Source organism: Nelumbo lutea, chromosome 4 (assembly GCF_056320005.1).
Source record: "Nelumbo lutea isolate HS-2025 chromosome 4, American lotus-T2T, whole genome shotgun sequence".
Classification (NCBI taxonomy): domain Eukaryota; kingdom Viridiplantae; phylum Streptophyta; class Magnoliopsida; order Proteales; family Nelumbonaceae; genus Nelumbo; species Nelumbo lutea.
Genome location: NC_142687.1, coordinates 59,405,636 through 59,477,724, shown reverse-complemented (window position 1 = coordinate 59,477,724; position 72,089 = coordinate 59,405,636). Strand labels below are relative to the sequence as shown.

Here is a 72,089-nt window from a genome sequence, read left to right as displayed (position 1 = left end):
CCATCTAATGGACGCCAGGAAAGGTGCGGAATGCGTGGGCAAATTTCAAAAAATTTCCTACCTTCTTCCAACTGGGAATCATATTCCCTAAATTTAGAATACATTATTCAATGATTTTACTTGAACCATAATTAAACCAGATCTGAACCAAAAGGAAACAGGAAGGATTATACCTGATTCGGAGAAATAATATCTCCCAAAGTTGGTGTTCACGCCCAAAGAAGAAACCAAGATCCGCTCCTGCTGAAGATAACATAGTTGTGGATGGAACGAAACCAGCATGGTGCGTCCTACACACTGGATTCTTCACAAGAACCCTTTGGAAACCTTGAACACCGAATCCTTTTGTCTTTCTTGCAAGACTGTTGTCAAGAACTGATTTCTTGACTTCATGTTACTGCAAAGATCCAATCTTCCAACAGGGAGTGGCGGCGGATGAAGGAGGAGAAGTCCAAGGACGAAGAGGGCAGAATTGTCTCTTCTCTCTAGAGTCTGTGAGAGATCTGATCTCAAATTGCAGGATGTGTTTCTTGCTTACTCAAACCCCTAGTTCGAAATCTGATATTTCTTCTAAGGTTTTTTCCTCTTTCTTCTTGATTAAGAAACCTCCCAATATTTTGGGAGTTATCCCAATCCAAATCAGTATTTGGATAATGTTAATCTTAATCCTATCTGCAGATTAAGTTAATTAACTCCTGATCTTAATCTAATTTGAATTTGGTCTCTTAGAGTGGATAAGGTTAAAGACCCAATCTTTTTACTAGCATTAATCTCAGATTCGCCCCATGAACAGGTGATCATATCAGCCCAGTTCGAAATGGGCTTTTGGCCCATTAAGTGTTCAGTGTTTAACCAGTTTTCAATCTGCTGCCTAGTTGGGCTTCTTTGTATGGTGTGGGACCCAAGCATTGATCTACACACCAGCCACATGGGTTCGGCCTAGACTTTATTACAAGGCCCAGCCGAATTCACTGAAAGACTCAGTGACCCCCTTGAGCCCATCACATGGACCCTATGGGCCCAACACTTACATTAAGTGGTCCCTAGGCCAAGACATCTTATAAAAACCCAGGGACTGTGGGCAGGTGCAAGATTAGCCCATCAGGTATTATCCTAAATGGTCTTACACTTAACCTCTCAGCCCTTAATGATCAAGCACTGCCCGACAAGAGAAGACATCTCCCTCGGCTGCAAGGAACAGTGCCGCACTCTCTACTCACATGGATCATGGGAATTAAAACCTTTTGCAAATCTTTTGAAACCGTACATATACATATATATATATATATATATATATATATATATATATATATATATATATATATATATATATATATATATATATATATATTTCAAAACAAAATTCCAACGATTGAAATCAACTTCCGGCAGTTTGGTTTCCATCAGAGAGAGTGCATTCCCGATCATTACCATTGTCCGACAAAGGGGCTGATCCTGTCACTATGACCACTCACTCAGATGAATTCTCAGATTGCCCCAACATGTCCAAGTTTTGACCCCCACTAAGGATCTCACTGATTGACACATCAAAGACAACCCGATCCGACACCTAGTGATGTGTCATAATCGAGTGTAGGGGTCAAGTGTAACTTTCCAGTTTTGCCCATCTGTCTCCAAGGTCTAGGGCAATACTGGAAATCTGGTCCGGTTCAAGGGTTCAATCAATCCCATACTGCATGTGCCTTGGGTCTTACCCTGATGGCCGAAACAAGCCATTCCAACATTTGATGGCACATCAGTATCAGCCTTGGCAGGATAAATCTCCCCAGACTTATCCAATGACTGTGAATATTTAAAACTAACACAAGTTTCTATAAATGTCCAGTTTTAAGGTTTTACACAGAATTATACCAAACAACATGAATCAAACATGCGCTTTAATTTATTTCCACTAAATAACAAAAGTACATCAAATCCGATTGAAGCTAAGAACATACAAGACTGTCTAACAATCATTTGATATGTGCTTTTAGTATTTCAACCATAGTTGTTTTGGATTTATCATTTGATTGAACAGAATGATAAAAGTGAACAGATAGATGTCTCATTTGATTTGCAAATGTCCATGTTGAAGCTTCAAGCAATGCACTATCCTATTCGTTATCTTCATTGAATAGACCTAGTGTTATAAATGCAGATTTGTAGTCATGATATTCTATTTCACCAATTGTGTGTAGTTCTCTATAGTTTATAGGACCATGAACTATATGTAATAGCATTCGAAGGTATACCTTTCCCCTAAGGATGGGTGTGTAATATAATCTGCTAATGGATCTACCATTTTTCCTCCTTGTCCATATTTTTGCATCTTGATTCCAAACAAATCGTGTTGGGAATTCAACATATGTTAGTTTACATGCTTTTGGGTAAATGTTGTTAGCTTCAAACCATGTGAGGAGCATTATTCTATCAGTTGAAGCTCTAGACACAATGTGATATAGATCTTCACTATAATCAAAGACTATAACCTATTGGCTCTCTAGGTGGTATTGTAATTTTTCAATTTGTTCCAATGGAAATTCAAAAATTCTCCAACAGGCTTCAAGTGCAAGGACATGTTGGGTTAATGCGTTCACACGGCCCATGTATCATGAATTTAACAACTATTTGATATAAAAGAGGATTAATAGTCCTGTCAAGTATTTCTGCACACACTATTTCATCAATATCTGAGGGTGTGATTGGCTTGGAATCTTCTATGAGTGTTATTAATATGTGTGCATGAGGAAGACCCTTTTTTTGAAACTCGATCGCATGTGAATCTACAACTCTTCCGAATATATGCTTCACTTTAATATCATCAAGGAGTTCTTTCAACTTTTTTCATAAGATGTGGACAATTATGTCAGGGTCGTCTCTGGGCTTCAACCATGGCATATCAAAAATTGTGGTTGACCTCAATCCAATTTTGGTTAGTACTAAATGTAATAAATAAATCAAGAGGGCCCAGAATTCTCCAAATTGCAATTGCATCTTGGTAGTGTTGTATCATATATCATGGTCCTCCGATAAAGATTGAAGGCAAGATGAATCACTAATCGATCATACCAGCATCAAGATCACCAGAGTTTATTGCATCTCACAATCCTTAGTAAATCTCGTTGTGCATGTTTCTTAGATTATTTTTTATGTATTGAGGGCAATCTTCCTCAATTACAGCATATGCATCAGTGAGATATTGATGAAATGCACGACCTCCTTGTAATAAGGTCTTTCCCTCATTTAATCTATTATGTATTCGGAAAGCAACAAACTCTCTAATTGAGACATGTTGACAACTCCGACTTCAAGAGCGTTGATTTTAATAAGCTATATTAATCGTCCACCATTTTCACCATATGGGAAGAGGAGAGGATACTGTAAAGGCATATAACTTGGATGAGTCTCATCAATTCATTGTAAGTGTTGGTTGATAGTGGAAACTATAACGTCGTAGTGATATACATGTTCATATCCATCACCTACCATTAGAACAACAACTTCATCTGTTGTTGGTTTGTCATATTGCCTTGTAGTAATGCCTCACTTTTCTAGAATGCGAATTCTTAGCTAGACTTGTGGGTTGATCTCATTAATATCCCTGGCTGCTCAATAGACTTTTACATCGGGGTTAATCAAGTTCAGCACTATCCTCAATTGCTCTACTATTCTAGGATTAAGAGAAGACTCAAGTGAATTGCCAGAAGAAATACCAAGTCTCATAAATATCCCATAGACGTAGAGTTGCACAAATTTGGGTTGTTGATCGGGTACGGGTAGCAGTGATCCTATTTGGTGATAATTTGCACCACTTACTTTGAATGCAAAAGGGTTGTTACCATCCATCAAGTTGTAATCAATTTTTTGCCCATCGATGTGAATAAGAACATTTGATTGTAAACTCTTATGAGATCAACAAATTTTGAAGTGGAAGTATCGTACTTGCCTTCAAAGAGTTCTTATAGAAAGCTGGATGTTTCAGGTAACAGTGGGAATTTAATTCTACCATTTTGACAACACATGTAGAACACAAGTGTTGAAATTGGGCTTCCTAGAGAGCTCTTGAATCCACATTTTTTATTAACAATTAGAACAAATAGCTGATGGTGGACCTAGGTCTAGCCTGTTCTGTGATCCTCTACGATTTCCTTGAGCGCCATGTCCTAGTCAAACAGTTGTTGGAAATAAAAAAGAGAGATACTTTGAAAAGATTTTAGTATTCAAAAAGTAAATTACCTTTTGAAGAAGATTGTAACAATGATGGAATGGTAGGTGTGTTCTATTTGAAGGGATGAGAGATTCATCGTATGGACGCCCAAATCTTGCGGAATTAGGTGGGCGAATTTCAAAAATTTTTCTCTTCCTTCAACGGGGAATCACGTTCCTTAATTAGAAAATCACATTTTCAATGATCAATCTTGAACCATAAACTAAACCAGATCTGAACAAAAGCAGTAGGAGAGGATTATACCTGATACGGAGAAATAGTATCTCCCAACGAAGGTGTTCACGCCCAAGGAAGGATCCAAAGGCTGCTCCCACTAAACATGGTGCAGTGTAGGATGGAGCAGAATCAGCACTGTTCTTCTCCAAGAACCTGTTCCTTCATAAGAAATAGTAGGATGGCACGTGAGCACAGCTTCCTATCAGTCCCTTCACAAGGAACTGATATCAAGATCGAACATTGATTTCTCCCACTAAAGAGGAGGTCGAACTGGCAGGTGAGGCGATGGCAGGAAGGAGGCGGCAAGAGAGTATTTTCGTAGGTATGCTGAATTCTCTCTTCTGTGATTTCAGCTCTAAAGACTTGCAGTGATCTGATGATCTTGTGATAATCTAAAGGCTGCCGCCCCTTCCTTCTTTTGTAACTTTAAAGGATCAACTCCTAATCCCATTAAGAGTTGCTGATCTAAATCTTATTTGGATCAGACATCCTTTTAGATGATAAGGATAAACCCTTATCACATTTAGATTTGGACTCTTTGAGTGGATAGGGTTAAGACCCTATCCTATCTGCTAATCCATCATAGAATTTGCCCCATATTTAACTAATTAAAACAGTCCAGTTCGAAATGGGCTTTAGGCCCATTGAGGTCATGTGCTCACTTAGCCTTCCTAACTGCTACCAAGTTGGGCTTCCTTGTATGGCATGGGACTCAAGCATTGATCTACACATCAGCCACATGGGTTCAGCCCAGCCTTTGTTACAAGGCCTGGCCGAATACACCGTTATGAACAATGCACCCCTGAAACCCATCATATGTGCTCTATGGGCCCAACACTTACCCTAAGTGGTCTCTGGGCCAAGCTACCTTGTAACACGCAGGGACTGTGGGCAGATGCAAGATTAGCCCATTAGGTATTACCCTCTATGGTCTTACACTCAACCTCTCAGCCCATAACGATAAAACACTGCCCGACAAAAGAGGACATCTCCCTCGGCTTCAGTTGTGGAGTCTGTAGTGGACCCCTGTTTGCTGCTTTTCCAGCAAACAGCACACGATCCTATCATGAAAATATATCTAGATGTAGACTTTCTATCATCTGGATCTGACTGAAAATCGGCATTAGTATACCCTTAGATCTGTAGTGAGCCACCATCGAATACCAGACAAAACTCTTTTGTCGTTCGAAGGTACTTAAGTATGTTTTTCACAGCAGTCCAGTGCTCCTGCCCTAGGTTGGCCTGAAACCTACTTACCACACTCACTGCTTGAGCAATGTCAGGGCGAGTGCACAACATGACATACATGATGCTCCCTACAACTGAGGCATAGGGAACGTCTTTTATGCCCTCAATCTCCTCAGAGGTCTTGGGAGACATCTTCTTGGAGAGAGTGACTTCGTGTCTGAAAGGAACATTTCCTTTCTTGGAGTTCTCCATGCTGTATCTTTTGACTATTTTGTCAATGTAAGCAGATTGGGATAATCCTATTATCGGCTTCGATCTATCTCTATAGAGTCAAAGACCCAGTATATAGGAGGCTTCTCCAAGATCCTTCATGGAGAATTGTTGTGAAAGCCATACTTTCACCGTAGTCAACATTCCTACATCATTCCCAATGAGTAGAATGTCATCCACACACAGGGCTCATCCGGATTCTGCTTGAAGTCAAACGATTTGACAACAGAGTCAAAACGGATGTTCTAACTCCTAGAAACTTGCTTCAGTCCATAAATGGATCTATTGAGTTTACATACCATGTGTTCCTAACCAGCAACAATGAAGGCTTGCGGCTGCTGCATATAGATGTCTTCAGTAAGATCTCCATTCAGTAATGCAGTTTTGACATCCATTTGCCAAATCTCATAATCATGGTATGCTGCTACAGCTAGTAGGATTCTAATGGATTTAAGCATGGCCACAGGTGAAAAGGTTTCCTCAGAATTGATGCCCTCTTTCTGAGTGTACCCTTTCGCCGCCAGACGAGCTTTGAAGGTCTCAACTCTACCATCGAGGCCCTTCTTCCTCTTGTAAATCCATTTGCAACCAATTGCTTTTACCCCGGAGGGCGGATATACTAGAGTCCAGACTCCATTGATCTCCATTGAGTGCATCTTAGCTCTTATGGCCTCCACCCACTTTTGGGAATCTATGTCCAACATAGCTTCTGCATAAGTCACGGGATCCTCCACACTATTTAAGGTTTCCAACAGGTAACTATCCTAGTCATAACCATAACAGACTGGTGGCCTGGATACCCGAGTGGATGTTCTAGGTTGGTCACTACTTGGAACTTGTGGGACATCTCCCACTGCTCCTGAGCTCTCCTTATCAAGAACTACTTCCTGACGATGGGTGTCTATGATGTAATCGGTTTCCAATAATTGTGCATTTCGATTGTAGAACACCTTCTGTTCACTTGGGTCATAGAATAGGTAACCCACAAAGCTTTTTGGGTAGCCTACAAATAGGCAACGACTGGTCTTGGATTCCAACTTGTTTGCACTCGTTCTTTTAACATGTGCTGGACAACCCCAAATCTTCAAGTGTCTGACATTTGGTTTCTTTCTGGTCCAAAGTTCATATGGAGTAGTCGGAACCGATTTGGTTGAAACCCGATTCAGAACGTAAATCGTAGTCTCTAATGCATAGCCCCAAAAGGAAGTGGGTAACTCTGAGTGTATGAGAAGCGACCGGACCATATCCAATAAGGTCATGTTCCTCCTCTTTGAAACATCATTAAGTTGTGGTGTAGCAGGAGGAGCCAATTGTGATACTATCCCATTGTCCTTTAAGTAGTCCCTGAATTCGTCAGAGAGATACTCGCCACCTCGATTTAATCGGAGGGCTTTAATTTCTCTCCCTAACTATTTCTTGACCTCTTGTCTGAACTCTTTGAACTTTTCAAAGGATTCAGACTTGTGTCTTATTAGGTACACGTAACCATATCGTGAGAAATCATCTGTAAAGGTGATGAAATACACGTGTTGATTCCATGTCCTAACACTCAGGGGACCACATACATCAGTATGTATAAGGTCAAGTGTGCCTGTACATCTTTCAGGCTTACCGTTAAATGGTTGTTTTGTCATCTTGCCTTGTAGGCAAGGCTCACAGGTGGGAAGATCTTCTATAGTTAGAAAATCCAAAGGACCATCCTTTACCAACCTTGTGAGTCGGTCAACACCGATGTGGCCAAGTCGGTAATGCCATAGGCACGTGGGATTAATTGTATCACAGATTCTTTTCTTGGGGATTTCAGCCGACGTAGTTTCGGTTATGTTAGTTTCAAGAGAAGGATGTAGAACATAGAGATCGTTCCCTAGTTCCCCGTATGCGATGAATCTATTGTTTCTTTTGATAGTAATCGTATTACTAAAGAAGATAGAATAACCATCTGCATACAGTTTTGAGACAGAAATCAAATTTCTTCTTAAATTTTGTACATAAAGACAATCTTTTAGTACAATAGTTCATTCTCTAAAAATTAACTCCACGGTTCCTATGGCCACGGCTGCAACAGTTGTAGAAGTCCCCAAGTAGAGCGTAATTTCTCCTTCACTCAGCTTTCTGCTTACCTTGAACCCCAACAGTTGCAAATATTTATTTGGATTTGGACTTTCTAAGTGGATAAGACTTATCCTCTTATCCTAATGGCTAATCCAAACCCATATTTGCCCAAGTCACATGATTGCTTATGCTGTCATGTGACCACTTGATTAATCCAATTAATCATGGGCTTTAGACCCATTAAGCAAGTGGCTCATGTCCCTTGGTAGTTGCTGGCCCATTTGGTTCACTTTGTATGGCGTGGGACCCCAACAATGACCCTACATAAGCCCATATGGATTCGACTCAGCCTCTGTGAAAAGGCCTGGCCGAATTCACTGTCAAGTACAGTGAACCCCTGAGTTCATCAGTATGGTCTCTTAATAAGCCCAACATTTACATTAAATGATCCTTAAGTCCAGCCATCTTATGAAGGCCCAAGGACAATGGACTTAAGTAAGATATAGCCCATCAGGTAAACAACCCTAAATGGTCTCTTACACTTAACCTCTTAGCTCTTAGTGATCAACCACTGGCTGATAGGGAAGGACCTCTCCCTTGACTGCAAGGTGAAGTGTTGCACTCTCTACTCAGATCGGTCCCGGGAATTAAAACCTTTTGCAAACTTTTTTCTTAAAACACAATATACATGTTTTCATATAAATATATTTTGTAAAACAAATCTCAAACAAGTTTGAAATCGATTGCTAGTAGTTTTGGTTTCTATAAGAGAGAGTGCATTTCCAATTATTCACTTTGTCCGACAAAGGGGCTGATCTTGTCACTATGATCACCCACCTGAGTGAATTCTCATACTGCCCCAACATACCCAGGTTTCGACCCCCAAAGGATCTCACTGATTGGCATATCAAAGACAACCCAATCCGACACCTAGTGTAGTAATATAATCGAGTCTAGGGGTCATGTGTAACTTTTCAGTTTTGCCCACCAATCTCCAAGGTGTAGGGTATAACTGGAAATTGGTCCAAGTTTAGTGTTTCAAACAAACATACACTACATGTGCTTCAGGTCCAACCCTAGCAGCTGAGATAGGGTGTCCCAACCTTCTTGGCCGCACATCAGTGTCAGCCTTGGCAAGATAAACTTCCCCAAGTCTATCTAATGGCTAAGAATATTCTAAACTAACATGTGTCTCATAGGTGTCAAATTTAAGGGTAATTACACAAAAACACACAAATTATAACATGAAACAAATATGTACTTTTATTCATTTACAATAAATATATCAGTACACCAATCTGATTGGAGTTAAAGGCATATACTATCCAACACATATTGATTTAAATTTATTGTTGACAGTGGTTAGTTTTCTATATACAACAGCCTCCAATGTTTGTGTGAAAGCTGTCTTCTCATCATTTAGTGTGACTAGTTATGCTATAGGCACCGCATTGAAAACAATAATGCATTTTCAACAAAATAGTCACACTAGGCAGCAGGCTTCGCATGTTAGATGTTCCAAAATCTAGATTGTAGAAGTATAAAATAGAACCGTAAACTTGTGTTACCAAATTAGTAGAAAGGATAGAGAAAGAAATACATTGTGATGGTGATAAAAAAATATAAATTAAATAGTTTGAAAACAAAAGAGGATTAGTTGTTAATATAAAAAGGACAGAAAAGATGCAGGACTAATATAGTCTGAGGACAAATCCACAGTAGAAAGCTTTGTCTATGACATTCTGCAACCTGTGAATTTTGGCCCTTAGTCTATGAACTTGCCTAGTTAACTTGCTAACCGTCTTTTCTAGGCTAGTACAATGTTGTTTATACTATGAGACTTGATAGTAGTTGACATCCTCTACTCTTAGTTTGAACATTTGTTGGATGGCCACAATAGCTCGATATGTAGCATTTTTCTCGACTCTCGACATGGAGATGGGATATGATGGAAGAAGAACCAAGGAAATACATCATGTTTCCATAGAAAGAGAGATAGATGGCTGCCTCAAATCCAATTGCGTAGTGTTGTAAATACCGTTGAGAATGGGTAGTGCTAGCCGGGCAAGAATGCCATTCAAGATGTCCTTAAAGAATATAGTGTAAATCACTCATGGAAAAGAAGCCATAGTCTACAAAATCTTTTGGTAGCACACACTTACACTTGAATATAGGTAACATTGTGCTTTGGCAAAGTGTAGAACCGAATAAGTAGAGAGGAGAAGCAAAGAAAGAGTAAAAATAGTGTAACAACCACTCCTAAGGATGTCTAAGAAAAAGAAAACTTAACAAGGAAAGTAAAATGGAACGACAATAATAGGCAAAAGATGGTATAAGTATGCAATAAATGAGTGTATGGAGTAATGCAATAAATAAGAGAGAGGTAGGTCTGATGATAGTTACAGTCGTTGAGAGCTCTTGTAGAGAGATGAATGTGAAAGGTAGTAGTTGCTTAGAGCAGTGAATTTTCAAATGAGTGTTTGGAGTACATAAAGTATAGGTTATTAGCTGAACCGACGGTTCTAGTTCCGTGGTGATTTAGATGTAAGCGAGAACTATAAAATTGCACCACATGTATATATCATAATGAAAGGGTGTTTTTGCCTATTAGGAGTAGCTTTACTCTAATAACCAAAGCAACCCTATAAAAACAAGTCTAATTTAAGTATAAGGAAATTTAGAGGATAATAATAGGTGAATCCCCTCTCTAAAGTGATAGGATTTAATAGTAATTTTGCTCCTTCACTAATATGGGTTGGGTGGTCTATAAATCCATTCTATTTGACTAATTTACATCCAGCCGTCTTCTTTTGAGATGGGCAGCTTATAATTGATGTGACATGGGGTGTTTTGGAATTTGCAAAAATGGGAATCGTCGCAAGTAATTATTTCGATTAGATAGTAAATATGGATCGGGTGGTCTATGAATCCATCCATTCTATTCCATTACAATACATCTGGTCGTCTTTTCTGAGATGGACGGCTTATAATTCTTATCAAAGCATGATAGGGCATGAGGTATTTTACAATTTGCAGAAACCCACAATTGTTGCAAATAATTATATCGAAGCGGCATGTCAAGTGAATAGTGCCACATAGATCCTTGCTTTAAACCTATTTAAAGTGTTGACGGCTTAGGTTATTCGCATGCCTTTTTCATGTGTTGGTCTTCATCTTGTTGCCTACATCTAACACCTAGTCTCTTTAGCATCCATTTTGCACCTTTAAACATGTCAAAATCAGGTTCGTCTAGGTCTTCTTCTAGAATATGCGAGGTTTTAGTCTCCGGATTGTGCCCCTTCCACGATTCTGTTGAAAGCGCATGCGAACGCCGTAGTTCACCAGCATCCTTGCGATGACTCGCAATACGTATCACAATAATCACGATAAATCCGCGGTTCACTGAGGCAAGTTAGCGTCAGAACTTAAAGAAATCATAGCTGAATCCTTCCGAGAGCCCCAAGCCCACCTGAACATGTGATGAAGCTACACCCACTAAGGCGTGTGATGAACTCACAGCTCGCAAATTCGCCCATGACCCGGGTCAGGATGAACCCAAGCCCAACCCATGGTGAGGTCCGCGTATGCTCGGGGACACGTAGAACCCATAACAGCTAAGGACGCAGCGAACTGCCACGTGGAGCCTACTAAGCGCTGCCCGTCAAACGGTGACGTCACTGATGCCACACGAGATTAGTTGTAATGCGCAGAAAAAGGGAATAACACATGTGAGTAATGAGGGATCTTGAGGATAAAGAAAGCCAATCATCGAGAAGATCCTCATGAGACACATGGCAAAACCCCAGTAGCGTACCAAATAATTGACAATGAATCAAATATTCTCTTTCCCGATACGTCACAAGTGCCTTTATCTCCTACCTTTTAGGATCTCGGGATCTCCTTCATAAATAGAGATCCTCATCGTGTTGGAATTCATATGATCCTTGGCATTTAGCACCCAACACTCTTGAATACCCTCTCTAATTCCTCATCCTCACATCCTCAATCCCCATCAAGTTCGTTCTCCCGAACCACAAGCCTCTCTCTGTCTTTCAAATAGACCATTCCTCACACAAGCTTTAACCCACCTACACATGGTAAGATTTCCCATCTAGAAAAGAAGAAGAAATCGAAGGCATTTTTCCCTCCTCTTCTTGTTTCATGTGGAACGCATGGTGAGTTCGAAACTAATTTTGGTGATTCTCTATTGTTACATTTTATGATGTTTTTGGCAAGAAAGTTATTTATCGTTATCGGGAATCCAATAGAGTGGGCCGTTTGGGTTCTTAGTAGCCCTATTTTTTGTAGAGAACTCAAGAAAGTTGGGCTTTTGCTTGCCATAGATTGTTTTAGGGGAATGCCAAAGAAAGAAAAACATTCGTGCATATGGACTCTCTACTCGTCCATTGGTGCCCAATTACTCACACATTTTTGGGGGCATTTGGGGAGTTTGGTATCTCTTCAAAGGATATCACATCCTTGCTCGCCCTGAATTCCTGAGTGCATTTTACCCCTTCTCGGTTGTCAAATTCGGAGTGCCTTCCAATAAAGATACTGCTTCCTATGTATCAGGAAATGAAAGCTGAATTGAATGATTTTAGAGTCTCTATTGCTAGAACAACAGCTCGAGGCAAGGTCTCATTTCAAAAGTGGGCAGAGTTTTGGTTTGGTACAGAGCAAGATGGTCCCTACATCAAGGGTGGTACAGGACAAAAGCACTTAATTGCTTTCATTCTCTATTTTCTATTGTGATTTCTATTTCCTAGCAAGACTGATTTTGGAGTGTGCAATAAATTGTTTCCCATAGTTGTTCTATCTGCATTCGGATATAAGCTACCTTATCTCTCGATGTTTTTGGGTTATCTATATAACCAGTTCAATGACACTGTAGGTACATGTTTATCAACACAACCATAATGGCATAGAAGGTGCTAAACCAATGCTACAAAGACACCCGTAACGAGTTCATGACTCGGCACAAATCTGCGATGAGTTATGAGCTTGCACAGGCTTGCAATGAGCTCAAAGCCTAACACAAGCTTGCGATGAGCTTAGGGCTACTACAGACCTACAATAGACCCAAAACTACAATACCGAAGATAAACTCAAAGCCATCGCGAGCCTGCGATGAGCACAAAGCCATCACAGGGCTGCGATGAGCTCAGAGCCATCGCGTATCATCAATGAGCGAGAGAACACGATGATCGACCAGTGTCACTCGTGATAAAACACCCAATAGGATTAAGAGAGACACATAAGATTAGTAATGACATCATCCACGCCATGTCAATCTAGGAGACTCGCAAAAGGAAATAGCATACGTGTATTATGAGAATCCTCAAGTGAAAGAAAACATCGTCCTTGAGATATCTCATAAGACACGTGACAAAACCCTAGCGGTGTCCCCTGACAACTAACACCGAATTGAAGATTCCCTTTCCTAGTGAGAATAAAACACTTTTGGCTCATTCTATTCAAGACCTCGGGATCTCTCCCTTTAAAAGGAGGCTTGACTCATAACGAGAGAACATTCTACAAATCACAACCTTTAGCCTACCCTTTGCTTTCGAGCCTTCCTTCGTCCTTCAAAGAGACACCTGTGCATAGCCTTACCACCATACTCACATTAGAATCTATGGTTTTCCTTGATCATGAAGGATGGCCGCTAGTAGAATTAACCTTTCTCCTATCCCTAAAGAACAGATCAATGATCAAGAGATTATTAACCCAGAGATTGGAGATCAAGCCAGTCAAGAGTCAATCGAGTATGTTGACATCGAGATCCTCTCAAACAAGGTACACGAGTTTGAGACTCGTTTCAAACACATAGAACAGATGCAGGATGGGATGAGAAACACCCTACAGTTACTCCTCCAAAGCTCATCCACAACTGACGTCCCACCTCAGCAGATGCTGTAGTATGATGGGCAGAAAGGTAGCCCACATGAGCATGCCAACAAGTTCAAGGATGCTCTGGGATCATTTGCCTTGGACGGAGACTTGAATGTCAGGGAATTCTCCAAATCCTTGATTGAACCTACATACACCTAGTAAATCAATCTGACCATGGGTAGTATAGACTCATGGGAAGAACTAGCGAAGAATTATTGTCTAAGTGGTTTACCTTGGAGCGGAGGCTGACAATGGCGGACTTGCGCAACACGGAACAGCACATAGGCGAGGACCTCTTGGCTTATGTCATGAGGTTCTAGAAGTTGACACACTCAGTTTTTTATGATCATGCTACTGAAAAGAGTTTTGTTAAACAGTGCATGCAAGAGATGCATCCAGCCTACAGAATAGGCATTGAAAAGGTTGAAGTTGAAACCTTTAGTCAGTTGTGGAAGTGCGTGGAGAGGACAACATGCACTGTCAAGAGTACCACACCCTAGTTCATCCCAACTACATCGCAGTATGGAAGGAATGAAGTGTATGTCGTCGATCGAAGGGCCTATGAACACTAGGGTGCCTAACTAGGAGCCCTATTACCGTGACGACAACCAGAACCGATGGAATAGCCTGCTACCTCCACTCCTTCCTCCTTTTGCATGCAGCAAAGATGAAGTAATAATGATAATAAATAAATTAGTGGAGAATAATGTGATCAACCTACCACCACCACCACCAGGAGTTGACCCAAAGAAAGAGAGGCATGGGGGAAGGTGGTGAAATTTCCACCAGTTGCCAAACAATAATCTGATGGACTTCTTCACACTACGGTAGCTGTTTGTACAGAAGGTAAAGCTGGATGACTTCAGTAAACGGAAGCCAGCTCAGGTGGAGACCAACCCCCTCCCTACACACACCCAGGGAAGTAGCATTAACATGGTAGGAGCACCAGGTCAAGACCACCCTGATATGCTTATTCAATAGTTCAAACAAAGTCCAAAGCTACAGTAGTTCTTCAGTAGTGCTGCAACAAGGCAACTCACCATCAGGGCACTAGTAGAGGCATTCAGAAGGCCACTCGAGCCCCATTGGGTGGACAAGTTACATGTAGAGTTTACTGCAAATGACATGCTAGCCACTGACCCTCACCACAACCGACCTCTATACATCCCGGTGGTGGGTGTTGAATCCAACCAAAGATAAAAGTCCTGCTCGAATTAAATATTTTTGTAGACAGTGATGAGCAAGGTCGTCTCCATAGGGATTGGATGGATTTATTTCCAAGTGAACAAAGTAGGGGGTTGTGAAGATAAGAAAATAAGATGAAATAAAGAAAATAACAGAAAATAATAGAAAGCAAGGATCAAATTGATGGGAGATAACTTCCGGTTGAAGGGACAAGTTCAGCTTTGATTCTTATCATTGATCCTCGATGCAAGGATAAATTCATATGTTTACGAATAAATTGGTTATAGCCATTAACAAGCTCTAACAGCCAGCTTCTACTCGTATTATTCGACAGCCAAAACAAGCTCTTTGATTGCTTCTCTTATTAATAGACAGTCCTAAACAGGGTCTTATGATTTAATCTAATAATAGCATTAAGAGGGGTGATGAGACTGAAAAGAATCCTATTTTTGTCCCCTAATTTTCATCTTTTTACATTACTTTAGCACTTAAATGGACTCATTACTCTTGTATTTCGATTCAGGGCAATAAAAAAGGCAATTGGAAGAAAATAGGGCAAATCGGGTGATTTTGCACAGTTTCGATGACAGTCAGTAATTTGGGCCTAACTCTCACTTTCGGACTCTGAATTGGATAATTCACGAAGCATTAGAAAAATGAAACAAAGGCTCACAACGTTTATGTTCTAGGATTCGGCCCGCATCGAGTACGAAAATCAGCCCGAAGTCGGAGCAAGTTCGCAGCCAGGCCCATTTCACAACTTAAGCCCAACTCACAGAAGTACGCCCAACTCGAATTCAAGAGTCAAGAGTCCAAATCTCGAATATAATATCCAAGGAGAGAGTCTTATTAGATCTAAAGTCTTGAATGTAATCCTAGATGGATAAGAAGATTGAGATTAGATCATTAGATAAGAGATAGGATATGATTAGTTCAAAGAAGATCAAGACCCCCTAAAGATAAAATGATCTCCTAAATCGAAATACAAGAATAGTGAGTCCAATTAGGTACTAAATAAGTGTAAAATACTGAATATTAAGGGATAAAAATATGATAATTTTTATTCAACGGTTTGAACAAAGTCCAGAGCTACAGTAGTTCTTCAACAGCGCTGCAACAAGGCAACTCACCATCAGGGCGCTAGTAGAGGTATTCAGGGGGCCACTCGAGCCCCATTGGGTGGACAAGTTACATCTAGAGTTTACTGCAAATGACATGCTAGCCATTGACTCTTACCACAACTGACCTCTATACATCACGGCCAAGATAGGGGCTACGAGATGCAACGATCAATGATTGATCAGGGAAGTTATGTGAACCTAATCTCTATTCACACCCTGAACTGATGAACATACAAAATGAGATTGTTAAGGGACTGCCTATGGAAGTTACAGATTTCAAAGGCAATGCGCCTATCATAGAGGGGTCCATTGTGTTAGTCGCCATTGGCATGTTCACTATCAACCAGGAGTTTTAGGCAATCTCGGGGAGGATGACATACCACGCTTTGTTGGGGTGCCCATTGACACATGGTCTGGCATAGGTCCCATCTACATACCACCAGTGCATTAAGGCCAAGCACAGGGCTCGTGTAGTGAGAATCAAGGCTACTCGCGTCCCATTGGATAGAACAAAGAACCACCCTCAGGATGCGATTTACTACACAGAGCTGGTCATAGAAGGTGAGACCAGAGTGGCTAAGGTGGAGGTTGTACAGTTGTCAAACCTAATAAGTTAGCCTCCTTCAGTGCTCGAGAGGAAAAAACAGTTCAGGTGTGTATGGGTCACTAATGAGAATGGGAAAGTTACTACACAATCTTGGAGGAGTATGAGGAGGTCGACACGCCAGTCACCAAAAAGGCCATCCCCGAGGTATGAATTTATTTATTATATGCCATAACTACTGAAACTGAATGTTCATTATCAATTATATGTCTCCGCAAATAAAGAAATATATGCACACCCACAGTGGTTAGCTAATGTTGTTCCAAAAAAGAAAAAAAAAAAAGAATGGTCAACTAAGGTTAGTACCTAGATCCAAGCACATTACCTCATAGTTATTATAAAGAAATTAGTGCATTGACTTTTTTCACCCCTACCCTAGGTGTTGTATCAACTTCAAGGACCTGATTAGGGCCTGCCCCAAGGACAAGTTCCCATTGCCAAACATGGACATCCTCATTGATTCAATGGCTGGAAACCAAGTGTTCTCTTTCTTAGATGCCTATAGTGGATACAATTAGATATACATGGACCCTGTAAATGTACCACACATAGCATTTAGGACACTCATCGGGAACTTTTACTATAAGATGATGGTCTTTGGGCTGAAGAATGCTAGAGCCACATACCAAAGAGCGATGACAAGTGTGTTCGATAACATGATGTATAAGGAGATTGAGTTCTACATAGATGGCATAGTGGTGAAAGCAAAAAAAAGAGAAAACCACTCTGACGTACTAAGAAAGGTGTTCACCAAATGCAAGGCCTTCAATTTAAGGCTCAACCCACTGAAGAGTGCGTTCAGAGTACAATCAGGAAGGTTTTTGGGGTATATAGTTAGTGACACCGGGATCCACCCAGATGAGATAAAGGTGAAAGCAGTCCTAGACCAACCTTCCCCAAATACCGAATCATAGTTAAAAACCTTCCTAGGGAAAGTCTCCTACATTAAAAGGTTCATCCCTGGCCTAGCACATGCATCGATACCCTTGTTAGGCAGTGTATGCCCTTAGCTCCAATCAAAATGATGTACTTATGACGTTTAATGTAAATGAATAAAGTACATATTTGATTCATGTTATTATGGTGTGTTTCTCTATAATACCCTTAAACTGGACACATATGAGACTCGTGTTAGTTTCGAATCTTCACAGTCATTGTATAGATCTAGGGAGATTTATTCTACCAAGGCCGACATTGATGTGTCACCAAGTTGGTTGGGGTGGCTTGTCTTATTTGCCAGGATGAGACCTGAGGTACATGCAGTGTGGATTTACTTGAAACCCTGAACCAGACCAGAGTTCCAATATTGCCCAGGACCTTGGAGATAGATGGGCAAAATTGGAATGTTACACCTGACCCCTAGACTCGATTATGATGCTGCACTAGGTGTTGCATTGGGTTGTCTTTGATATGCTAATTAGTGAGATCCTTAGAGGGGGTCAAAACCTAGGTATGTTGGGACAGTCTGAGAAATCATCTAATTAGGTGATCATAGTGACAGGATCAACCCCTTTGTCGGACAATGTGAATGATCAAGGATGCACTCTCTCTGATGGAAACCAAAACTACCGGCAATCGATTTCAACCATTGAAATTTGTTTTGAAAAATATATTTATATAGAGTATACATATATATTATGGTTTCAAAATGTTTGCAAAAGGTTTTAATTCCTGGGATCCATGTGAGTAGAGAATGCAGCACTGTACCTTGCAACCGAGGGAGAGGTCCTCTCTTGTCGAGTAGTGCTTGATCATTATGGGCTGAGAGGTTAAGTGTAAGACCATTGAGGGTAATACCTGATGGGCTAATCTTGCATCTAATCACAGTCCTTGGGCTTTTATAAGGTGGCTTGACCCAAGGACCATTTAGTGTAAATGTTGGGCCCATTAAAAGCCCATGGTGATGGACTCAGGGGTTCATTCAAAGTTGAAGTAGAAGGCGCAAGGAGGAGATTTTCGCAGATTAGGGTTCGACCATCTGCGATTTGTTGTTTTGGAATCTGCATGCTGTAGTCTAACTTTTGTTTTGTAGGGTAGTAGTCCTATGAACAACCCTCTTACTAATTCTTGAATCTCTTGTTTCGGTAATTTAATTCCTGATCATAATCTTGAATTAAATCTTGAATTAAAGATCAAACCCTAGGCCCATTCGAACCAGATTGGACCAAACTGGTTGGACCAAATTTATGGTTCGACGGAGGCTGTTCTCAACCTTAATTTTTCATTCTTGGGTCCAAGAGTGTTAGACAATGTATGCCCTTAACTCCAATCCGGTTGATGTACATTATGACATTTATTGTAAATGAATAAAGTACATATTTGATTCATGTTATTGTGGAGTGTTTCGGTGTAATACCCTTAAACTGGACACTTATGAGACTCGTGTTAGTTTAGAATGTTCCCAGCCGTTGGATAAGTGTAGGGAGATTTATCCCGCTAAGGCTGATGATAGCTATAGTTATAACCCTAGCAAGTGCACTAGTTATCAAGTAGTATAAAAATATCGTGCCCACGAGGATTTAACAAAATAAGTAGACTACAGCCTTCCTTAATTATTTGGACAATCAAATTTCAGATTTGAAGATAAAAACTAATGAAAAGCAGAAAAAGAAAACAAGAGCAAAAGTAACCAATGCTGAAGTATGTAACGATTGGTTGAATTCGCTAGGGATTTCGGTCCACCTAACCATTCCAATGAATATTAATGGGTGAGATTATCCAAGATAATTTGTCATTCCCATAAGCTGAAGTCTTTCCAGTTTTATTTAATATTCTCTCTCGAGATATACTAAAACTACTTCTATCAGGTAACCCCTCGATCTCTCGACTAGAGTTCTCAAGATAGAAGTCCAAGGAAAAACTATTATATTCAGATGAATCATGTGTATATACCCCTATGTTCCATTCAATTCACACCATGAATTATGTGGTCAGTTATGTGAATTCCTCTCTCGATTCATTCACATACGCCTGATCAACTAAGAGGTGGTCACTCCTAATAGCATTAAGTAAGATAATTCATAGACTATATGTAAATCGCGGTCTTGAATAAATCAGAATAAAAAATATATTCATTGATATGATTAGACTTTCCACAACCCTAATTATAGATAAATTAGTTCATACTAGCAGAAATAAAACAAACAAGATGAAAGAAAGAATTCATGGTTTCGCCCTTGGAGTTGAGATCTCCTCTTCTCCTTGCCGCCACCTCCTTCTTGCAGACTTCTTGCTTGATAGCTGGATTGCTCATCTGCTTCTTGATGCCTCTCTAATCCACTCCCTACCCCTTTATATAGTTTAAGGGGAGGGGGTGGTCTCCTACTTTTTCTTGAAGTTAATCTCTCAAAAATAGAAAGTCCTACTCTAATCCTACTCTTATCTCTTTATCTAATAAACTCAATCTCTTTATCTTTATGGGATTACATCATAAATTTAGATCTGATAAGATTCTTCTCAGTTTCTTGTTCTTGGGTTCGTATTAGACCTCCTCTTCGAATAGGGCTGCTGCCAGGCTTTTCTGCAAGTTGGGCTTCAACTGCGGATTGGGCCTTCTTGCGAATTTTCCCCAACTTTGGGCCCAGACTTGACTTCATTGCAGGCTGAATCTACGAAAGCCCAAAACATAAAAATTGTAGATTTTTCTCTTATTTATCCAGTGGGTCTTGAATCATCCTAATTGGAGTTCAAATACGTGAGTTAGGCCCGGATTACTGAACAGTGCCGAAATTGTGAAAAATCATCCAATTTGCCTTTCTTTGCTCCTGATGCCTTCTTTCATGCCCTGAACCGAAATACAAGAAATATGAGTCCAATTAAGTACTAATAAGTATGCAAAACAGAATATTTGGGGATAAAAATGTGATAAATTCTACTCTCATTAGCTGACACTAATGTGCTGCCAAGTGTTGGGGTGGCCTATCTCAGCTGCCAGGGTGAGATCCGAGGTACATGCAGTGTAGGTTTACTTGAAACCCAGAACCGGACTAGATTTCTAGTATTGCCTTGGACCTTGGTGATTAGTGGGCAAAACTGAAATGTTACACCTGACCCCTAGAGTCGATTATGATACTGCACTAGGTATTGGATTGAGTTGTCTTTGATATGCCAATCAGTGGGATCTTTAGAGGGAGTCAAAACATGGGTATGTTGGGATAGTCCGAGAATTCATCTGAGTGGGTGATCATAGTGACAAGATCAGCCATTTTGTCGGACAAAGGTAATGATCAGGGATGCACTCTCTCTGATGGAAACCAAAACTGCCAACAATCGATTTCAACCGTTGAAATTTGTTTTGTAAAATATATTTACATAGAGATATACATATATATTATGGTTTCAAAATGCTTGCAAAATGTTTAATTCCCGGGATCCATGTGAGTAGAGAATGCAGCACTGTACCTTGCAGCCGAGGGAGAGGTCCTCTCTTGTCGGGCAGTGCTTGATCATTATGGACTGAGAGGTTAAGTGTAAGACCATTGAGGGTAATACCTGATGGGTTAATCTTGCATCTGCCCACAGTCCTTGGGTTTTTATAAGGTGGCTTGACCTAGGGACCATTTAGTGTAAATGTTGGGCCCATTAAGTTCCCATGGTGATGGACTCAGGGGTTCACTATCTCCTACAGTGAATTCGGCCAGGCCTTGTAATAGAGGCAGTGCTGAACCCATGTGGCTGATGTGTAGACCAATGTTTGGGTCCTACGCAATACAAGGATATCAAACTGCATAGCAGTTTGGAGGTTAAGTGAGCACATAGACTTAATGGGCCAAAAGCCAATTTGAATTGGTTTAATAAGATTAATTAAAGAGGGGCGGTTCTGGGATTTAGATCAGCAGATAGGATAAGGGATTATCCCTATCCACTCAAAGGGTCCAAGTTCAAATCTTGAACCAAAATTTACCAAATCTGGAGCTGCGCAAATGGGCAGAAGGCATTCTACCCGATATGCGCAGATTAGTGATTTTCTGGGAAATCAGTTCCCAGAATTTTGGGCGATTGATCTGAAATTAAATTTTATAAATCTGAATTATATTTAGAATTGTTCTTTATATTTTTCTTGATTTATGGGTTGTTCGTACGATGGAGATTTATGGCGCAAGAAATCTACGTTTTTGTTGTTCTTTTACATTCTTGGCCTGCAAATAATTTTTTTTAGACAAAATGTATAGGAAATCAATTTGATGTAATATTAATAGAACTTAGGTTTTCTATTTTATTTCATTCAAAGTTGAAGCAGAAGGCGCAAGGAGGAGATTTTCGCAGATTAGGGTTCGGCCATCTGCGATTTATAGTTTTGGAAACTGCATGTTGCAGTCTAACTTTTGTTTTGTAGGGTAGCAGTCCTATGAACTACATCCTACTGATTATTGAATCTCTTGTTTCAGTAATTTAATTTCATATCATGAATTAAATCTTGAATTAAAGATCAAACCCTAGACCCATTTGAACCAGATTGGACCAAACTGGTTGGACCAAATCTATAGTTTGATGGAGGCTGTTCTCAGCCCTAATTTTTTATTCTTGGGTCCAGGAGTGTGAGATAGTGTATGCCTTTAACTCCAATCAGATTGATGTACATTATGACATTTATTGTAAATGAATAAAGTACATATTTGATTCATGTTATTGTGGTGTGTTTCAATGTAATACCCTTAAACTAGACACTTGTGAGACTCGTGTTAGTTTAGAATGTACATAGCCACTGGATAAGTCTGAGGAGATTTATCCTGCCGAGGCTGACACTGATGTGCTATCAAGTTGGTTGGGGTGGCTTCTCTCAGCTGCCAGGGTGAAGCTTGAGGTACATGCAGTGTGGATTTACTTGAAACCCTGAACTGGACCAAAATTCCAATATTGCCCTGGACCTTGGAGATTGATGGGCAAAACTGGAATGTTATACCTGACCCCTATATTTGATTATGATACTGCACTAGGTGTTGGATTGGGTTGTCTTTGATATGCCAATCAGTGAGATCCTTAGAGGGGGTCAAAACCTGGGTATGTTTGGACAGTACGAGAATTCATCTGAGTGGGTGATTATAGTGATAGGATCATCCCCTTTGTTGGACAAAGTGAATGATCGGGGATGCACTCTCTCGGATGGAAACCAAAACTTCCGGCAATTGATTTCAACTGTTGAAATTTGTTTTGAAAAATATATTTATATAGAGATATACATATATATATATATATATATTATGGTTTCAAAATAATTGCAAAAGGTTTTAATTCTTAGGATCCATGTGAGTAGAGAGTGCAGCACTATACCTTGCAGCCGAGGGAGAGGTCCTCTCTTGTCAGGCAGTGCTTAATCATTATGGGCTAAGAGGTTAAGTGTAAGACCATTGAGGGTAATACCTGATGGGCTAATCTTGCATCTACCCATAGTCATTGGGTTTTATAAGGTGGCTTGACCCAGGGACCATTTAGTATAAATGTTGGGCCCATTAAGAGCCCATGGTGATGGTTTGGTTTAGGTTCAAGATTGATCCTTGAAAAAACAGTTTTCTAAAATAGGGAATGTGATTCCCATGTGGAAGAGAGAGAAATTTTTTGAAATTTCACCCAACCTTCCTGCAGAGTTCGGCCCTCCATATGATGGATCTCTCATCCCTTCAGCCCCTGCTAAAGTTGACCAAGAAGTCTGCAGAATATAAGTGGTCAATAGAACACCAGAATGCCTTCAACCAACTAAAGCAAACACTGGCCAAAGCCCCAACCATGTCCACTCTATAGAATGGCTAGAAGTTTAGGGTGTACATAACATCAAACTCAGAAGTTATAGGATGTCTGTTAGCCCAGGAGAATGATGAGGGCGTTGAGTGTCCAACCTATTATGCCAGTAGAACCTTGAAGCTAGCGGAAAAGAATTACTCTCATATGGAGCAACAACGTCTAGCATTAGTCTTCACTACGCAGAAGTTCAAACATTACATCCGAGGCCAAAAGGTGAAGTTGATCGCAAGAAGTGATCCAATCAAATACTTCGTAGACAGGCCCCCATTTTCAAGGAGACTTGTGAAGTGGATGATGCAATTATGTGAGTATAGTATTCAGTACACCCAGCCAAAGGCAACCAATGCCATGCAGTTGCAGTCCTCCTAGCTACCTTCCCAATCAATGACAATTTCCCTATCTCTGAAGAAGTACCCAGAGAACTTCCCATCATTGTAGTAGTAGAAGATGGAGGTTGGACCTTGACATTTAACGGAAATAGTAAAAACCCCTCCACAAGAGTTGGAGTCACAATGACTTTGCTTGATTGAGAAACATCATCTTACTCGTTTCAAATTATAGTTCCCCTACTCACACGACATCACAGAAGTATGAGACACTTGTATTGGGTCTAACAGTAGCCAAGGACTCCGGGGCAAAGAAAGTAAAGGTAATAGGGGATTCAAAACTAATAATTGGGCAGATGGATGGCATCACAACAGTAAAAGACTTGACAATGTCACCATATAGAACATTAATCCAAAGGTTAACCAGGGACCTGGAAGTAACCTATGTCCAAGATAAGATTTGTAATTTTCAAGCCCAACTCGACGAGGTGAAAGGGGAATGGGCAGCGTGGAGGAGGACCATTTCCACCTCAATGGTTGTTTAGGCTGAATTGAACGAAGTGAAGGCTGAATGGGCAGCCTTGAAGTCCACCCTAAACAGCTCTACCAATGTCCAAGCTCAATTGGATGAAATCAAGGGGGAGTGCACCATCATGAAAAGAGCAATGGCCAACCTGGCTAGCACCTCAACCTTGCACACTCCTTCTACATCAAGATTCGGTGGGGCATCATGTGTATTTTGTATGGGGGGATTACCAGTGGCATTATTACAATTATACAGTATGATTTTTCAATATTTCTATGTAATCTTTTGTCAAAACACCAAAAGCTTAAGCTACTCTTTGAGGGGAGGTAGATAGTTGAGTGGTGCCAAGATGGTGTAAAGGTTAAGCACGAGGTCCCTTCGACACAAACTTGTATGCTTGTGCTTGCCATCTATTGCAATATAAAGTGTCCTTTTACTAATTTGTGTGCCATCTTTGTTGCCTTTTGTGTGTTATTGCTTACTCTCTTAAGCTTACTCGACCCAATTGAGTGTCACACGGGACCTTGCCAAGCAGCCCCGTGACAATGTGGCATCCATATGTCATTGATCCAGCATTCAGATATCATGTGGCTCCCAAACATAATTAAAGACACTTATATGCCACGTGGCATGTAATACCATCGACTTACCTTCAAATGCCACATGACATCTATATGTTCCACCATGTGGCATCTACATGCCAATGACCTATATTCAAATGCCACGTATCATTCATATATGACAATACGTGGCATCCTATATTATTGACTTACATTCAAATGTCACATGGATCAATATGATGCCACATGGCATGCATACGTATAAAACATTTTGTTATATCCAAATGCTATCATTTTTTTTTACTTTAAAAATCATCTTTGTGAAAATTTTCCATTCGAACGGTTTTTGAAGTAAAAGTGTGAAACCAAAAATATACCACATGTTTTGTACTTTGGTGTTTTTGAAAGTACAAAGCATGAAATACCACCAAACAGGACCTAAATTTTTTGACTATTGGATTGTGGTCACTTTTATCTCTCATTCCTTTGAAAGAGATCTTAGTATCTTCCTTATATTTTCTTTCTTTGGAGAAGATTTCCCAAGAGATTTAATCCATTCACGAAATCTATAAAATGAGTAAACATGTTAATGATGGATTCATTACGTCTCATTTTTAACAACTCATATGCTTGCTTCAATATGCTTATTTTGGACTCTTTTACTTGGTTCCCTCATGTGTAGTCTCTAGAGTTTTCTAAATTTCTTCAAATTCACATGTTGAGATCCTATTGACTTAGTCCTATCTAGTGCACAGTAAAAACAATTAATTGCTCTAGCACTTAAGGAAACTCTCTTGGAAACAATTTCTCTATATGTGCAAAGGTAAACTTGTGTATATTTGTCCCTCCCCAAACCCCATATTAGTGGGAGCCTCATGCATTGGGCTACCCTATTTAAGGAGACTCTTCTTCTCATATTAGTCCATTCTAAGTAGGCTTTTTCTACTCTCTTTTATTTTCTTGGTTGGCCTAAAAGGTCCTTTTTCAACTACTTGTCAAAGTACATAGTCAAGGGAGATGAGATAAAACTCTCATTCTCGCCATCTAGTAGTTGTAGTCTATGACATTGAAAAATGGGAGTTTGGAGATGGATTGACCTTCAATATAGGAAGTGCTAGTTTGGGTGGCCATTCTAAATCACCTAGCATTTAAGCTATAACTGAAGGGATGAGAGATCCATCATATGGATGGCCGAACCCTGCAGGTAGGTTGAGTGAAATTTCAAAAAAATTCTCTCTCTCTCACGTGGGAATCACATTCCCTATTTTAGAAAATCTACATTTTCAAGGTTCAATCTTGAACCTAAACCGAACCAGATCTAAAATCAGAAGGTAGGAGAGTGATATACCTGATACGGAGTAGCAGTAATTCCCAATGAAGGTGTTCACACCCAAGGAAAGCTCCAAAGACTACTCCCACTGAAGATGACACAATGTAGAGTGGAGCAGAATCAGCAGGTGGTTCTTCACAAGAATCGAATCATTCAACAAGTATTCGAAAGAGGGTATGTGAGCATGACTTCATATCAGTTTTTCTCCAAAAACTGGTATCAAGAACACTTCTTGATCACTCCAACAGTGGATAACGGACTAGCAATGGCGGCAGCAGGAGGAGGGCGCAAGAGCAGAAGATGGCACAGTCTTACTGTTGTCATTTTCTCTCTTTCTGTGATCTGAGATCTGATTGAGTTGTTGTGTGTGGAGGTTCGCCCTCCTCCTCCTTTTATAGCCTTAAAGAGATCAGCTCCTAATCCCATTAGGAGTTTCCTAATTCAAATCCTTATTTGAATTTGGACTCTCTTTAAGAGATAATGATAAGCCCTTATCTTATCTATACATTAGATCAGCCCTCCTAATCTCATTAGGAGCTTCCTGATCCAAATCCTTATTTGGATCTGGACTCTCTGAGTGGATAGGGATAACTCCCTATCCTATCTGCTGATCCAAAACCCAGATCCACCCCTCTTTAATTAATCTAATTAAACTAATTTGAATTGGGCCTTAGGCCCATTGAGTTCATGTGCTCACTAACCTTCCAAATCATTGTCCAGTTGGGTTTCCTTGTATGGTGTGAACCTAAACATTGATATACACATCAGCCACATGGGTTCAACCTAACCTCTGTTATAAGACTTGGCCGAATTCACTGTTATGGACAGTGAACCCCTGAGCCCATCACCATGGGCTCTTAATGGGCCCAACACTTACACTATGTGATCCCTGGGCCAAGCCACCTTATAAAAACCCAAGGATTGTGGGCAGATGCAAAATTAGCCCATCAGGTATTATCCTTAATGGTCTTACACTTAACCTCTTAGCCCATAATGATCAAACATTGTTCGACAAAAGATGACATCTCTCTCGGTTGCAAGGAACAATGTTGCACTCTCTACTCCCATTGATCCCGGGAATTAAAACATTTTGCAAACATTTTGAAACCATAATATATATATATATAATATATATATATATATATATATATATATAAATATATTTTACAAAACAAATTTCAACAATTGAAATCAACTGCCGGCAGTTTAGGATTCCATCAAAGAGAGTGCATCCCTCATCATTACCTTTGTCTAACAAATGGGTTGATTTTGTCACTATGATCACCCACTCATATGAATTCTCGGACTGTCCCAACATACCTAGGTTTTGACCCCCTCTAAGGATCTCACTGATTGGCATATCAAAGACAGTCCAATCCGACACCTAGTGCAGTATCATAATCGAATCTAGGGGTCAGGTGTAACATTTCAGTTTTGCCCATTAATCTCCAAGGTCCAGGGCAAAACTGGAATTCTGGTCTGGTTCAAGGTTTCAAAAAAACGCACATTGCATGTACCACACGGCTGAGACAAGCCACCCCAACCAAGTTGGTGGCACATCAATGTCAACCTCGGCAGGATAAATCTCCCCAGATCTATCCAACGGCTGTGAAGATTTAAACTAACAAGAGTCTCATATTCGTCCAGTTTAAGGGTATTATATAGATGCACTCCATAATAAAATGAATTAAATATGTGTTTTATTCATTTACATTAAATGTCATAATGTACATCATTCTAATTGGAGCTAAGGGCATACACTCTAACAATAACTATGATGAACTTGACTCTAATATCACTTGATATCCCAAGTAGCCTAACCCAAGAGGGGGGTGAATTGGGTTCTACAAGACTTTTTTTACAAATCAATACATATTCAAAACTTATTGTTCTAAACAAAAGTAAACAAAGAGCAATATAATGTAAAGTATTTATATGATAAACAATAGTAGTATGAAATAAGTATATGTATAAACAAATAATAATTAAAAACAATAAAAGCACACATAATGATTTATAGATGTTTAACCAAACCTAGGCCTACATCCTCTCCCCAAGCACATCACCAAAGAATTTTCACTATATCATCCAGACTTCCTAAGTGCCAACAAAACCTTTACAATAGTTGGACTTCATAAGTGCTAACAAGATCTTTATGTTAGACAGTGTTTGCCATAAATCGGACACATATGAGACTTGTGTTAGTTTGGAATTTTCACATTTGTTGGATAGATCTAGGGAGATTTATCCTGTCAAGGCTGACACTGATGTACCGCCAAGTTGGTTGGGGTGACTTGTCTTAGTTGCTAGGGTGAGACCTGAGGTACATGCATTGCGGATTTTCTTGAAACCCTAAACCGGACCAAATTCCAGTATTGCCCTGGACCTTGGAGACAGATGGGAAAAACTGGAATGTTACACCTGACCCGTATACTCAATTATGGTACTGCACTGGGCGTCGGATTGGACTTTCTTTGATATGCCAATCAGTGAGATCTTTAGAGGGGGTCAAAACCTGGGTATGTTGGGACAGTCCGAGAATTCACCTGAGTGGATGATCATAGTGACAGGATCGGCCCCTTTGTCGAACAAAGTGAACGATCAGGGAAATGCACTCTCTGATGGAAACCAAAACTGCCAATAGCGTGTTTCAAATGTGTTTGAAATTTGTTTTTGCAAAATATATTTATACAGAGATATACTTATATATATTATGGTTTCAATTTATTTACAAAAGGTTTTAATTCCCGGGATTCATGTGATTAGAGAGTGCAGCATTGTATCTTGCAGTCGAGGGAAATGTCTTCTCTTGTCGGGCAGTGTTTGATCATTAAGGGCTAAGTGGTTAAGTGTAAGACCATTGAGGGTTATACCTGATGGGCTGATCTTGCATCTGCCCATAGTCCTTGGGCTTTCATAAGATGGTTGGATGCAAGGACCATTTAGTGTAAATGTTGGGCCCATTAAGAACCCATAGTGTTGGACTCAGGGGTTCACTGTATTCACCAGTGAATTCGGCCAAGCCTTATAACAGAGGCTAGGCCGAACCCATGTGGCTGATGTGTATATCAATGATAGGGTCCCATGCCATACAAAGAGAGCCAAGTTAGCTAGTATTAAAAGGATGTGTATCCTTTTCACTTAAAGAGTCAAGATCCAAATAAATATCTAGATTAGGAGACTCCTAATTAGATTAGGGGGTTGTCTCTTTAAGGCTTTAAATAGAGAGCAGGGCGGATCTGAAAAAGACACACAAAAACAACCCGGGAAGACAACTCAATTTGACTGTTTCTACCTTCAGTTCTTTTTCTCCCTACTCTTGTCGCCCTACCCTGTTCGATCTCAATTTCTTGGAACTGATCAAGATTCGATCTTGATATTGTTTCTTATTAGAAGAAACAAATCTGAAGTTGTTCTCACTACCCCATTCGATTCTTGCTGAAGAATCACAAGTTCTTGGTGAAGAACTACATGTTGATCCTGCCTCATCCTAAACTATGTTATCATCAGTGGAGGGAGGATTTGGTACACTCTTTGGGAATGAACACCTGCATTGGGAGCTGCTTTTTTCATGGATTTGGTATTAGGTATATCCTTCCCTAATATTGGTTTTAGATTTGGTCCGGTTTGGTTATAAGAACAAACCTTAAAAATGCAGTCTTCTAAACTGGGAATAGGATTCCCCGATGGGGGTAAAGAAATTTTTGAAATTTTGTCCAACCTTCTTGCAAGGTTCGGCCATCCATATGATGGATCTCCCATCCTTTCAGTGGTATCAGAGCCATGTTCAAGTCTTGAACCAAATTAGATTAGATCTGAATTTGCGCAAATGGGTAGGAGGCATTCTACCCGATTTGCGCAGCTATATTTATAGAACTGTTATATTTATAGATCAGATCTGAATTTCCATATTATGGGCGAATGATCTGGAAAATAAATATTTATTATTCTATTATATTTATAAAACTATTCTGTGAATGTTTCTTGAATATTTGGGCTGCACATGTGATGGAGGTTGAATCTTTTTGGTGCCAAGATTGGCACACCCTACTATTTCTTTTCTATTCAATTTGGCCTATAAATAATTTTTTTTTTTTAGAAAATTATATAGGAATTCGATGTGATGTAATAATAGAAAAATTAGGTTTTCTTTCCATCTGGAGATTGCTGGAGTGTGCAATAGAGGAGAAGAAGATTTTGTAGAAAAAAGTTCTACGATCTGCGATTTTGTAAATATCGATTCTGCAATTTGCAACTAATTTTTCTTTGCATGTTTGCAGGATGTCCAAGAAAATCATAGTGAGACCTCTGATTTCGTTTTCTTGATAATTTGATTATCTAGATTTAATTTATTTTTCATATCATTATTCTTGAATTAAATCTTGAACTAGACACCAAAACTTGGGCCGATTTACACCAGATTTGATTCAAATTGGTTGGACCGAATTGTTGGTTTGATGGGGTTGGTTTTTTTGACCCAAATTTGATTTAGGCTAGAGGGTTGATGGCCCACTTCAAGTTTTAATTTGGCCCACCTCTGTAAAAAAATCCAATTTTAATATGTTAAAATTGCATTAGCCCTGTTTTAGCTATATGGGTCGAACTGCTTTTTGTAGTACAACTCATATACCTAGATAATCTTATATGATAATATTATGGGCTTTATTGGGCTGATACTGATTTAATATAATTAATTAAGGGTTTTTACAGATATTTTAATTGATTGGATCAATTTGTTTCATGCATATGATGTATGGATGTGTGATGTGCTACGTACATGGGCCATAAGCACTTGGCCCATGTTAATTTGGTAGTGTCTCTTTCGTACATCATGGCTGAATGCACATCATGCCAATGGTGTCCATAAGATTATTGGATGACCTCCCTGATTGATGAGCCCCACATTAGCTTCCTCCCCACGAGGAACCGTGCGGAACCCTAGCCGTTTAGGGCCCATTTAAATCTTGCTTTGAGAAAGTCAGTGGGAGCCACTTTGGTTTGACCTAAATAAAACTAGGGCATAATATTCTGTTCCCTCCACTAAAATATAAGTGCATGTGATAGGAAAATTCATATGATGAACTCTCGAAAGGCCTTCCATCATTAGCATGAAGATGGGTTCTTCAATTAATGAGGAGATATACCATAAAATTGGGCTATCCATTTGCTGTTGGATCTATTGGATTGTTTTATAAGATGATAGGGGCGTCATAGACCGATGTGGGAGGGGCCTATCCTAAAATGGAAGACTCTCTCATGGTACCTTAGTGTTCACAAATATGATGGGTAAGCACTTACTAGACAGAATGGTTTAACCTAAAATGGCAATGAACCTTGTCTAATAGAGGCTAAAGGGAAAGCTCATAAGATGAGTGGATGTAATCATTCACAGAAGGTGGTGGGGTTATGCAGCTGAAATAGTTGGCTCCATGCATTGTATGTGATTTCTCACATTTCCAGAGACACAGTTCGTAGTCTCCATCACTGAGATAGGAGGGAAATCTCAGAGATGAACAAATGGAAATGAAACATAGATTAAAAGTCATATCTATGTAGATAACATGAACCAAATAAGTTGTGGATTAATATTTGCTGTCTTTTATCAGAAATGGCAAATGGACAATTTTCCAAACTGTTGGATGATAATAATCTTAAGGGCCCAAATTATGTTGACTGGTTTCATAACCTTATGCTGGTTCTGACGTCCGAGAAATTGGAAAAAATTGCTAAAAACCCTGCTCCGGATCGTCCGGGTGATACGACTTCTGAGGCCTACATGAGGGAATATCAAGAATGGGAAGAGAAAAACTCTCTTGCCTAGTGCTACATCATAGCCTCCTTAGACAATCAGATACAACGACAGTTCGATCAGATTGAAGTGTTAAAGGATATCTTGAATAGTCTAAGGACAATGTACGAAGAGCAGAATCGTTCTACTTGTCAGAAGATCCTATAGCAGTTTATGACTGCATAAAAGTCCAAGAACCAACTAGTTCATGACCATTGTCTTAAATTATGGGATACATCAATGAACTAGAAGCTCTTGGATCTGGGCTAGATCATGTCACCAAAGTAGATTCCATCCTGAACTCTTTGCCTCCTTCCTTCAATTACTTCATAATGAACTATAATATGAATAAGCTAAATGTTAGCATTTAGGAACTCAACAATATGTTGCAAAGGGCTGAAGAACTGATAAAGAATGATGGGCCCATAGCCATGCTTGTTGAAGGTTGCAGATTCGGCAAGAAGAAGATAAAGGCAAAGAAGAAACCTCAGAAAAAAAACTAGCAAGCCTAAAAAGCAGAAGAAGGATAAGGCATTAGATGCATGCCACTTCTGCAAGCATACCACCACTGGAAGAGGAATTGTCCTCAATACCTGGAGACCAAGAAACAAGGTAAATTCTAATCCTTTGTCATAGAGAACAATATGTTGTTCACTTCTACTTCTTGGTGTATTGACTCTAGGGCTTCTATTCATGCACGTAATACATTGCAGGGGTTCAGGACAAGTAGAAGACTGAGTGATGGAGAATTGTAATTCAAAGAAGGAATTATTACATTTGATTTCTGTTTCAGAACTGTGTGTGGATGGTTATTCTGTTCTTTTTAATAATGTGATTACCATCAAAAGGAATAACAAATTTCTCGCATATAGAGAACTTGCGAATGATCTCTATGTTCTCCATCATTCTCTTGAAGCAAATATAACTGAAACTATGTCGGATAATAACCCCAAGAAAAGAACTCGTGATACAGTTAATCCCACGTGCCTATGGCATCACTGACTTGGCCACATAAACAAAGATCATATCACAAGGTTGGTAAATGATGGTCCTTTAGATTTTCTAATTGTAAAAGATCTTCCAACCTGTGAACCTTGCCTTTAGGGTAAGATGATGAAACGGCCATTTATCGGTAAGCCTGAAAGATCAACAGGCACACTTGACCTTATACATATTGATGTATGTGGTCCCATGAATGTTAAGACACATAACCAGCACGTTTACTTCATAACATTTACCGATGATCACTTAAGGTATGGTTACATGTACCTAATGAGACACTAGTCTGAATCTTTTGAAAAGTTCAAAGAGTTTAGGCAAGAGGTCGAGAAACAATTGGAGAGACACATTAAGGCCCTCCAATTAGATCGAAGAGGCGAACATCTCTCTGATGAATTCAATGACTACTTAAAGGAAAATGGGATAGTATCACAACTAGCTCCTCCAGCTACATGATGTGTGTAAATGCTACACATTATTTTTATTGCTCTCTACATGGTTTTAATGATAATTCTTAATGATTTTTACCCTAATTAAGATTGTAGGAAACTAAGAGTTTGGGACAGTCTAGGGTGAAGAGAGCGTGAAGACATGTTGATATGGTGAAAAGGGAAGCACTTCGGCCCACCAAGAAAAAAGGCCCAGCCGAAACCCTATGGGAGAACACTTCGGCCCACCAAGGAGAGAGGCCCAACTATAGCCCAATCGAAACCCTATGGGAGACTCCAAAAAGGTGGCTAATTTTAGCAAAATTAGAAAGGAGGAGGACTCTAATCCAAAGGCTGCAAAGAGAAGTATAAAAGAAAAAGAAAGAGAAGAAATTAGGGTTCGACCCCTTGACTTAAAAACAAAAAGGAGAAGTGCTAGGAGGAGGATCACAAAGCTGTTGAATGTGAATTAAAGAGGAGATCGAAGATTGATGCAGAAATCCTAAGTTGTCTTCTTATTTGATTCTACGAATTCGGTAACCTAGATTTAATTAGGGTTTTTTTGTTGAATCTTTCATTCCTTCTTTCTATTATGTAAACCATGATCGAGGTTAATTCAGATTTGTAATTAATATTTTGAGCTGATCCGTTTGATAGTGATTCAGTCTTGGAATTTCTTGATTAGGGTTTTTGATTATAAGAGTAGTTTTGGCCGAATTATTCTTGTTTCTTGGATTACTTGAATTGCTTGAGAAAGGGTTTAGGTAATCAGATCAACTGATCAAGAAAATGGATTGAATGTATCATAGAGATAATATGCATGATTCGTTTGGCATTCATTCAGCAAGAACATATTTCCTTTGAATTCTTTGTCCTTAATGCATCTATGGCAACTAAATTCTTGATAGATATATAGGAATTGTTGCTCATAGATAGAGTGGGCTGTGCTCGAGAGAGGCTGCTCATATAATTAGGAATTAGCCAACCCATGACTGAATTCAACTTCGGTTGGACAGCTTAATGGTATAATTGCTGAACTGGTTCTACTAGTATTTTCGAGAAGCACTTCTTCTCATCCTTAAAGGTGGGTTGATCCAAGAATACTTAGGATAATTTGTTAATTAGGATTTAAGTTTTTCTTTGTTTAACCTTTCAGATTGTTAGATAACAAAAGGTTAATTGATTCAGTGCTAATAGTTGTTGGATTAATTCCTGTGGGAACGATACTCTACTCATCATTATATTACTTGATCGGCTATTGCAGTTGCTAGTGTAATCTAAACGCATCACTACACCACAGTTAAACGGTGTGTCAGAAATGAGGAACCAGACTTTATTGGATATGGTCCGATCACTTCTCGTCCACTTGAAATCACCTACATTCTTTTGGGGATACGCATTAGAGATTGCGATATACATGCAAAACCGGGTTCCAACCAAACTCGTTCCAAAGACTCCCTATGAGCTTTGGACCGGCAAAAAATCAAGTGTGAGACACTTGAAGATTTGGGGTTGTCCGGCACATGTTAAAAGAACAAGCACTGACAAATTGGAATCTAAGACCAGTCATTGCCTATTTGTAGGTTACCCAAAAGGCTATGTAGGGTATTTATTCTATGACCCAGGAGAGCAGAAGGTGTTTTGTAGTCAAAATGCTCATTTCTTGGAGGAAGATTACATCTTGAACAATCATCATCAGAAAGTTGTTCTTGATGAAGAGAGCTCAGGGGTAGTGGGAGATGTTCCACAATCTCTAGTTAATAACCAACCTGGGATATCTACCCGGGCATCTAGGTCTCCAATTCTTTACGGCTATAACCAAAAAAGTTACTTGGTGAAAGCCACAACCAGTGAGGAGGATCCTGTGACTTATACGAAAGTTATGTTTGACATAGATTCCTTGAAGTGAGTAGATGCCATGAGAGTTGAGATGGACTCAATGGACACCAATGGAGTCTAGACTCTAGTAGATCCGCCCCCTGGGGTAAAAGCAATTGGTTGCAAATGGATCTATAAGAGGAAAAAGGGCCCCGATGGTAAGGTTGAGACCTACAAAGCTCGTTTTGTAGCGAAAGGATACACTTAGAAAGAGGGAATCGATTATGAGGAAACCTTTTCGCCCGTGGCCATGCTTAAATCCATTAGGATCCTACTAACTGTAGTAGCATACCTTGACTATGAGATTTGGCAAATGGATGTTAAAACCGCGTTCCTGAATGGAGATCTTACTAAAAATATCTATATGTAGTAATCGCAAGGTTTTATAGCTGTAGGTCAGGAGCACATGGTATGTAAACTCAATCGATCCATATATGGACTTAAGCAAGCTTCTAGGAGCTGGAACAACCATTTTGACTCTACTGCAAACTATTTGACTTTGAGCAGAATCCAGATGAGCCTTGTGTTTATAGGAAGACTAGTGGGGATAATGTTACATTCTTGGTTCTCTATGTAGATGATATTCTATTCATTGGCAATGATATAGGAATGTTGACAATGGTGAAAGTAAGGATTTTGCAATAATTCTCCATGAAAAATCTCGGAAAAGCCTCTTATTTCTTGGGACTTTGACTCTATAGAGATAGATCGAAGAGGATGATAGGATTATCCCAATCTACTTATATTGACAAGATAGTCAAAAGATACAGTATGGAGAACTCCAAGAAAGGAAATGTTCCTTTCAGGCATGGAGTCACTCTCTCCAAGGGTATGTCTCCCAAGACACCTGAGGAGATTGAGAGCATGAGGGAAGCTCCCTATGCCTCTGTCGTAGGGAGCATCATGTATGTCATGCTATGCTCTCAGCCAAACATTGCTCAAGCCATGAGTGTGGTAAGTAGATACCAGTCTAACCTAGGACAAGAGCATTGGACCGCTGTGAAAAACATACTAAAATACATTCGAAGGACAAAAGAGTTATGTCTGGTATTTGATAGTAGTTCACATCAAATCCTTGGGTATAGCAATGCCAATTTCTAGTTAGACCCAGATGATAGAAAGTCTATATCTGGATACATCTTTACGATGGGGTCCTGTGCAGCTAGCTAGAAAAGCAACAAACAAGAGTTCAATATAAATTCCACAACTGAGGCCGAGTACATTGCCGTAAGTGAAGCTACCAAGGAAGTTGTATGGATGAAGAAGTTCCTTCAGAAATTAGGAATAGTTCCGTCCAACACATCACCCATTCCACCGTTGTGTGACAACACTGGAGCCATTGCTCAGGCTAAGGAGCCACAAGCCCATTCGAAGTCAAAGCACATCAAGAGGAAGTTCAATGTACTATGGGAGATAGTTGGAAGAGGGGACACCATGATTCAGAAGGTAGCATTATTGGAAAATATAGCAGACCCAATGACTAAGACACTAACACAGAAAGTGCTTAAGAAACAAATGAAAAGTATGGTACTCCAGCTTGTACCCGATTAGACGTAAGTGCAAGTGGGAGATGTTAGACAGTGTATGCCCTTAGCTCCAATCAGCATGATGTACATTATGACATCTATTGTAAATGAATAAAGGACATATTTGATTCATGTTATTATGGTGTGTTTTTGTGTAATACCCTTAAACTGGATACATATGAGACTCGTGTTAGTTTAGAATCTTTACAGCCATTGGATAGATCTAGAGAGATTTATCTTGCCAAGGCTGACACTGATGTACCGCCAAGTTGGTTGGGGTGGATTGTCTTAGTTGCCAGGGTGAGACTTGAGGTACATTCAGTGTGGATTTTCTTAAAACCCTGAACCAGACCAAATTCCAGTATTGCCCTGGACCTTCGAGACAAATGGACAAAATTAAAATGTTACACCTGACCCCTAGACTCGATTATGGTACTGCACTGGGTGTCAGATTGGGCTGTCTTTAATATGCCAATCAGTGAGATCTTTAGAGGGGGTCAAAACCTAGGTATGTTGGGACAGTCCGAGAATTCACCTGAGTGTGTGATCATAGTGACAAGATCAGCCCCTTTGTCGGACAAAGTGAATGATCTGGGTCAGGAGACTCCTAATTAGATTAGGAGGTTGTCTCTTTAAGGCTATAATTAGAGAGTAGGATGGATCTGAAAAGACACACAGAAACAACCAAGAGAAGACAACTCAATTTGAATGTTTCTGCCTTCAGTTCAATTTCTCCCTGCTCTTGCCGCCCTACCTTATTCGATCTCCATTTCTTGGAACTGATCATGATTGGATCTTGATATTGTTTCTTGTTAGAAGAAACAATTATGAAGTTGTGCTCACTACCCCATTTGATTCTTGCTGAAGAATCACAAGTTCTTGGTGAATAACTACCTGTTGATCCTGCCTCATCCTAAGTTGTGTCATATTCAGTGGATGGAGGATTTGGTACATTCTTTGGGTGTGAACACCTGCGTTGGGAGGAATTTTTTGCATGGATTCCGTATTAGGTATATCCCTCATAATCTTGGTTTCAGATTTGGTCCAGTTTGGTTACAAGAACGAACCTTGAAAATGCAGTTTTACTAAACTGGGAATATGATTCCTCGATGGGGGTAAAGAAATTTTTTGAAATTTCACTCAACGTTCCTACAGGGTTCGGCCATCCATATGATGGATCTCCCATCCCTTCACTTTACTCGGATTGTCTTACTAGGGCTATCCCAACCTCAACGATGTTTAATCACAAAATAACAATTATAAATACAACAAAGATAAACAATAAAACACAATAAAAAGCCTTAACAAACGGTAGATATGCAAAATATAACACAAACTATTCAAATGCAATAAAATGCACAAACAATAATAGGTTGCTGCTAAGGTGGAGATTTTCTCTAAGGATAAAAACTCTTTTATCTTAGAATCCCTTTTCAAGATTGCTTTCTTGTTCTTGTTCTTGCTTTATTTCAAACATTTTACTTTTTAGCACAATCCACTTCCTTAACATTTTCAACTCTAACATATATATTTATAACCAAAAATATTCTTAGAGAACATATGATTGTTGCAAATTTTTGCAAGAAGAGATTAATCCTTCCTAGAAAATGTTTAGAGCTTGTTTCCAACATGATTGAAGGCTTAGTAGAAAAGGAAAAAGTCATTGAGCCTTGAAAGTTCAAATGGTAAGAAACTTCTTTGTTTTTTGTGAAGTAATTGATTGGTTCGAACTGGTAATTAATTGCTTCAACCTTGTTAAGAGTTTGTAGCTAACTAACATATTAGGTGGTCAACTACTACTTGTAAGCGATAATCCTTTTTCTCTAGTAGTCAACTACTTTATACACTTAACTTCTTGGTTGACAAGGATAGTCATATACCCCCTTTCCATTAGTCAACTACTAGCTAGGGCTAGCGTGACACTAGGTTTGATTCTCATGGATAGTCGACTTCTCAGTGACACCATTTTCATCTATCACAGGTAGTTGACTATTACTTTATAGGTAGTAGACTATAGGATATGACCAATTTTAGAAAACTTTAATTGGTGACACTCAGAGTCATAAAATTAACTCCTTAGATTTCCATACTTAGAAATTTCACATTTTAGCTTAGATATAGTCAAGGAAAGCCTAGTCACCTAAAACTAATTTAACCATTGATTAAGATCTTGATAATGTTGAAGTTAGTTACAATTAAGCCCAATGTTTTGCATCTTGCAAATGATTACACTAAGTCATAAATAAATAAAATATACATAGAAACCACTAGAACTTGGTGCCTTCTTCTTCTTTCTTATGTTGTCATGGTAGCACATTTTCTTGATTTCATGGATCGGAGAGTATTTAATTCATCATTTGAATCACCTACTCTTTGTGCCTCAGATTATCGTTTGCTTCATCAAGTCTCTTTAGTTCAACTAAAATTCATATACTACAATTGTACACTTAACTTTCAAAACTATTAGTATTCTTAATGAGTTTGTTATTATCAAAACATGTAGGATCAACATTTACACTATACATATTTGTATTTGTACTCTTCCCAAACTAAGCCTAAGCAGTATGAAATTATAATAGGTTAATTACTTGTATATACCCTGTACATTTAGGAAAATACTTAAATGTACCCTAAACTTTTAAAACCTACTTATAAGTACCTTGTTGGCCATCCCCGCATAACTTATATAGGGCCATCGTTAATGAACTACTTAGAGCCATAATACTTGACTCCAAATACTTTTATAATATATTGCCCCACAAATTCTATGACTAAAAAGTAAAAACCAAAACCTGGAAATTTTCTAGGTTAAAGAGATGGACGATGAAATAAAACTAAAATTCCCAGTTGATGTTTTTAGCCTCACCTGATGAACTCAATACAAAAAGAAAAGAGTAGGTTCATTGGAATTTCCAAAAAACTACCTTTCCTGTACTATAAACATGACAAAATGTTAGACCCAAAATGTGTCTAAAGAAGAAGAAGAAGAAGAAGAAGAAGAAGAAGAATGACATATTTTGAAAACTTAACCCTAGAAAATTCTTGTCTTTTTACATTTAATCTATTAGACTTAACCGTGGAAAAGTCAACAAGGTACATATATAAGTTGTTTTAAAAAGTTTAGGGTATATATAACTAGTTTCTCAAATATACAGGGTATATAAATAATTAACCAAATTATTATTTGGAATAAATCCCTTAAACCTCCTCTATATTTTCTAAAAATGTCTTAAACCTCCCATTTAACTTTGACTTGCCCTTAATCCTCCCTTGACCTTTAGGCCCCATTCGCTTTTCGGTAAGTTACTTACCTGGGTAAATGCAATTACCCAGGTAAGTGCATTTACCCATGTTCTTTTATTTCTCAGGTAAATAAGGCAATAACTATTTTAGCCATAGAAATCCATTATTAAAAAGGGCATTTTTGTCACATTCAAGTGTTGGCAACTTTCCCCCTATGTGGGAAAGTTATTTACCCACCAAGGAGATGGGTATCACTTTCCTGGGTAATTGATACCTAGGAAAATAAACTTTCCCTGGTCCCCACATAAAGCTGAAAAAAGAACATGTGATTCTTGTTCAATGGGAAATAAAATCCCATTAACCAACTTTCCCCCCTCTCCAAATCCAAAAAATGAATGCCCCCTTAGGGATAAAGGGACTTATACACCCCTTCTATTACTTTACCATTAGAAATCTAATAGCCTCTGTTGATATCATGGATTTAAACATATTATAATACTAATTTTGCCCTTATATAAAATTATCACATGTTTAATGACTAAAATACCTTTAAACCATAAGGAATCCTTAACCTTAAACCTCTCTTTACCCAAAAATTGGTTTGTTTATGATGTAAAAAAATGAAATACTAAAATACCTTTACTCATACTAACAGTTTATGGGTAAAGTTGGAATTAAGAAAAATCTACCAACTTGATAGGAGGAATTAAAATGGGCATAATAGACATTTAATGTCTCTATCCACTTAAAAGTAACGAGATGGATTTATAAGTCCCTTTAATGGCCGGGACCACACCAATAAGCACTTATTTGCATTTGGGAAATGTGCTCAAAGTAATTGCTTATTACGAGAATAAGCAAAAGCCCAAATTTTGGGGCTTATTTTTAAGTACTTATTCAATAAGTGCTTATTTTCCTTTATGGCCTATATTTCTCCACCACATTCTTTTAAAAATACCTATACTACCCCTATTTAAAATAAGTGCTTTTTCACCAAATGCTCATAAATGCTTATTAAAATAAACACTTATTTTTAATCACTTATTTTTCAAATAAGCACTCCCAAAGCGTAAGACCTTCAAGGGATTTACCCTTTCATTTAACCAAAATAGAAAAAAAGAAGAAGAAAACAACACTATGCAGCAAGCAAACAAATAGTTCTCAAATTTCTAATTATTATTGTTCTTATTACCATCCATCCCATCTTCATCATTATTTGGGTGCTCTGATTATCCAAGGAAGAGTCACTAAGGGAGAAAATTAATTCAAAGTTAGCAGGTTGGAAAAGCAATTCACTCTCTCTTGCCAGTAGGGTTGTTCTTATTGACTCTGTGATTTCCATGAGGCCCCAATTCATAATGAGAAATTTCAAAGTCCCAGCAAATGTTATTGAAGATATAAACAAAATCCAAAAAAAAAAAATTGTGGAGTAAGTCCAATGGGAAAAGGTCGTTACACATTATGAGATGGGATAACGTTTGCCTCCCAAAAAGATGGGGTGGTCTGGGGCTGAAAAAACTTCAATGGGTAAATGAAGCAAATATTGCAAAATTAGGATGGAAGATTTTGAAAAATAAAGATAATTTATGGGTCATGGTGGTAAAGCACAAATATTTGAAAACAAACAAATTTTGGACTGTTGGTATTAAAAAGGGTGTCTCTTTGGCTTGGAGAGGAATCCCCCAATCAAGGAAAGTCTTGAAAAAGGGAATGGGGTGGAAGTTGGGGAATGGTAAATCAATATATTTCTAGAATGACAAATGGATGGGAAATTCATCCATTGTAAAAGAAAATAATGGTGAAAACATTGAGAATTCGGAGTTACTGGTTAGTGAATGTATTGATCATCAAAGGAAAGTTTGGAGAGAGGAAAAAGTTAGAGAAATTGCTTCTACTTCTTCCTGAAATTAGATCCATCTTTGTTCCCTCAGTGAATAAGGATGATGAACTTATTTGGAGATTGGAACCAAGAGGTAATTTTTCCATCAAGTCGGCTTAAATAGCTAAAATTATGGAAAATAGATACACGAGTGATTCATTTAATTGGAATTCTAAAGTTTTGAAACTATGCTTCCCCCCTAAACTGAAAAATTTTCTTCTTCTTTTAAGGGGTAGGCTTCCCTCTAGGGAGTTTTTGAAGAAAAAGGGGTTTAACCTAGAGGACACTTGTGATAGATGCGGTGAGTTAGAGGATATCAATCATTTTTTTTACCAGCGCACTTATTCTAAACAGATTTGGATGATGGTTTACCCTAACCTAGACAGTCCAAAAGATGAAGATGGAAATATGAAGGTTTAGTGGGAGAGAATTTTGAACCATAGACAAGAATATAAATTCGAAAAAACAACTTTTATATTATGGTTCATCTGGAAGAGTAGAAACAAAAAGGTTGTGGAGACTCCCCCTCCTCAGGTTTTGGAGAAAGCAAGAATGGCTTTTTATGAGAATGTAAAAGTTCATCAAAATGAATCCGATAGAGAATTTTCAAAGCAGCAGCGACCGTTTATTTGGAAATCCCCAAAATGCAACATAATCAAAATTAATTTTGATGCATCTTGTATGAATGGTTTCAATTGTGCTGTGAGGACCATTGCTAGAAATTATGGTGGAAAAGTTTTAGATATAAAAAGCGTATTATTTGGGTAAAGCCACAATTAATATGGCCGAGGCCTAGGCTGCATGGGAAGTTCATAATCTGGCTTTAAACTTCAAAGATTGTCCCATAATTATAGAAGGGAACTCCAAGCTCATCATTTCTTGTTTTCGTGGAGAAACTCAACTACCGTGGAGCATACAAAACATCATTGAAGACTGCATTGCTTTGAAGACCAAGTTTGAGTTTGGTTTAGAGTACCGACATGTCTTTCATGAGGCGAATCAAGTTGCTGATTGGCTTGCTCATCTGGATCAATTCAGTCCTTCAGATTCCTTAAATTTTAAGGTAAAACACAAAAACTTTCCCTGAATTTTCTAACAATCATGAAAACCTCCCCTGTAGTTTCACTTTAATAAAAACCTCCATTATACTTTTTAGAAAATACTCAACTATCTCCCTTCCTATACAAAAAAGCCAACCAAATGTGTTTGTTCTTTTAAAATGCTTATTTTGCCCTTATTTCTATCTATTTATACGTAGATTTATTAAAATACCCTCAAAGCACTGTTCATTTTCTTTCGAGAACTGAGAACCAGAGCCACCAACCTTCTCTATCTCTTAAGTTTGCCCTACTATCTTTAGTTTGCCATGTCCATTGTATGCCCATGGCCTTTTTCCTAAACAAAACCAATTTCAGAGACTCCTGATCAATGCATCTTGAAAATGTCTCAGTGGATTGGCAATGATAAGGAATCCACCATTAGTAAGTAGAATTTTTGGAGATCAAATGATTTGTAAACAAGGATCTTCTATGCTTCTGGTTGGCAATAATAAAAATCCAAAACCCTTCTGTGCTTCAAGCATCTTTTCTACATTTCAAGCAATCCATCGACCTCATAAATCTCAAAAAGACAATTGTTTCATCAAATTTTAGAACACCATGCATACTGAAATTAAAGAAGTTCAAACCTACTTAATTGAGAGCATAAGACAAACCATTGCAACTACGAGCCTTAACACCAAGCTCCAGAAGATGGCGTATATTAATGGTTGCAACATCTATCAACATAAGCGCTTGTTGTTGTATAGCTGGGCCAACCTTCTTCGCTGTAGCCGCGAGGACAGACACCATCTCTTTAATGGAGGTGCACGTAAGCAGTTTGTCATAAGCATACATCTTTAATGGAGGGCAAAAGAAAGGACGAGGACGAAGAATACATACCATAAGATAGAGATCATGGGGTGACGAGGAGGGGCATGTTTTTGAGTCCATGTGTGGGGGAAGCATTGTTGAGGAATGATAGCTGGTCTTGGATCTAAAGCTCATCAATCAGATTGATAGCACCATCATAGAAAGGAGAAGCCAAAGTAGTAGCTAACAAAGATGATGTGGGCAGAGGAGAACCCACCACCATGTTGTTCATGCCATTTATTTCCACTGAGTAGGAGGCAGAGGAGCTGAAACTAGGTTGTTTCACAAATAGATAAGGCAACAATAGTGAGGGTGATGTTTGCACAAAGAGCGAATAAGCAAGGTTGAAGCCGTCACCATGCATCCACGAAGAAGGATCCTGTCTAAAATCGAAGGAGTTGCAGTTGCTGCAAAGAACCGAGACGAAGACAAAGGCGTAGATGGTGTTGGCAATAATTTAATAAATATAAGAGCAAAATGGGTATTTTAAAAAACAAATACATTAAGTTGGATTTTCTGTTTAAAAAAGGGAGGTGGTTGCATATTTTTTAAAAAGTATAGGGGAGGTTTTTGTTAAAGTGAAACTACAAGAGAGGTTTTTATGATTATTAGAAAACTCAAGAGAGGTTTTTGTATTTTAACATCCAGGATCTCCCTCCCCCTCTAGTTTCTATATGTAAGTGTGATTTTTGGGGACGTGCTACCTAGGCTTGTGTAGCACCGCTTGGATTTATCAAAAAAAAAAAAAGGAAAGAAATTAGGAAATGGATTTTCATAATCATGGTTAAACTCAAGTGGGTTTTCACTTAAAGGATCTTCATCAATGAAAATGATGGAGATGAATTTCCTAAGAGTCCATTTGGTTTGCACGATTGAGATGGTTTTCCATGTTTGTTTTGAGCAAACTGCTGGGATGTGATGAGAACTGGGTTCTCATTTTTTAGGATGTGGGATCTCACCAAATAAGTGCGACCCCACCGCGAAAAGAAAGAAGTGCGAAAATTTTATCAAAGGGAGGCAACCATCTTCTTTTCAGCCGCCGTCCAACCATCTCTTCACCGGTGCGATCTCCGACAATCTTTCTTGGAGGTAAACTCATTTTTAGGTTCCTTTCATGATTTTCATTCATTTATGTACCATTTTTACCTATTTTCATGAATTAACTCCTCACGAGATATCCATTCATCTTTCCATCAGAACATTTTTCATCCCATCCCATCCTTTCTCGGCAACCAAACAGATAAAAACCCCTTTATTAATTGCTCCTGTAAGGTGGGGTGTCGCAATCATGAAAAAAAAACCCAAGTATCATGAAAATTTGGTATTATTGGTTACTCCTGTAATTCTACTTACAAACCGCCTCGAGCACGGGCTGGGGCTGCCCTTTTCTTTAAAGAAAAATCTTTTTAATTCTCACCGTCGTCTCTGTGCAGCAACACATTCTATGCTAATAAACTTTTATATTCTTATCTTCTTTGTTTCCTATTATCCACCGTAAAAAAAATAGGATGAAATGTAAAAGGGTTCTTATGGAAGGATAATTTTCAGTGGGCCTGCCTGTTGACACAGTGTTTTTCCGAGATCTTCTCGTTAAACAGGTTGGCACTTGAAAAGCGTTGAGTTCTATTTTAGGTTTTAATCATTACATAACCTGGCTATTTTCTGTCTGGTTTCTTGTGGTCTTTTCCACATTTAACAATTCAAAACCCTACTTTTCTTCTGATTGGATTTATTAGCAATATTAGCTTTGTTTTTTCTTCCCACTTCTGTATTTATTGCATCAGTTTTTTGTGGGTTTATCAGATATTTCTCCTTCTCTAACAGAATTTTGTTGCCCTTTTGATCAAATAGGTCGGAACACTCTCAGAAGCCCAGTATCTATTGTGCAGCAAATCTCTATCGAGTTCTTCTTCCTTCTTCTTTTGATAATCCTTCTTCTCTTCTTACTTCTGTTTTCTGCGTTTCTGACACTCCTGAAGGTAGTCTGTTCTGCTGGCTATTTGGCTCCTTTTGGGTTCGTTTCATTTTTCTTTGCTTACCTCTCTGGTCTGACACATCTGCTCGCTTTGAGAAAATGTTCTCTTGCAAGCGTTCCATCTAAAATTATTCTTGTCTATCTAACCTCTATAAATTAATCGGTGGATATCGGTATTTCTCACGGCAATAATTCAGATCCAAATTTCGAGGCCTATTCTGGAGAATTTCAAATACCCTTCGGTATTTAAACTGGAAATCTCTCTGAAAGAAAAGAGAAGGGACGGGGAACTAAAAATGGGAATGACTTCCGGATCTCTACATATGTATTTATCATCTTGAAGACTGGTTTTGACATAGATTTCGGAGTGTTTTGGTAGATTTCTTGTTCTTGTTCTTCCTTTAGGGTCCCTTTCCTAGTTCTTTCCCTGTGATGAAATTCTTTGAAGCAAACGAGAACTAGGCAAATGACTACAGATGAGACAGGTGATAGCTCCTTGTGGAGTAGGGAGCAGGAGAAAGCTTTTGAGAATGCCCTGGCAACCCATCCTGAGGATTCTGAAGATCGATGGGAGAAGATTGCAGCAGATGTACCAGGGAAAACTCTTTCAGAGATCAAACATCATTATGAACTCTTAGTTGAAGACATTAATGGGATTGAGTCTGGTCGTGTGCCTTTGCCTTGCTATGTTTCTTCAGAGGGATCAATGGACTATGCAAGTGAGGCTGGGGCTGCTAAAAAAGGAGGTAATTTTGGCAATTTCCAAAATGATTCCAGTCATGGAGGGAAAACACAAAGATCTGATCAAGAACGCCGTAAGGGGATAGCTTGGACAGAGGATGAACACAGGTAAACTGATACCGTTGAAGTTTCTTTATTTTCTATAGCCCAAATGTGTAGATATATCCTGCAAAAGAAATACTGGTATATAACTTTACTTAGAGATTGGTTACTGTTTCATTATTTTATTGATTAGTGTGTCTCCATACTTTTAATTTAATATAATACCATGCTTTTGAGGAAATTTGTTTCCAACCTTGTGTTGCGCTTCATCTAGAACTATTTAATTTGTAGTTGTACGTCTGCTTTTTAAAATATGGATGTATAAATATTTCCTGCAAATGAAATACTGAGAATTATTTATCAGAAAAAAAATACTGAGAATTGGTCTATAGTTAAAGATTGTTCTTTATTGTAGATACACCATCCGCCTTTGGCTACTCCTATTCTTGTTTAAGGCCTGGACTTACTCCATGGGTCCCTTCTTAGAATCCGACTTCTCACATGTTATCATGTTTCCAGACTTCCATTCTTCTTGTTTTGGTTCAATATATATTTTCTTCTTATCTTACTTTTGTTCTCCCTTATGTTAGAAGTATGGAGACAGCGAGACACACTATCAATAAAATAATGAAAAGAGTAGCAAGATAAGCAAGAGAATGGTCTCAACAAGGAGAGTATAGAGGCAGAACCTGGGTACTCGAGACATTGCAATGAGAAACGACTAGAGTTTATCCCTAGATCATCTGGTTTATGATTTTCATAGGAATTAATAGCTTGGCCTTGAAATTTATCTTGGTCATTATACTGATTAACCTGTGTTGAGTGAAAGCTCCACTATGTGCTAGTCTGGTAAATCCCAATCAAATGAGGTGCTAGGTTCATGGTACTAAGGAAGTTGTTATTTTCAGTTTAGGGTTAGGATGGAATGCCAGGACCATGTTTCTAAAGTAATATCAGTTGACTAATTTACTGACTTAAAACTATATCTTTATAAAATAATTATTGCACTATCTTTGCAGTGTTTAGCATTCTCAGGAATTAGAATAGATAAGATGAAAAATCCATAAAGGGGACCAATTGAACTATCAAAAAGTAAACAAATAAGGGGACTAATTGGTTCTGTTGCTGGTGGTTTTGGTAGAGTGGCAGCATTAATTGTCTAATAACTATGGTAAATTCGCAGTATCAGTAGATGGTACTTCTGGGTGTTAGCATTCAAGCTAAAACTTTAAATTTAAGGATGACAAGTATCATGTGGTTTTCACAATTTTAAAATTTCATTACACTTTCTTTTATATCCATAAATTTCCAATTTTTCCAAGATTATTGGCATTCTGATTTTACTGTGATAGAATCTGATCTATGGGTTTGATTTAGAAGCGAGAATGAACCTTGGTTTGGATTAGTTTGAAAACATTTATAATTATTTGTAATCATAAATCATATGTGGTTCTTTGCCCTAATGCATCATTACTGTGAGGAATTCATTAAGCTGCAGAAATGATTAAATGCGTTATCAAATAGGTCAAGCTGTGAGGAATTTATTGTAATCTCTTATTATAATAAAGTTGATTTTATCATAAAAAGGGGCTCGAATGCTATTGAAGCCCATGATTTATTTCATTTTTTTCACCTTGCTTGGTTGCTTGGAGTACTAGCTTACAAACAGGGATTCATCTGTTATACTTTCCTCTAAGAAGTGCCTTTTTGTTACTGTATATGGATGTTTTTGGGTTGCTTGGATGGATTGAATATTTATATAAAAACATGGATTCAAAAGCTAAATCCCCATATTTTACTCAATTCTGCTCTGCTGTAATGGATTTTGGGAGACTACTGGAATTACTCTTTCAATTGTCTCCAATTCCAGTTCCACCCTGATCCCTTATCTAAAGACAGATTTAATGAACTTCTTATGTGATGCTCCATATGAAGAAATTTAGCTGAGAATTTGCTGGGAGGTTTCTAATAATAAAGGAAATCAATGGCTGTTTGCTAGTTTTAAAATATGCTTTTAATGGTTGAAATAGTAATATACTAATATCAGCCTGTTCTTTGTCTTCTAATGTATATGAGTAGAAATAAATTTTGGGAGCTTTCTAGGGTAGGGTTCAGTTTCTTTCTATGGTCTTATGAGGGTTACTCTTATGATTTGTTCTATAGTGACTTTGTAGATTTAAACTATATTATATTGGAGAGATTTACATCTTGCATAACTCCTTTAAGTTGTACTAGGCTTAACTTTGTTGTGTTTTCTTGGCATCTTTTGCCCTCCAAAGATCAGTCTTTCTTTAGGTAGTTCCCAGCGAACTTAACTTTTTTGGTAATATAAATAAAAAAAATTATTGATTAAAAAATAAAAAAGAAAACTTTATTGATAAAAGAAGAAAAACTACATCAGGAAGGTGATGAGAGATCACCAAAAGATCAAAAACAAAGCACAAAACAGAAAACCTGAAGAGATCTTTTGCAACAGAAACAAGAGAGTTGCAGAAATTAGGGTTTCAAGAGAGAGGAAGAAGAGAAGAGAAGAGAAGAAGAAGAGGAAGAAGAGAGAAAGTGTCAAGAGGTGTGTTATTCACTGTTCACATCCTCAAAAGATTACTTTATAATTTGAGAAAATAATAATTACAAGAAGGCCCCTATATGGGTGCCCAAATACTGAGAGAGTATGAGAAAGGAAAAAAAAAAACAAAAGACACCCTTGTCTAGCCATTCTCAACACTCTCCCTCAAGTTGAGCATATATGTCAATCATGCCTAGCTTGGCAAGGTTCTTAACCAACTTTGGATGGTGAACACCTTTAGTGAGGCAATTAGTTAGTTGGTCTTCTGACCTTACAAAAGGAAGGCAAATCTCTCCACTAGGAATTCTTTCTCTAATAAAGTATTTATTCACCTCAATATGCTTTATACGATCATGTTAGGCAGGATTGTGAGCAATATTTATAGTTGCTTGATTGTCACAGTATAGTCTCATTGGAACATCTGCTTGGATGCCCATCTTAGTCAATAAGGTCTTCAACTAGAGTAGTTTAGACACTCCATGAGCCACTGCCCTATACTCTGCCTCAACACTAGAACAAGCAACCACAGATTGTTTCTTACTTCTTCAGGAAACCACATTGCCTCCAACTGAGGCGCAATAACCGGATGTAGATCTTCTATCATCGATGGACCCTGCCTAATCAACATTTGTGTAAGCCTCAATCTTTAGATGGCCGTGGTTGGAATACAACATCCCTTTGTCAGGGCATCTTTTCAGGTAGGCTAAAATTCTGTTAACTGCCTGCATATGAGATGTCTTGGGTTCATGCATATATTGGCTAACCACTCCAACAGCATAGGAAATGTCAGGTCTAGTCAAACAAGGATACAGAAGGTGTCCCACCAATCTTTGATATACCCCCCTGTTTGGAAGAACTTCTCCTTCGGTAGAATTCAACTTGTGGTTGGGATCAATTGGAGTTTCTACAAGCTTACACCTTAATTTCCCAACCTCATGAAGCAAATCAAGTACATATTTCCTTTGTGGCAGAAAAATCCCCTTCTTGGATCTTGCAATTTCAATTCCAAGAAAGTATTGGAGATCACCAAGGTCCCTAAATTTCAAATTCAGAAGTAAGGAATGACTTTAACTGAGAGATACCTGTGATATCATCACCTGTCACAACAATGTCATCAACATATATTATCAACATTGCTACTCTAGCATCAACTCTTCTAATAAATAAGGTGTGGTCAGTCTGAGATTGAGAAAAACCAATCTTTAAGATGGCATTCCTGAACCTGTCAAGCCATGCTCTTGGAGATTGTTTTAGTCTATACAAAGACTTCTTTAAGTGGCACACTTTTCCATCACTGTTAAGAAAACTTACCCCAGGTGGTAAGTCCATATACACTTCCTCTTGTAAGTCCCTATTAAGGAAGGCATTCTTTACATCCATTTGATATAGAGGCCATGAGTAATGGGCGGCAGGAGACATGATCACACGAATAGAGTTCATTTTAGCAACTGGAGCAAAGGTTTCTAGATAATCAATGCCATAAGTCTGAGTGTACCCTTTGGCTACAAGACTTGCTTTGTATATTTCAATTGAGCCATTTACCTTGTGCTTAATAGTATAAACCCTCTTACACCCAACAAGAATCTTATCTTTGGGGCAAGGAACAACCTCCCAAGTCTGGTTCTTTATTAGGACCTCCATTTCTTGGTTCATAGCTTCCTTCCAGTGGGGGCATTACATTGACTCTATAACACTTCGAGGGATGGAAACAGAAGAGATAGCAGAAATATAAGCACAATATGAAGGTGAAAGAGCATTATAAGACACATAGTTAGTGATAGGATACTTGTTACATGTCCTCTTCCATTTTTGAATGGCAATAGGAAGATCAATGTTAGAATCAATAATAGGATTATTAGGAGGTTCAAGATTACCTGAGTTTGGGGAATCAGGTTGTGATAGGCATTCTACTTCAGAAGCCACCCTCTTATTGCGCTTGATGAAAAACTGCTGCCAGGACCGAGGTCGATACATAGGAGGAGGAGAAGGAGAAGGATAGAGGTAGGAAGAGAGGGAGGAATTGAGGTAGGAACAAGAAGGTAGAAGGGAGTATGATCTTCACTTGCATTTTCCCCTTGAAGAGAAGGACGGGGTGACTAGAAAAAGGAAGAGGATTCCAAAAAGGCCAGAGAGAGCATCAAAGCATCTATAGCCTTTTTGGACTGGAGAATAACCAAGGAATAAACACTTAATTGATTTAGGATCAAACTTGCGCCGGGAAGGACTCATATCATGAACAAAACATACACAACCAAAGACCTTAAGGGGTAGATTAGAAGGAGGTCCATCAGGGAAGAGTAGTTGATGAGGAGAATGAAGGTTAAGGACCCTTGATGGGAGTCTATTAGTGAGATATATAGCTGTCTCAACAGCATCACCCCAGAAACAAGTTGGAACATGAGTTTGGAACAATAAGCCTCGAGCAACTTCAACTGCATGCCTATTTTTTCTTTCAGCCACCCCATTTTGTTGTAGAGTATGACAATATGAACTTTGGTGAATAGTGCCCTTGTCTTCAAGAAATCTATGCAAGTGATGTTCAAAGTATTCCTTGGCATTTTCAGATCTTATTATCTTAACTCTTTTCTCAAATTGTGTCTCAACCATATTCATGAAGTTTTGAACAATCATAGGAGCTTCATCTCTACTTTTCATCAAATAAAGCCATGTATACCGACTGTAGTCATCAATGAAGAGAATGAAATATTTGCACCCCCTCCATACAGGGGACAACATATGGGCCCTAACATCAGTATAGATCAAGTGGAAAGCAACATCACTTCTTTTACTGCTTGCAAAATATATGTTTTTACATTGTTTGGATAAATGACAAACTTCACATTCAAAATTCAATTTGGACACAGAATCAAACAAGTTTGGAAACAAAAACTTGATAGAATTGACAGATATATGACCAAGGCGACAATGCCATAATTTCAAAAGACTCATTTTCTCATTGGAACAAGACTTAGTCTGGCTTGACAATCCATGCTCTGAAGGTCCATTCAGGAGGTGGACTCCATCCACTTCATACCCACTTCCAATCGTCTTCCTTGTGCTCAGGTCCTGAAAAACACAATGGTTGGAAAAAAAGGTCATTGAGCAATTGTGGGCTTTTGTTAGAGAACTAACAAACAATAAATTTTTTTGTAGCCGGGGCACATGTAGAACATAGTCAAGAGAAAGGTTATTAGTGATTCTGACTTCACCCTGACCCGAGAGGAGTCAAGCACATCCGAGGGATGAGCATCATTACCAATTATAGCTAAGTGAGCATCGTATTTCTCCAGCTTTAGATGAGGATTGAGCTTCCAACACCTTTCTTTGGTGTGTCTTGGCTTCTTGTAGTACTCACAAATAACATCCCCAACCTTCTTTGCAATGGGATGTTTGCTAGTATTTTGCTTGGGTCGTGATGACATAATGGTAGAATGATCACTCATAGAGGATTGCATCATGGCGGTTCTTCGACTTTCCTCCCCTTGTACAAAAGAGTAAGTAGTAGCAAGAGAGAACGCTTGCACTAAGAATGTGTTGCCTGGTGAAATCAAACTTTGGGTTTAAGCCTGCGAAAAAATCAGACTGTATTCTCCTCTATGTACTTCCGATACTACTCACCATCTTCAGGGTCCTTCCAAACTAGAGATTTCAAGTGATCCATTTCTTCTCAGATAAACTGTAGAGAAGAGAAATACATAGCAACAAATCTCTCCCCTTGACGTATACTGCAAGCTTCCCTCTGAAGTTGATACACTCTAGCGGTATTGTTAACTTAGGAATAAGTAGCAACCACCCTATTCCAAATATCCTTGGCAGATGGAAGAAACATGTAATTTTGGGCAGTATGAGGTTGCATTGAGCAAATCATCCATGCCATAACAAGGGAGTTGTCTTGTTCCTACCTTGCAAATTTCGGGTCTTTAGGACTTGGCTTCACTTCCCTTCTTGTGATGAATCCCAGTTTACCCCTCCCAGTAATGGTAAGTTTAGCAAACTAAGACGACTCTAAAAATTTAGTTCCATCCAGTTTAATAGTAGTTATCATACCACTGGAAATATCTGCAGTTCCCGAGAGCATGCCAGGAACCATTTGAAAATCCTTGGATGATTCCATATTCTAACAAGACACCTTTTCAGCAACCAAAAAGGACCCCCAACACTTTAACCACAGTTCCAAACCCAAAAACCAGCTTACCACACGGTTAAGAACCAAAGGAAGCCCGAAAAAACTAGGTTGGCGGCAAAATAGAAGGAGAAAAAAATCTTCCAAAAATCACACAGTGCTCAAAAAATTATGGAACCACTTCCCGTAAATCCCAAATTGAAAAATGACCTGAATGGTCTAGGTTTTACAACAGAAAAGTATCATTAAACGTGCTGTACATGGCTCGACATCAGATCTGGAATTTCTGCGATTTTTTCCTTAAAAAATCCACCAAAAATCATGAAGCTTCATATGATGACAAGAGTCATACCAATTTTTTTTTTTTAAATCAGGGCAAATCAAACTGTACTGGTTTCATAGACTGCTGCCGGCACCTGTACGGACTGCTGACGTCATCCGGCGGCGGTCTGACATCAGCAGAGAACAAATCCCAGATGCTTCTACCTGCTCTGACACCAAGTTGCAGAAACTAGGGTTTCAAGAGAGGAGGAAGAGAAGAGAAGAGAAGAAAAAGAAGAGGAAGAAGAAAGCATGTGTCGAGGTGTGTTATTCACCATTCACACCCTCAAAAGATTACTTTATAATTTGGGAAAATAATAATTACAAGAATGCCCTTATATGGGTTCCCAATATTGAGAGAGTATAAGAAAGGAGAAAAAAATAAAACCCTTTCTAGCCATTCTCAACAAAGAGAAAAACTAGATTAATTCAAGAAGGCTCCAAAAGCCAACACCCAGATCTTCCTTAGAAACTCTTTCAAATTCTGGAAGGATTAGAACCCAATCCATAATCCTTTTGCAACACATTAGTGTTAATTTCTCTCCAGAAAATGATCTGTTCTAAAAAAGTTCTTTTATTTCTTTCCTTCCACAATTCCCAGCAAATAGTAAAGGGGATGCAGCTCCAAACAATTTTTGCCTTGGTATTTCCTCTCATGTCAGGCCAATGAGCAAAGATGTCTCCTGAATATCTTGGATCCACCCATCTAGTCTTAATAGGACAAAGAAGAAACCCCAAATAAATCTTGAGTAGGGGCAGCCAACAGACAGATGAAAAACATTCTCCTCTGCATTCTCACACAATGATGCCAGTTTTTCTAGTACTTAATTTGTATCATTATCTGAGTAGGTATAGGCTTAGGTTATGTTTGGATAAGCTTTTGCTTTTGTGTTTTTCAGAGCACAAAAGCACGAAATATGTTTCATGCTTTGAATTTGGTAATTATTGTTGTCAAAACATGCTTTTGAGATTAAAAGCATAAATAAATTTTTGGTTATACCATGTTGCTTTACCATGTGTGACATGATAAATTCCATTTGTTGAAATTTATAATATACAAATGTCACATGACAATGTAGTTGTGCCATGTGGCATATATTCTGCCACACATGTGGACATTAAACTTAGGCATGTATTTTCCTTTTTTTTTTATTTTTTATCAGCAACAAGAACAAAGCTTTATTGATTAGATAATAAACGTGTCACTAATTTGACACATGGCATATATTTTGTCATATTCACAAATTTGCCATGTGGCATAATATTTTTTTTGAAGGATAAAGAAAAAAATTGTTAAAATAAGAGGAGGTGAGATACAACAGAGGGTGATAAGATATCACCAAAGAGCCAAAACACCCTCATGCACCCAAAATAAACCAAGGAACCCACAGCATACAACTAGGAAAACCCAACCAAAACCGAGCAAATTACCCTAAACATACCCAAAGCAGATCCCAAAGAAACAAGGATCACCGAACCGACAACTGATCCTCAACAAAAAACTCCTTTCTGAATCGCCACCTTTCAATCTACATCTGTGAGAAAACCCTCCTGGTCTGAGACATCCTCATCCCATCCCTTACTTCCTTCCAGATGATTTTTTTTCTTCAATTTCTCTTCCTTTTTTTTTTTTTTTTCTTTTTATGAATTCTTTGAAGGCCCTCCTAGCAAACCCCTCACCCCCCGAGAAACACAGACCTAGACTTTTCCTGATCGTAACCTCTCTCCACTAATTTCTGGAGTGCTACACCACCTGAATCTCCGTCAATAATATCACTACTTTGCGGAAACCTGTTCACACCGGAATCAGGCTTGATCCCACTCAGCTCACTTTCCTGATGTTCCTTCATCTGAAGGGGGACCGAAGACTGAATTTGCTTCGTTGCCTCCCTATGATCTGTACCAAATGTCCTATTGCCTCTCACTCTGTTTTTCCTGTACACCCATTTGTATTTTTTTGTAGGTCCTCCTGCGGCATAATACTTATGGGCATCATGGCATGTCGAAAATTTTGTCACATGGCATATATTTTGCCATATTCACAAATATGCCACGTGGTATATATTTATGGGCATCATGACCCATAATTGTGTCTTATGCCACAATTTTTTCCATGTTACATTTGCACCTCATGCCTTTTTGTGGATTATAAAGCACGAAGTAAAAAATAAATATGAATTTGTGCTTTTTGTTGCACAAGTGTTTATACTTTGGGTATTTTGCTTTGTAAAACACATGTTACCTGATTCTGAACCATTCTTTTTGCTGTCGAAACACAAAAATACTCTAGCTGATGTTTTGGTCTTAACAGATCACATACTTCAGAGGAGCCATTTACCATTTTATTTTTGATCAGAAAAAGAGAATTTAGCATTTTATAAAATTGAAAAACAGATTACAGTTTCTTTATCTACTCTGCACTCCAGAGTATTACAATATACAAATAAACCCAGATTATGTAGATCAACATCCCACTGTTGTGATACAGCCAGCTACAATTTAGCCCAAAGTATAGTAGGTCTATGAACTCCCTGTTTTGCTAGAGTATCTGCCAGTCCATTCCTGTCCTTTTAACCCATCCAAAGGTAGAGTTAAATCTTTTAGCAGGAGAATCGGTCTCCCTGAATGCAAATCTGTACTTCCATGGTGCTGAGTTTACTTGCTTAGCCCAAGCAATAACCAGAAGTGAGTCCCCCTCCACCTCCAATTCTCTGGCTTCTAATTGTTCTGCTAATTTCAGGCCTTGTAGGAGTGCCATTGTCTTTGCCTGAACTGAGTCTCCATACCCAATTGGTCCTAAGTACAAGGCCACAATTTCCCCATTGTGATTCTGGAATACTCCCCTTATTCCTGCTCTCCCAGGGTTTCAAAGGGAGCTTCCATCAAAGTTCAGCTTCAATTTATGTAGTTCTGGAGGTTCCCAATCCATCTTAGTAATCTCTTTATGTGTTCCCATCTGAGTCGCTTCCTTCCATTTTCTCATTATATCATTTATTGAGATATCTTTGAATATGTCAATAGTTTTTACCCAGTGTGCAGATCTGATTTTGATTGTTTCAATTACTTCTTCTCCTGACTTGCTCTTCTCATTGAAAATCCTTTGATTTCTTTCTTCCTACATGGTCCAATCTACAGCTGCTCTTGTTACCTTCCATAAGCATTTCACCCTTTTTTTTGTAGCCGTATAGAATTAGAGTTGAATAAGCTAACCACATCTTGTGGAGGGTCCCATATGCAGCCAAAGAGTGAGGAAAAGTAGTCCCAAACGCAGGATACAAAAGAGCAAGAGATTAGTAGATGAAGTAGGGTCTCACGACTAGTTAAACAGAGGATACAAACATGAGGAGAGAGGCACTTAACTGGCCTTCTTTTCTGAAGCAAGTCACAGGTATTAACCTTTTCAAGGAACACTTCCCAACATAGGGTTTGGACTTTAGGAGGGATTGGCTTACACCAAATTTTTCTTGCTGGAAAAGTCTCCCCCAAGGGATCTAAATGGGTAAGGGTGTTGAAAAAGGAGGCACAAGTAACCATCCATGGATGGAGACCAAACTCTTCTGTCCATAGAATTTTGATCAAGAAGACTTGCTCCAAATTTGAAAGCAGAAGAACTAGGGATTCACATTCGTTGTCCCTTAAACCCCTTCTAAAGCCAAAATCCCAGTTTAAACCAATCTTTGAGAGTAATCCAAACCTGGCAACAGGCTCAGTCTCATAGTCTAACGAAGTATAGAGAGAAGGGAATTGCTGTTTAAGGGGTGAGTCCCCTAGCTAAAGGTTTTTCCAAAAAAGGACTTTGTTTCCACACCCCATATCACACCGAATATAATTAAGGAAAGAAGGAAGTACCTCAAAAATTGCTTTCCAAGGGGAAAAAGAAGCTGCCTGAGGTGCTATTCTTGCGTCCCAACCATTGCCCACTACACCATGGATGCTTTCAATGATCTTGTGCCACAACCTTTCACTTTCTAGGGGAATCTCCAAAGCCATTTTCCCAAGAGAGCCGTATTCCTCTTAACCAGATTTCCTACACCAAGTCCTCCTTGATCCTTGCCTTTACATACCTGTTCTCATTTTATCCGATGGTCTTTCCTTTCATCTCCCGGCTCCCACAAGAAATCTCTCATTATTTTTTCCAATTGCTTTGCAATTTTTACTGGGATCCTAAAGGTGGATAGGTAATAGGTGGGTAGGTTGGCTAGAGTGGATCTAATCAAAGTGATTCTTCCCCCCATGGAAATGTAGTTCCTCTTTCACATGGCTAGCTTCCTAGAAAATCTTTCTATTATGGGTTTCCAAGACTTTTAGGCTTCAGACTCTCTGGAAATGTTCTACTAGGACCTTCAAGTTTCTTAAACTGGATTCTAAGCAATCCTCACAAAATATGATTATGTCATCCACAAACTGCAAGTGAGTTACTACAACCTGATTTCTTCCTACCCTCCATCCTCTAAACTGGTTTTCTAAGTCAGCCTTTATAATCAGCCTACTTCGCACCTCCACAACCAGGGTGAAAAGGAAGGGGGAAATGGGGTCTCCTTGCCTTAGCCCTCTTTTTGTTGGGAAGAAATCTTTTGCCACACCATTGATTAGAATTGAGAAATGAGCCGAACTGATACAACCTTTGATCCATTTTTTCCATCTTCCATCCAACCCAATCCTTTCCAGTAAACCTAGGAGAAAGGACTAGTTCACCATATCATAAGCTTTCTCTAGATCTAATTTACAAATTATGCCTTTGCATCCTTGTTTTTTCCTTTCTATTACACATTCATTTGCCACAAGAATTTGATCAATTATTTATCTCCATTCCACAAAGGCTCCCTGATTTTGAGAAATTACCTAGGGCAAGATGCTCTTAAAACGTCCAGCTAGGACTTTAGCAATGATTTTGTACAAGATACCCACCAGGCTTATTGGCCTATGGAGATTTGGCATCTTTTCTCATGGGCACTAGGGCTATGAAGGTTGCATTTGCTCCTGGTGAAATCTTCCCTTTGATGTGGAACTTAGTGAAGACTTCCATCAAATCAGATTTTATTATTTTCCAGCAATCTTGAAAAAAAGCCATTGAGAAACCATCAGGTCCAGGGGCTTTGGATCTCTCCATTGAGAAAATTGCCTCATGAGCCTCTTCCACACTGAAGTGCCTTTCTAGGAGGGCTACTGTCGCTTCCGACACTCAAGACCAATTCAGATCCTCCAACTCCATGATTCTTTCACCTACAGTGGAAAACCGTGATTTAAAATAATCCACAAAGGTCTTTGTAATTTCTTCCTCTAAAGTTATCATCTGGCCTTCAGATTCAACTCTAGAAATTTGATTTTTCCTTCTTCCATTTGCCACTGAGTGAAAACATTTTGTGTTCCCATCACCCTCTAAGAGCCATTTACATCTCGATGTTTGTCTCCAGGAAATTTCCTCATCTCTAAAAATCTCTTCTAACTACACCTTTAGGTGCCATCTTTCTGATCTTTCCTCCTCAGTACACACTCTTTGGGCTTCCTTGCAATCTAACTCCTATCCTTTTAGCAATTAGTTCTTTTTTTTTCTTTAATTCTTCCAAATTCTTCCATATTCCAATCCTTAATCCTTTCTTTCAACCTCTTTAATTTTTTCATGAATCTCACCCCTTTGTTGTTGGCATTGATCCCATCTTCCATGTACCACTCCTTTATTTTTTTCAATGAACTTTGGGACTTCCAACCACATGTTTTCAAATCTAAAAGGAGTGGGACCCCTAAAAGAGTGCTCTTGGCTAAGGCTTAGGGGACAATTGTTAGAGATTACCCTAGGATTCAATGAACTTTGGGACTTCCAACCACATGTTTTCAAATCTAAAAGGAGTGGGACCCCTAAAAGAGTGCTCTTGGCTAAGGCTTAGGGGACAATTGTCAGAGATTACCCTAGGAAGTGCTTTTCAAGGCTAGGTTTCCCCAATGTTCCTCCCACTCTACAGAGAACAACAACTTATCCTTTTGATCAAACTTGGTTTTCATGAAAGTTGGGCTAGGTAAAAGAGGCTTGCAAAAGGCGGGGTTCTTTTAGCTCTAGAGACTCTACCAGGGCATTAAACCTCCTCATACTAGTGGTTATGGTTTGGTTTGGTTTGGGCTATTTGTTTCATTTGTATATCTTATGACATTGAAATCTCCCCCCAAATACCAATGTCCCTCCCACAGTCCCTTAATTGCTGCAAGTTCCTCCCAGAACAAGTCCCTTTCTCTATATGAGTTAGGGCCGTGCACATATGTTAATACCCATTCACCATTCCTTATTGTCTTGGCTTTTATTGATATTGAATACAACCCAATTAATTCTTCTACACGTTCCACTTCCTCATTCCTCCAAATTGTGAGAATGCCACCAGAAGCACCCGTAGAAGGGGCAAAAGACCGGCTTAATCCTCTGCTATACCAAATGCTTCTTATCCACCTTCTATCTAAATTTGAAAGTTTTGTTTCTTGAATCATTGCAATTTCCGGTTTATCTTTCCTTAATACACTTCGTATAACTCTTATCTTTTTAGCACTACTTAATCCCCTCACACTCTAGCACAAAATTTTCATTTCACTTTTCTTCGTAAGCCCCTTCTACTTCCCGCTTCTAGTCGCCTCCTTACTTCTCCCTCTTTTTTTGCTTTCAGCCTTTTCATAAGACACCCCACACACTAACTTTTCCACTTCACTCAGTTTTCTCTTCCTTTTTTTAGTTTTTATCTACACACCCTTCCTTCCTAAGGTAGACTTTGAGTTTTGTCTGTTCTTTCCCAGTGTTTTTTGGTCTCCTTCCTTTCCCCTTTCGCTGCTCCCTTGATGCTCTTGCTCTATCAATATTTTTTATTGAGTTTCCCCTCCTTCTCTGCTTCGCCCTTTGCAAACTCTTGTTTTTCCATTCTATTTTCAGCAGAATTTTCCATCTCAATTAAGGCCTCTAATTTTCCCAAGACTAGATCCATAATCTCATTTTCTCCTATATCCACACTTCTGCTTTCTATTGGTTTTCTTGACACACTTGGGTCCAATTCCACATCAGATGTAGCTTCCACAACTAGATCTGCACAAACAAGATCAGCAAATTTAGCAGAAGGAACAAGAGGAACAACAAGCGAAGGAGAACAAGGGGAGGCAAAAATAGAGGACGAAACTCCTTGTAATGGAAGAGGGGATCCTTGCCCAAAGGTAGACTGTGAAGGGTTGTGCTCCTCTTCTGCATTCACCTGGACCACTAACTGGATTTGTTCGTCAGTTGCACCTCGATTTGGGCTCGTTCGGAGGCCCACATCCCAACACTAACACCTTGTTCCTGAACTTGACCTGTTCCTACCTCCCCTACTTGTTTTCGCCATTGAGTTATCTTGGATTACCTTTGGGAGACAACCCTAAGAAAGGTAGTTTTTGGAATACGGTGGTGGAAAGATTTGAGAAGAGACTTTCTTCTTGGAAAAAAAACCATCTTTCTCTTGGTGGGAGGATCACACTAATTAGGGCCACTCTAGTCAATTTACCCATCTACTTCTTATCAGTGTTCAAGATTATAGCAAAGGTGTCCAATAGGTTGGAAAAGATGATGAGAGAATTTTTGTGGGAGCCGGGAGAGGAGAAGAGGGACCATTGAGTGGGGTGGGAGGTGGTGGTTAGAAGCAATAGGTCAAGAGGTTTAGGGATTGGGAACATTAGAAAAAAGAAATGTGGCCTTACTGGGGAAATGGTTATGGAGGTTTTCTTTAGAGGAGAAGCCGTGGGCTAAAATAGTGGCGAGTATTCATGGGCTGGAGGACAATGGATGGGATGTTGGAACTCCGACAACAACTACAAGTGCTTCACCTTGGAAAGCCATCCATGACCTATTACCTGTCTTCTCCCCTTTAATTAGGTATGATTTAAACTCTGGCAACCTCATAAAATTTTGGGAACAGACTTGGGTGGGGAATTCCCCATTGGAGGACAAGTTTCCGTCTTTGTATGCTCTCTCCGACCTAAAAAATGAGCCCATATCCTTCTTCATTGTTCCTTCTTCCTCAAATTCTGGGTCTGGTTGGAACTTGGGCTTGAGAAGGGCTGTTAGAGATATAGACCTGAACAACACTTTGACTCTCTTGGGTATTCTTGGACCCCACTAAGGAAGACACTAGAATTTGGACCCCCACCCCCTCAGGTTCCTTCTCTTGTGCTTCCTTCTTTAAAGTCTTGATTCAGTCAGATAATCCCGTAGGCTTTTCTTTCCTTGTTAAAGAGATCTGGTGCAAGCCAATTCCTCCTAGGGTTGGAAGTTTTTGTTGGGAATTATTTCTTAATAGAATCAACACTAGTGATTTGTTTCAAAGAAAGAGACCCAAGACTTGTTTATCCCCTCATAGGTGTGTTCTTTGTAAAGTTGATGGGGAGATTGGTTTTCACCTTTCGATTTCTTGCCGGGTTGCCAAAACTATTTGGGGATGGGCCTTTTCTCTCTTCGGGCTTGGGTGGAACCCCCCTGTGGATGTGCAGAGCCTTTTTTGTTCTTTTTTCAGGTGGCATTTGAAAAGGGGTAGAACTATGTGGAGATGCCTAAGGGCTGCGGTGTGCTGGTCAGTTTGGGAAGAAAGGAATTCAAGACTTTTCTCTGAAAGAGAGAGAAGTGTTGAAAATTTGATAGAGCTGGTTCACATTAGGGTATTTCAATGGCTGAAATCATCGGACCTATTCATAGATTTTACTGTGGATGATCTGCCAAGGAATTGGAGAGAGATCGCTAGTAGTGCCCAGGTCAAAACGGGTCTAAGTCTGTCTTGGACCCCTGCCCCCACTAGATTTATAAAGCTGAACTTTGATGGTAGTAGTAGAGGGAATCCTAGGAAGTCAGGCATTGGGGGTGTATTTAGGGATGAGAATGGGACTGCTTTAGCTATGTTCTCAGGCCTAATCAGGAGCAATGACTCTCTCAGGGCTGTGAGATCTTTGCAGTCTTGGAAGGTGCCCAAAGAGCAAAAGATATGAACATTAGAAGGCTTGCAATTGAAGGGGATCTAGAGGTGGTGTTAGGGTGGCTGCAAGAATGACAAGGCTGGACTATGGAACTACAACGACAAAAGGAGAAAATTCAGATGGCTGGTTAGGGACATGGAAATAAAGTTCAGTTGGGTGGACAGGGAATCTATATTTTGGGCTAAGTTGTAATTCTGGTTTTCTCATTGTGGGGGTTCATGCCTCTGCTGGGGAGTTAAGAGAGTTTATCTCCCCCTTTGTATAATTAATTATTCTGATTGATTGATGAAAGTTTTGTTATTGATAAAAAAAAAGCAAAGAATCCCCATAATCAAATTGTAGATAAAAAGGTTCAAATCACATTAGCAGATTGCTTTTTGAAAATATCACACGATTTATAAACGAATTATTGCATCCCTATTTTGAATCACGATTTTAAATTGAATTGTGCAATTTAACATGAATAGTGTTTTTGAAGAGTAAAAAATCTTTCCCCTTTTAAAACTTCTTTTATTTTATGACGGGTATGTGTATAATTTCATCTCAGCTTTATAAGTAATTGGATCTGCACTGTTCCTGACTGGTTGACTGGGGATATGGAGAAACCCTCACCAAAACCCTCATTTGAAGAAAGCTTCATCTCCATGTTTCAACCTTGAGCTCCCCTGCTAGTTCGCTGAAAAGGTTTGAAGCTTGAAATTTCTACTTGTAAAAACATGAGCTCCACCTTATGTTCATCTCTTTTTCAACATGAGGGACCTTTATATTTCATGAACAATGGGGCTCCACCCTATATTTTCTTATTCATCTCTTTTCTTAGAGAGTATTTGCGAAACTGAACTTTGATGGTATTTTTTCTTCGCTCAGTAAGGATAGTTTTGATGACTCTTTATTTTTGCTGCTTGACTGTTTGTTTGGTTTATAATTGGGTATTAGACTTTATGAGTCCAATGACATAGTTGATAGGGCCCAAACTAAGCAACCCCTAAGCTTGACCTGGAAATTATATACTTATGGTAAATATTATTATATAATATTTAGATAAAAATTTTATATTAATATATGGATAGAAATTTCTATATATATTTTTTAGAATAGATAAAATTCAGTAAAAATTTAATTTGTAAAAAAAATCATAGTTTTATAATTAACACGGGCAAGCCTGTCCCTGTCCTAGGCCCAGATAAATGTTGTTACATTTGAGGTGTGGGTCGGGCTGGGCCCTAAAAACTGTTAATTCATTATCAAAATCTGGCCTGAGATCTTTTAGTTTTTTGGTTCATTGGGCTACACAATGGGGGTAGGCCAGCCCATCCCCCATAGCTCGTTTGGCTTTAATTTATCTAAAAATAGTTAAAAACCCAAAAATAATGCATGAATGAGTTGTACTCAGTTTGGTCAGTCCAATTACACATGTCACATCACATTGTTATTGATAAAAAAGTTACGAATATCACATTTCTCTTAGGGGTGCAGCTTGGGTGGGTTGGGTTAGGTTGAGGATCAACCCAAGTCTAGTTTGAAGACTTAAACCTTGAGCTCAGGCTAAGGTTAATTTAATTATGACTAAAAAAGTTAATCTATAGATTAATTTAATTATGGTTATGGCATAATTTTATATGTTTACTAATATTTAAGTAAAAATTACAAAAAATTGTAACATCTAATCATTAATAAATTAAAATAAATAAAATAGAACACAAATAGATAATATGGAAACATAATTATTTTATTAAGTAATTAACAGTAATTTATTTAATTTTTTAAAGTTATTAATATAATTAACCCAAGGGTTTTTTACAAAAAAAATTAACAATGTTTCATTGATTGACAAAATCAGATACGTTTCTAAACAAATTGCAAAAGTAGTGGTGGGGACAAAAGGTTAATATTTTGTGGGGCTAAATTGCCGTTTCTTAAAATCATGTAACAACTCTTTCCCCATTCTGTCACTCTCTCTTTCTTGCTTCCCGTAATGAAGATTTTGGGTTTGTAAGGCTTGCTGGAGGGAAACTGAAGAGACTTCAACAATATTTGAAGTTAAAACACCTTCTTCTTCTCCTCCCCCCACCTAATACAGCAACATTGGAGCACACCAATCAGAAAACCTCCCTTGTTCATCATTTGTCAAAGTGCACTGAATATCATCCAAACTGTCTCTGTGTGTGGCTTAAATACTTTCATCGGTTAAAGTAATACAAGATAGACAAGAAGAAGGCATAAGAGAGAATGAAAGAGAAACAATCAATTAAACTTGAGGAGTATGAGAGTTTCCTTGAGAACCCCCATTACCACAATTTCACCATCAAACGACTTAACCAGGTCTTATTATTTCTTTAAAGTTGTATTGGATTCCTCTAGTTGAAGAAAAAGAGCTCCTTGAATTACAAGTAGATATGGAATGTAATTACAAGAGAGAGACTTAAAAGGTTTCTGTTGTTTCACTTTCTCTTGACAAATCGAGAGAGAGAGAGAGAGAGAGAGAGAGACTTAAGGGTTTGTTAATTTTGTTTAGTCTTGGTGCCATGATGCTATGTACTTACCTATCCTCAGACTCAATATAACATTTTTCTTTTTATTGTTGGGAAAAGAAAGAAAATGGAGCTGAATACCTTTTTTTTTTTTCTTTTTTTTGATAGGTTTTTGTTATGTTTATTGGCTATATACATAATTACATATATATATATATATATATATATATATTTTATATATTGTGATTACTGACCCCAAAAAACCCTTTTTATGCACTAGTGGAGCATTACAAGACATTTCTTTTTTTTATTTTTTCATAAGTATTATTAGAATTCGGCCTGCCCTTGAATTCTGTTAGAATGATAACAGAAGAGATAAAAGAAAGAGGAGAAGAGAGAGAAGAAGAAGAGAAGAGAATAGAAGGGGGGATAGGTCTGGTTCGAACAAGAGAGAAAATCAGTCTCTCACATTTGGCCAGATCTGTTTTATATTTCTATTAATCTGGAAATGACACCTTTTCCCCTACTTAAGTGAGGGACGTAAGGACTAACATAACTTTACACATCAGCAACTTAATCATAAGCATAAAGACAAAATTACCCCTACACAGTTGACAATAACAAGCATTTTAGTTTTTTTTTTTTAATTCAATTTTATCAAATTATCAATTTCTCCATATTCTTATTGTTACTGCTGTGGAACAGATTATTTCTTCTTGGATTGGATAAATATGGGAAAGGAGATTGGAGGAGTATATCCAGAAACTTTGTGGTGTCCAGGACGCCTACACAGGTGGCCAGCCATGCACAGAAGTATTTTATTCGCTTGAACTCAATGAACAAAGATAGAAGACGAGCAAGCATCCATGATATTACTAGTGTTGGAAATGGAGACATAGCAGCGCCCCAAGGGCCAATTACTGGTCAAAACAGCGCACCCAGTACAGGAGCATCAACTGGTAAATCCAATAAACAATCACCTCAGCCCCAACCTGGTGCCCCTGGTGTTGGTGTCTATGGCACTACTACTATAGGCCAGCCCATTGGAGGACCTCTCATTTCAGCTGTTGGAACTCCAGTCAATCTTCCTGCCCCAGCACACATGGCATATGGTGTTCAACCCCCAGTTCATGGATCTGTTGTTCCTGGTGCACCAATGAATGTGGCTCCCATGACATATCCAATGCCCCATGCATCTGCTCATAGGTAATTTGGCTGCTAAATCACCTAGTGTACAAAACATAGAGAATAGATGGCTGGTGCTGGGTCCTACATCAGGAATAGATAGCTGAGGTTGCAACCACAGGTAGTCTAGTGCTATTGTATCTCTAGAATTAAGTTTGTTCAATTCTTATCATGTTGAAATAAGGTGTAGGGAAACATAGTATGCATGTGTATAGGCAAATGTGGAAGAAGAGGTGGCTATTTAATTAATAGAGCAGCTTGTAGTGTATTTCTTTCATCTTTTAGGTTCCTAACATGGCCCTCACCACTACTGCTATTGTTAGGTGACAGGAAACAATGTATGGTAAAGAAAGTTGTAAAGAGCCCTATTCATATTTTCACTGTTTCAGTGGTGTAAAAAACTGATAAGGTACCGTTGCTCTGATATCTGATTGACTTTCTTCTTATTCCTTGTTTACTTTGTCATCTTTACCGTTATCATTAAGACTTGTCCTAACTACATGGTGTTAGCTACATGAATCCTATTCAACTATTATGTTCAGTTCCATATCTATTGTTAAATTATGAACCTTAAAATCATTTGCCACTATCCTCTACCCATGTCCTTTGTCTGCCTCTAGTTCTTTTAATTCATAAGAAATGTTGCTGGTGTGGTAGATGGTCTTCTCTAGTCTCTTGTTTTTTTTTTTTTTTTTTTTTTTTTTTTTTTTTTTTTTTTTAACGTTAGGCTTTTATCCGTTGTACAAATTTATTTCTACTAATTTAAATATGGAGTGTGACTATGGTGCAGTTGACGCAAAAACATGTATCACGTTAAAAATGCCACATTGTCTACTTAACAGTTTACTGATTGGTTTGCATATTTGCTTCACAGTGCAGTTTCTTCATTGTAGCATTTGCTTCAATGCTCATATGTATAGGAGTGCAAATGATAATAGTGTAAAGCCCACGTACACCTGATTATGCTCTCAATTCATTTGTTCTCATACTTTTGCACTCCCATAAATGAAATTGTTGTGCAAAATAAGCCAACCCATAGTTATTTAGGTTTGTTATTTCTGATGTTGCTTTGAATCGGCCTTGATATCCATGGTATTTTATGGCATTCCTTTCCTTGGGGGGGGGGGGGTTGGAAATTTGCAATGAAGGTCCCCTCATTTGCTGTTGCTATGAATTTCAATACTCTCGAACCGAAGTCTCTTGCGGAACAATACATTTCTGTCTGCCTGCCTGTGCCTAGGATGGGAGTGGGACGGGAAGGATGGGAGTGGGACGGGAAGGGAGATGTGTCCTCGTCTATAAGATGCCCTTGTCCTTGTATATATCTTAGAGCTAAATGCTTTAGTCCATTAGGCCCGAGTACTGGGATGGGCTGGCTCTATGGCCTGAAGGCCCTGAACTACCAATTCCATTCCAAAATTATAGCCCAACCAAGGCTAAAGGAGACCTATACTCGAGCAGGGCCTGGAATTACTTCTGCTGCCCAACCATATTTACTTCAAAACCCCTCCCCTCCAGACATCATAACCCATTTGGCCGGACTGCCTTTTCTTTGACCAGATTACCTACATGTAAATTCAAAAACCCAGTCTGGGCCCAGCTCAAACAACCACCTTTCACAGACTGAATGGAAGTCGGGCTATGTGCAGGAGAAAAATGTGCAACATATCCAGACACGTCCTTATTCGTTGAACAGCCCCAAGCGCAGTAGATCCGGGCTCCCGTGTTTGTCAGCCCAGAAAAACGGGTAACAAGTACTGGGCAACGTAGCACATGGTCAGGGTCACAAAAGATCCAAAATCCAGACTCCCGTGTTTGTCAGCCCAGTTGTTTAGTGAAGTCTAATAAACCCAGGAGGGGGTGGGTGGGTTTCTGGGGCCTTAGAACCCTAATGGCCCTTACATGTTCTGTTTGTATTGATTATGGAAATTTCAGTGGTCATTTTTTTTATTGTTTTTTGATTTATTGCCAGTGATATATTCATATGTAAAATTAAAACAGAGAAAATCAATAAATGATAAGTATTTAATCCAAGGTTCAAAGTATCGTTACGTATCGGCCCGTATTGGTCAATATGTATTGTTTCGGGACCCTTCTGATATGTCCCTATAGTGGGTGTATCGGGGGTCTGACCGGTTCAGGGGATGGAGGGGTCCTAGACTGGCTCTCCTGAACCAGTTTTGAAAAAAAAAAGTAAAAGACAAGTACTGAAACGCCTGATACGCTGATAGGGGCATATCGGGCGTATCGATATTTTGAACCTTCATTTAATCTATTGGAGGGTTGAAAACCAATATGTATTGGTCACTGATATTTTGAGTAGGGATGTAAATGGATCGAATTCAAATCAAATAATATGTGAATTCAAATCTGATGAGAAAATTTGATATCTAAATCCGATTTGATATCCAACATGTATTGAAAATGTTAGAATGTTCAATTTGATTTAAATTTAATTGATTAATTATTTATATAATTAATAGATATATAAAATAAATATTTTATTTATATAAAATATTTAAATATCTTATATATTATATATGAAAATTAAATAACCGGTTGAATTTGGATATTTATTGAACTGAATCAGGCCATATCCAAATTCAATTTGATTACTTAAATGGTATGAATAGGATATTCGAATTTGATTCGGTTGTGTCGCATTTTAAATTCGAAATAGGATATTCTAATATCATTGGCATCCCTAATTTTGAGCATTGGTTGAAAATTTAAAATAGGTATAACATAAAACACACGTGTGAGATTGATCATTTCCACTCTACCTGTTGGCTACCTGCCCTTACCTTCTATGAGTGGTACGGTACTAGGCTAAACCCAAACTTCCCAACCCGTCTCAAGACTTCATACACATCTTAGACAAAGGATATTATGAAGGGTAAAGGACTTAAATATAACTTGAATTTTTTTAAATTGACTTAAATATACCCAGAGTTTTTCAAAAAATATTTAAAATACCTTATAACCCTTTTATCCTTTATTTTCTTTCAAATTTTCAAAATCTACCCTAAGATTTTCAAAGTAATGTGAGTGGTGGTCTCTCTCGTTCTGCCATCATATTCATTTATCAAACCATACAAATAATACAATTATTCATTAATGTTCACTAAATAGTACTTGGGTGGAAGCTTCTCCTCCCATTCCCATTTTGGATGCCATGGACTCTTGTGTCTTTCTTTACTCCCTTACTCTCTCTGAAGATTCACCTAGCAAATCTATCGCTAAAATCACTGTAATGAGAGTGGTCTATTGTGACATATGCTCAACATATTTTTTAGATAGAGCTACTTCTTACAAGGTAATAAAATTTGACACAATAAATACATTCAAGATTCTTCAAATTTTCCTGCGTGGACTTAAGATTTTAGTAGGTTTAAACCACCTAAACAGATGTAAAAGTTCACATGGACCAAGGTTCAAAGTATCAAAAACGTTAAGCATATGGAAAGACAAATTTAAGAGATGTATTGGGATATGCCTTGGATACACATGGATATGGACGAAAATTAGGATACACATGAAAACACTACAGATACTCCAATAAATCATAAATATACATCAATAACATTAAATATAGGCCCTAAATGAGCTATATATACATAAAAATCACATCCTTTACTGATTTTTATAAAAATATAACATAATCAAACACACGAAAACATAAAGGTATTCTCTAATAAGATTATAACTACAAAGTATAAGCTTAATAATTATTTAATGAAACATTTTCTAAATTTTTTAAACAATTATTTTATTTTTTATTAAAAAATTAGAACAAAAATTAAAAAATAAAATGTAACAAAAAATAATTTCATGGATGTGATAGATCATCCATAGATTTAAAACATGCTAAATATTATGGTTAAATCGCACAAAAAATTAGAAAAAATAAATATTACAAAAAAATAAATATTTAACAATAAATTTCAATAGATATATGAATTAAAAGTTGGAAAATTTTATTTTAAAATTACAAAAAGTTTAAAAATAAATATTTTTTCATACTGAAAATTAAAAATATAAATACTTTTTTATTCAAAAAATTACAAAAAATAAAAGATGAATATTTTTGAAATTTCAATAGATTTATGGATATGGTAGATCACCCATTGATCTATGACAATTATTCTTCATGGGCACATTACACCAAAAATATAAAATTTTATTTTTTGTTATATTATATTCTTTCTAAATTTTCTTCAAAACATTAAATAGTTCTATTTAAAGCACAAAATATATAGGATTTTAAACAGAATGAGAACATACATACATACATACATACATACATAAAGGGATGCTTTTTAAAGATTTTACAATCCAAGAATGTGTAGAGATGATTTGGTGAGTTTGGGAGAGAGTTGGAAGCCTTTTTTCTCAAAAAAATTTAATTTGTTTTTTGTCTATAGGAAATTGTATTGTATCAGTCGATACACCCCGATATAGCTACAATACAGTCCCGATACACCCCAATATGCTGCAATACAGGTCCGGTACACTCGATATACCCTGATATGGGGCCGGCATGATGAAAAGACATGATACAAATGATTTTGTAGCATTTCTCGTGCCGATCCCTTAAAGATACGATACATATCGGCTGATACGTTGCAAAATTTTGAACCTTGACATGGGCTGTAAGTTCAATGCAAATTCACCAACCACCTCAAAGAGGCTCTCCTTCTTGGTCAACAGAACTACCGATCGATTTGGTGCTTATAGTTTAGAAATCCCATCTGTTGATGGATTTGAATGCGCAGACAGTCCATCCATAGAATCAGTTTGCCAAGCAAGCTTGGTTGGGAGTTCATCTTCTTCATGCAATGTTCCTGTTTTAAGAAGGAGATCTGAAATGGCAATTGAGTCCAGGCAAGTCGATCTTTGCATTTACAGATTAGGTGCATTAAATTACAAACCATGCAATTTCTTCTTTCACCTCACTTCTCCTTTTGTTCTCTTTCATGCTTAGAAGGGAATAATAGGATTTTAAAAATTTTAAATGAATTGTTTCATTTATGGGGGTATGTTTATCTCCAGTGGGGTCAGCCCACAAGGTATATTTAAGTCTATTTCAAAAACTTAAGGTATGTTTAAGTCAATTTATGAAAATTCAGGATATGTTCAAGTCTTTTATTATGTGTTGAATTTAATAATGTTTTGAATCTTAACTGAAGGACAATTGATGGTTCATGTGTTTTCTACATGTTTCAATCAGATAGTTGAAAATTTTGATATTTTTTTATGGTACTTTTTGCTTGTTTATTATTTACGTATAATAGGAAATAAGAGGAAATTAGATGCGGAGTTCTGAGCCCAACATACCCCACCCTCAAATGTGGAGAGGGTAGGGTCGGGGGTTGCATTTTTATGTGCAGGGATTTGGATTTTGAAAGTACAATCCATTGTGGGTTTGGGGGAAGGTATGGGTTAAGAGGTTTGGAAAGTGAAGAGGGTCTAGAATTTACAAAACCCAGCCCATTGCCACTCCTAGGGTGAAGTTTAATTTTGTAGAAAGTGATTCTCACATGTTACCATTGATGTTCACAATTACTTGCTCAAGGGAGTAACTCATATGTGACGTGAAAAGTCAAACTCTCACCAATTTGTATTTATCAACCCAAAACGTTTCAGGTAAGAATATCAATGGTACCAGACACATCCTTTGTTTTCAATGGCTGCTAGGGCATAGAAATGAACGTTTGTCATGTTCATACTTCTGTCTCATCCTGGAGATTGCTTATTGTAACCGCAAAATCTCAGGCTGACACCTGAAAAGCATGAGAGTATTGTATGAAA

General features: G+C 38.4%; 1 protein-coding gene across 1 annotated transcript; it reads left to right on the top strand.

Annotated features, from left to right (window-relative positions):
- Positions 1 to 45,267: 45,267 nt before the first annotated feature.
- LOC148860803 (transcription factor SRM1-like) lies at positions 45,268 to 66,724 on the top strand. The gene is made up of 3 exons (XM_088941122.1): positions 45,268 to 45,485; positions 45,739 to 46,711; positions 65,799 to 66,724. Exons 2-3 carry the CDS (start codon positions 46,329 to 46,331, stop codon positions 66,301 to 66,303), a joined length of 888 nt encoding a protein of 295 aa, XP_088797248.1. The 5' UTR covers positions 45,268 to 45,485; positions 45,739 to 46,328; the 3' UTR covers positions 66,304 to 66,724.
- The last annotated feature ends 5,365 nt before the right edge of the window (positions 66,725 to 72,089 follow it).

Bases quoted from the DNA above. Each gene is read 5' to 3' on its own strand.
- LOC148860803 (XM_088941122.1), top strand. From the start codon at position 46,329: ATGACTACAGATGAGACAGGTGATAGCTCCTTGTGGAGTAGGGAGCAG. The intron at 46,712-65,798 runs GTAAACTGATAC...GCTGTGGAACAG, and splicing joins TGGACAGAGGATGAACACAG to ATTATTTCTTCTTGGATTGG.